This window comes from Microtus pennsylvanicus, chromosome 14, assembly GCF_037038515.1.
Source record: "Microtus pennsylvanicus isolate mMicPen1 chromosome 14, mMicPen1.hap1, whole genome shotgun sequence".
NCBI lineage: Eukaryota > Metazoa > Chordata > Mammalia > Rodentia > Cricetidae > Microtus > Microtus pennsylvanicus.
Window position 1 is genome coordinate 29115039 of NC_134592.1, and position 70557 is coordinate 29185595.

The 70557-nt window shown below is 48.7% G+C and overlaps 2 protein-coding genes across 2 annotated transcripts; one reads left to right on the forward strand and one right to left on the reverse strand.

The window, feature by feature from the left end:
• Positions 1-7076: 7076 nt before the first annotated feature.
• Positions 7077-31345, forward strand: Angel1 (angel homolog 1). The gene is made up of 10 exons (XM_075947782.1): positions 7077-7216; positions 10272-10847; positions 11674-11900; positions 12314-12383; positions 12931-13364; positions 15670-15796; positions 16473-16583; positions 26049-26118; positions 28246-28409; positions 29391-31345. Exons 1-10 carry the CDS (start codon positions 7153-7155, stop codon positions 29549-29551), a joined length of 2004 nt encoding a protein of 667 aa, XP_075803897.1. The 5' UTR covers positions 7077-7152; the 3' UTR covers positions 29552-31345.
• A 3568-nt stretch (positions 31346-34913) lies between these two features.
• Positions 34914-50256, reverse strand: Vash1 (vasohibin 1). The gene is made up of 7 exons (XM_075947249.1): positions 49261-50256; positions 44241-44329; positions 43041-43097; positions 41546-41620; positions 40566-40947; positions 39410-39522; positions 34914-38676 (listed from the first exon to the last, which is right to left on the reverse strand). The coding sequence occupies exons 1-7, from the start codon at positions 49582-49584 to the stop codon at positions 38604-38606; spliced, it is 1113 nt and encodes a 370-aa protein (XP_075803364.1). The 5' UTR covers positions 49585-50256; the 3' UTR covers positions 34914-38603.
• Between the last annotated feature and the right edge of the window lie 20301 nt (positions 50257-70557).

Here is a 70557-nt window from a genome sequence, read left to right on the forward strand (position 1 = left end):
AGAACTATAATTTTTCTGTTGTTATGAATCATAATGTAAATATTTGACATGCAGGCTATCTGATATGCAACCACTAGAGGGTGTTGGCCCACAGGTTGAGAACCACTGGATTAAATGAAGGAAGTTAGCAGAAGTCGCATTAGGAGGAAATATAACCTAAGAAAGGAATAGAAGTTGTTGTCTTAGTTATAATAGTGTCTGATTTTATGCCAAAAATTTATTTTGATACAGGGTCTTGCTATGTAACCCAGGTTGGCTTTGAACTCATGGTGTTTGCTCTGCTTCAGCCTCCTAAGTACTGGGATTATAATTGTAGGCAATCATGTCTGCATGGGATTTATTGCTGCTGTTGATGCTGCGTGTGTGTGTGACCAGAAGTCAATGCTCCATTGCTTTCCATCTTTTTTTTAAAAAAAATTGTGTATGTGTTTATGTGTGTGTGTCAGTGTGTGGGTTTGTACATGTGCGTGCAGTGCCTTTGAAGGGCACCAGAGGGCACCAGATCTTCTGGAGCTGGATTTACAGATAGCCATGAGGCTCCTGATGTGGGTGCTGGGAACCAAGTCCTCTGTAAGAGCAGTGTATGCTCTTAACCACCGACCCAGCTCTCCAGCCCCATTTCCACCATTTATTTATTTTGGATACAGGGTCTCCCACTGAACTTGGAGCTCTCTGGGTTTGAACCCCAGCAATGCATAAAACTGGATGTGGTGGCTTCTTCCAGTAATCTCAGCTCTTAGGAGGTGGAGGAAGGGGATCCTGAAGTTGAAGGTCATCTTAGGTTACACCGTGAGTTCGAGGCCAGCCTTGGATACGTGAGACCCTGTCACAAAGATAAACGAATGAATGAAAGAGTAACTGAATCCTCTGCTCCACAAAACCCTCCACTGGTGTGAGAGCTGTCATATAGGAATGGTGTCTGAAGCTATTAAAGTGGTAGAAATTTCTCGAAGGAGAGACAGTAGGGTAGGAGAAAAGAGGCTGAAAGCGAAGTCTAGGGCACAGTATCCGTGAAAGAAGGGTGCTCAGAGGGACACAGTGAAAGTAGGAGGATAGAATGGCCACAGAGAAGGAAAACGAACGTTACAGAAACCAAGACGGGAAAGCAAGTGCAATTATATCACAGCCAGGAAGCAATGAGACCTGGGATGTATCCTTTCTACAGCTCTCCAATGTCCTCAACAGGGAGCCGGAGGGAACATTAGGGAAGAAGGCTCAGTGGAGTGATGAAAGATATATGTCAGAGAAGTGCGTGCCAAGAAGAGGTAAAGAAGTACAGACCGCAGAGTTGGCTCTGGAGGAGAGATGGGAAAGCAGAGGGAGAGCCAGAAGGAGACCTAAGTGTCACAATATAGGACCGAGTGAACGACTGAACGTGTCTAAGAACTGATGTGGGACTCAGTGTAAAAAAAGGAATGGGGGTGCCATCTCCGGGAGGAGAGGGACACAGGGCCCTGAGCTTGGTGGAAGGGCCAGCCACTGTGTTGGGAGGCAAGGGGGAGAGGTGGCTCAGGGTCTTGTCTCACACTCTGTTGGATAGCATGGAGCAATTTATTTTTGGTGGTTCCACTTCTCGAAAGCTGATGGGGAGCCAGTCTCCCTGATGGGGAGCCAGTCTCCCTGATGGGGAGCCAGTCTCCTAAGAGCCAAGGAACTGGGCAAGGTAGAAAAGCAGAGGGCAGACATGGGAAGCTGATGGACATTGAACTTGAGACATGGCTAATGGAGACCCGGTGTCATGACTCAGTAGCTGAGAGAATGAACGAATGCACTAACGTTAGTCTGGATCAGTTTGGGAACATCTAGTCATTAATTCAGAGATGCTGGAGGAAACACTAGGCTCAGAGAAGCAAGGTGCTTTGTTTCTTTTCTTCTCTTTTTTCTTTTTTTCTCAAGACACGGTTTCTCTGTGCAGTCCTGGCTGTCCTGGAACCTGCTCATAGATCAGGCTGGCCTCAAACTCAGAGAGGCTGAGCTCAGATCTATTCAGATTCAATATGGAAGCCACTAACTCATTGTAGCTCTTCAGCCCTTGGAATGTTGCTACTTCAGATTGAGATGTGATGTCTAGCTAACGCACATATTAGATTCAAAGTACAAAAATAAATATTAACCCCCTTATTTAAAAATATAAACTGTAGGCTAATTTTTTAATCTAAAGGATTGAATTAGACTATTTTTATCTAAAGGGTTGAATTTAAGACTATTAAAACTAATTTCACTTGCTTTATTTACTTACGGTTTTTATTTCCTTTGTGTGATGCTTTGGTTAATACAGGATCTTTTTGTTTGTTTGCTTGTTTGTTTTTGGTTATTTGAGACTGGGTTTCTCTGTGTAGTATTGGCTGTCTTGGAACTCACTCTGTAAACGAGGCTGGCCTCAAACTGACAGAGCTGCCTGCCTCTACGTCTCAAGTGCTGGGATGAAAGGTGTGGGCCACCACCACATGCTAGGCAAACACTTTATTACCAAGTCACACCGTCAAGTCTCTGGTGTACATTTTTCCTTTTATTTTATTTCATGTGTATGGATGCCTCCGCTGAATCTATGTCTGTGTACCATTTGTATGTCTGGTGCCTGCAGAGGCCCGAAGAAGGATGTTACAGATGGTTGTGAGCCATCTTGTAGGTGCTGGGAATCGAACCCTTATCCTCTGGAAGAGCGGCCAATGTCCTTAATTGCTGAGTCGTCTCTCTAGTTCTCTCTAGTATAAGTTTAAAAAATCACTATTATTATTATTATGTTATGGATGTTTTATTTCCATGTATGTGTGTGCATTATATGCGTGCCTTGTGTCCACAGAGGTTGGAAGAAGGCATTGGATCCCCTGGAACTGGAGTTATAGACAGTTGTGAGCTGCCATGTAGCTGGCATATTCTCTGGATAAGCGGGCACTGCTCTTAACTACTGCCCTATCTCTTTGGCTCCCTAAGATAAAAATTTAAACTACACATGTGGTTCACATTTTTTTGTGTGTGTGTGGGTCGGGCAGCACTCTCGGGGCCTTGGTCAGTAACTTCTACATTCTGAAGGTAATTGGCAGAAGTATGACAGAAAGGTTATAGGCAGCCAACTTCCACGTGTACCAACACTGATTATTGCAAACCTTTCTCTTCCACTGAGGGGCAGGTAGATACACCTTGAAGCCGTGCTGACGGAGAAGGCATGCGCTCCTCTCATTGCCATTGTTCCCACAGCTGAGATGAATGACTCCTCCCTCAGATTATTTCTCTCGAGGTGAAGCTGGACACAGTGAACATGATGCTTGGGATTTTCCTTTGGCTGAGGAACCGTGGTTCACAGGGGTCATTGTGTGGGACTATCAGTCACTTCCCTTCTTGGAAGCTTGCATGGCGCCTTCTGGTTCCATGAAAGCTAGTTCTCAGAAAAGAGGAGTTCAGGGCAGATCCAGCTCAGGTCCTCCGGGTCCTGTGTCTGAAGTGCATGTGTCATCAGCAATAGGGACTTACTTTCCACATCTTGGAGGGGGAACCCAAGGACAACAGCAGTAGCCTATAACATTTTGGGAGTCTCTTGAACAACCCTGACCAACAACACAAAAGATATGCTTATGTCTGTCTGGTGTTGGGGTTTTTTTTTGGGGGGGGGGTCTATGGCTCTCTGAGGGAGCATTATCAGCTCAGATGGGAAATTTGTATTTAAATCATATATGGAATCTATAGTTACTGACTCCTTTGGCAATCCAGTGTTGCAGTCTGGAGAGAAGCAACTGTATTTTAGCCAGGGATTATGGGAGAAGACCCAACATTCACAGCTGTAGATGACTTTTTTCCAAGTTTAAAAAACCCGATAGATGCTTAGCATTCACAAAACCCCAGGTTTGATTCCCACCATTGCATACTGGGAGTTGGGGTGCAAATTTGTAATCCCAACGCTCGGGAGAAGGAGGCAGGAGGAGCCGAAGGTCAAAGTCATCCTTCAATACATGGAACAAATTCAAAGTCATTCTGGGATGAGACCCTATTTGAAGAGAAAATGAAGAAGAAAAAGAAAAAAAGAAAGCAAACATCGAGAACCAATTCTGGCTCAGCATGGTGAGGGAACTGAGGCTCCAAGAGGATGGGTAACCCCAGAGGCTTCAGGGGGAAGAAACAGCAGAACAAGGCTTCTGAGCTCCAGGGATCAAAATCTCCGATCACCCTTCACCTTCTAAATAAAGTAACCAACTATAAGTCAGGAAACAAAGAGGGAAGCCTAGCTTCACTGGCTCCGGGAAAAGCTTCTGAAAGAGTGTGGCATCAATTAGTTGGCCATACTGTGTCCACAGTTGTGTCCCGGAGGCCCAGGTGAGGCTAGTTCTTTCAGCAGAAGCTTTGTTCATTTGTTTAATTAATTAGCTTTATTGTGTACATAGTGTTCTGCCTGCATGTATCCCTGCAGGCCAGAAGAGGGCACCAGATTTCATTACAGATGGTTATGAGCACCATGGGGTGGCTGGGCATTGAATCCAGGTTCTCTGGAAGAGCAGCCAGTGCTTTTAACCTCCGAGCCATCTCTCCAGTCCCCAAGGCTTCCTCTCTCAAAGCAATTTGATGAGTGTCTAAGGGCCTCGCCTCGGACCTGCGAGGCAGAACTCTGGAAGGAGGGCCTAAGACTGTCTGTACTTTAAAGCCATTTTCCAAGTAGATGGAAGAACCATTGCTTTGCGAAAAGCATAGCTCTTGATTTTCCGTCTGATTTGAAATTTGGGCTTGCAGATAGATTTCGGGAGAAAGTGGAGAGTTTACTTAAGGAGTGGGCTTGGGGGTTCCTTAGGTAGTACTAATGGTTGCGTGCTGACTGATGAATGGCTGGAGCGCATCTCAGGTAAAGGGGTGAGTGCTGCCACAGCTGCTGTTGCCGTAAGCAAATGCTGAGGGGGGAACCTCAGGAAGGCCACATCACTGACTCTCTCCTTCTTCCTTTCAGCCCTTCAGTGTTATGATGTATCCAGCTGGTCCAGGATCTGGTGATTCCCCAGAGGGCTTCCCCGAACAGCCAAAGCTCCAGCCACAAATTGGAAATGGCACAACTCAGACACTGGGTACTGGAACTGGGTGTACAATGCGGTCCTTCCTTCCTTAGGTCACGGCTGAGGCAGAAGACCGTGTAATAGACAGGGAAAGAGCAGTTCAAAGAGGTCTTTGGTTAGCACAGACTTGATGGAAGAACTGGCCTTCGTTTAAGTGACACACACTTTATCCAGTCATCAGTCCCTTCTACGTGACTGGCTGTCTTATTTATTTTGAGACAAGGTTTTTGTAGCCCTGGCTAACTTGGAACTCAGAGATCTACCTGCCTCTGTCTACAGAGTGGCCTGCCATGCTGCGCACTGCACCCCCGTGTCTGCGCTCTGTGCGCTGGCACCCAGTTCTCGAGCTTAGGGCAAGGGGGCTGGAGGTTAAAACACACAGACACTCACAGAGAGACAGCGACACGGGTCATCCTTGAATTCCCCAAGAATGCCCCCTTTATTGTGTTCAGGGGCAGATGGCATTTGCTGCCATCAGGAACTCCTGAAGGTCTCGTGCTCAGAGCAGCTGTAGGCACTCAGATCAGGGGATTACAAGAAATTCAGGATCTGGGGTCTCATTGCTTCCAACACTGCCATGCCCAGCTTCAGTGTCCTATTGCTGTGACAAAACACCTTGACCAAGACATTTTACAGAAGGAAGGATTTATTTGAAGCGTACAGTTCCAGAAAGATAAGAGTCACAGCAGGCAGCAGGCATGCGGTAGAATGGGAGCTGATGGCTCCCATCTCAAGCTGCAAGCAGCCAAGAGAACACACTGAAAATAGCTTGAGTCTTTAGGGACCTCAGGGCCAGCCTCCAGTGTTGACATATTGCCTCTAGCAAGGCCACACACATCCTAACCCTCCTCAAACAGCCACCAGCTGGGGACCAGCTCTTCCAATGCTGGAGGCTGAAGGCTGATGAGCAAGCACCACCTTATTCAAACTACCACACTGACCTAGCATTGGGCACAATAGAGATGCACGGCAAACACACCGCCAGCCATACTTGGTTCCTGGTATTGAGGAGATCTCTTTCAATCCATTTGGGCCACATCACTTTTACCGCATGATAAACACACTACCCACCAGCCATTCAGTCTTGGTCCCTGATCTTGTGGCGTCTTCCCTCCCTCCATTTCTCTCTCCCAACAGGACACAGCTTCTCCCCACAACCCATTTGGAACAGGTGGGGGAAGTAAAAATCTTATGTGCCCAAAGCAAGGGAGGGACTCCATTTGTGACCTCGAATCTGAGCTGGACAGTAAAGGCAGGAAGAGGTGTGGGAATGAGGAAGAATTGTTCCCTGCCTTCTCGGCTCAGCAGAGCTGGTTACAGAAGTTATGGTCAGACGCCTTAGCAAAAAGTCCTGTTTTTCATACTACAGATGAGGAAAGGGCTAAAAAGGGCATGCGGTGTTCCACACCTAGATAGTGGCAGAAGTCAGAATAAAACAGTGGGCCCTTAAAGATACCTTAGAGCCTCCAACAAGCCAACAAGCCCCTTAACATTATTATTTATATTTATTTATTTAAATGATCTTTTAAAGTTAGCATACAGAGTACCGGGCTTCAGCCCCGGCTGTTCCGTTACCATGGAAGCTCCTCTCCTCGCAAACGCTCCCCTCCTCCTTCCCCTTTACTCCCAATAAAGTTGTTGTTGAAGCGATGACCTGGGGCGGGGCCCGGGCTGAGTGGATGGGAGGAGCCTGGGCGGCTCGAGGCCGAGCCTGGGTAGCGTGGGGGCGGAGCCTGGGGCGGCTCGAGGTAAAGCCCCGGCGGCGTGGGGGCGGAGCCTGGGCGGCTCGAGGCAGAGCCTGGGCAGCGTGGGGGCGGAGCCTGGGGCGGCTCGAGGTAAAGCCTCGGGGGCCTGGGGGCGGAGCCTGGGCGGCTCGAGGCAGAGCCTAGGCAGCGTGGGGGCGGAGCCTGGGCGGCTCGAGGCAGAGCCTGGGCAGCGTGGGGGCGGAGCCTGAGCGGCTCGAGGCAGAGCCTGGGCCGCGTGGGGGCGGAGCCTGGGCGGCTCGAGGCAGAGCCTCGGCCGCGTGGGGGAGGAGCCGGGTGGCGCGGGGCCGAACCGTACAGAGGGAGACGGGTGTGCGGCAGTGTGGAGGGGCAGCGGCGCGGGCAGGCGGCCGGCCATGATCGCGTCATGCCTATGTTACCTGCTGCTGCCGGCCGCGCGCCTCTTCCGCTCCCTCTCAGGTACCGGCTTCGCGTCCTGATGGGCGGGAGCTGGGCTGCGCCCTGTAGGGGTCCGCGGACCCTGGGGTGGAGCGCCGGGCCTCACAACCGTAGTCCTCGGCTGGTGGCAAGGTGTGAGGTGGCCCTTGACCCTGGGCCTCGGGCCGTCCTGGCCCCACGAGGCTCGGGCTGACTCTCGAGGGCAGCCTCTCCTCACGCTGTGGTCTGATGACGTCGGGCCACGGTTAACGTGGACCCAGGGCTGGGGAAGGGGGCGCCCTCCTTGGCTGTGGCGGTGGTCGTGGGGCTGGCTGAGACACTCCTAGGGGTCGGGAGCGGTGGCAACCCCGGACAGGCGAGGACCGGACTTCTCGGCGGGTAGAATCCGGGAGGGGTGTGCCCTTAGGTGGGTGGGCTCATTTCACTTAGGCTTCTCACTGCGGCCTGTCATCTGCTGCCCTCTCCAGTTCAATTCTGGTTGAGAAAACTGCTTATGCTCAGAAGGCAGAGGCTTTTGAACCTCGGCTTTGGAGCAAGTGTTTAGGAAGAGTTGTGATAGGTTGGATGCCTTGGGGAGGGGGTGGTGGTTACTTCTGCACAGTCTGCCTTCTCTCTGCTTTTGAGATCCACAGGCTTTCATGCAACCCCAGTTTTTCTTTGAGGTCCCTCAGAATTCCCAGACTTTTCTCCTGTAGCTTAGGGGGCAGTATCAAGAAGGGTTTTCTTAGAAATAAGAGGCCCAACTGCATTCTGTGTCTTTTCTCTGTGGAACTGCACTCTGTTGGCGATGGATACTATATTTTTTATAACAAATATTAAAATTTTCAAAACACTGTCTCCACTAGACTGCTAGCTTCAACAGAGCAGGGGGCTCACTGTAACTCTTGCTGGAGGTCATGGGTTTCCAGAGAATTCAGGAAGGCTTTGGGTGTCCATGCTTCTCAGGAATGGGAATTCCTACAGAAGTCACTGTTTACAGAGAACTCAGCATATTTCTTTAATTACGTGGCTATCTAATGTCCACAATGGTAGTCTTAATATCAGTCCACACGTTTCCTACTCAGTAGAATTCTAGGGATCTCAGAGGAGCCTTCCATCCACGCATTCTCAAGTGGCAGGTATAATTAATTTTGTGTATTTAATATTTTAAAAAAAGATTTGTTTAAGAAGCCTTCTCCCCTTGAAAAACAATCACACCAATATTGTCTGCTAAATTGGAAAGCGAGGGGCTTTATGCCCATCAACCAAAGCTCCTCTGTAGCATGTGTTTCAAGGGACAGATATTTAGCAAGTTCCTAACTGAATCCCAGCTACTGGCCCGTGGCTTGAAGAGCGTTCTTGACAGTTTAGAGTAGACCATTTATTGTGTTGTAGGATGCTTGGTGTCCCAGTTGCGGCCTCATAGTGGTTCTGGACATTGCTGTTCCCTAAGGGCAAAATCTGCCCCTCTCACTTAGTTGAAAAATACTGATTTAATTTTTTTGTTTTCTGTTTTGGTTTTTTCGAGACAGGATTTCTCTGTGTAACAGCCCTGGCTGTCCTTGGAACTCAAATTGTAGACCAGGCTGGCCTCAAATTCACAGAGATCTGCTTTCCTCTGCCTCCCAAGTGCTGGGATTAAGATGTGTACCTGGCCACTGACTTAATTTTAAAAAGATTTATTTATTATTCGGTGTGTTTGTGTGCGCACAAAATGTATGTGTGTGGTGGTGGCGTTTGTGGAAGTCAGAGGACAGCTTTGTGGATTTGGTCTCTTCACCCTTTCTGGCAAGTGCCTTTACTTGCTGAGCCATCTTGCTGGCCCAGATTAACCTCTTATTCAGAGTGACATAAATTCATATATTTCCCATGGACGTTTGAATGTCACCAATTTGAGGTTTTTCATCCCTCTATAAAACTGCCAGTAAAGTGGGTGTCTAATGGTTGTGGGCCCCCAGTGTGCGTGTCATTTGTTCTGAGATGTGAATAAGTGCTCTGGCGTGTGAGCATGTATTAGGGGGTTGGGGGGGAGTTACTTGCTGTCATCACGGCCTTACTTGAAGCTCCAATTTTAGAGTCCCCTGCCTGCTTTATTGCCTGTTGGCTGTCATTCATGGTTGCTGTGGCAGAGATGACAGCTGTCTTGTAACTGTCGGTTGCTGCTGCCTTCTAATTTACAGTCTCTGATGTGTTAGGGAGTGGGAAAACAGATAATGAGGTTTGTGAAAATGTCACGGGTGGAATGAAGAGCTCTGGGAAGAGGCCCAGAGATTTTGTTAAAAAAGTAAGTTGATTTTTAAAGGTGTCCACTTTATTATTACTGGAATACTTTCTTAGACTGGGGAGTCTGTAGAGCTTGAAAACTCTTGGGAGTGGCCTGGTTTGAACAACTCTGGCTCTCATCTTAAGGTCGAGAGTAAGCCCTTCTGAAGGAGCACTGTTTAGGGTCAGCTTTGTTAACTTTGTTACAAAGCTGTGATTCGGTGATTGTTTCATCCTGTGTTAGTTCTAATGTAATATGGTTTTCAGGCCCCGAGAATTGATCGTAAAAGTAGCGTTTACTTTTATTCATGAAGAATGGCTCAGTGGTTAAGAGCACTGGCTACTTTTCTAGGGAACCCAGGTTTGATTGATTCCCAGCCCCTATGTGGTGGCTTACAACAATCTGTAACTTCAGGCCCAGGGGATCCCACACCCTTATCTGACCCTGTAGGTACCAGGCACTCACATGATACACGGACATCCACTTAGACAGAACATCCATACACATAAAATAAATTAAAAACTAAACAGTGTGTTTACCTCCAGGAAAAGAGATGAGTTCTATGTGCCTATCTGTGTTGTAGGTTTATCCCCTAGGATTGGCTGTTCTTTCATTATTGCATTGAAAGGTACCGGATCTAAACCATGCAAATTGGTTAATACTTGTAAAGCAATTAAAACAGTATCTGGCACACAGAAAGCACTGCTAAGACGATGCTCCAGGTAGTAAGTAGGGAAGGCTGTGCAGTACAATATGGGGCTTCTAGTCTAGCTGGGGAATACTGTGGCATGAGTAATGCTATCTTATAACCTGATATTTTGGCTTCCTTTCTAGATGCTTTCTTTACATGTCGAAAAAATGCCCTTCTGGCGAAGAGCGCGTCCCCCCAGGTAGAGGGTAACTTTGCCATGGCCCCTCGGGGGCCTGACCAAGAGGAGTGTGAGGGCCTGCTGCAGCAGTGGCGAGAAGAAGGGTGGAACCAGGCACTCTCAACTGCCAGTGAGGGTCCTCTTGCAGATAAGGGACTAGCTGAGAGCAGTCTGGCACTCCTGATGGATAATTCTGGAGAACAGGATGCCACCTCGGAGGACAAGTGGTCCAGCAGGCAGCTGAGTGACGTTCGGGCAGCAGAGAGCCTGGACCAGCCTTTCCCTGAGGTGCTAGAGGAGGAGCCACTGGCTGAGGTTGAGGGCCCTCTGTGGGCAGCTGTTCCTGTGCAGACAGGGCCCCAGTATGCAGACTGTGCTGTCCTCCCAATGGGCGCAATGGCTGCAGAGCACTGGGAAGAGGACCCTGCAATGGTGGCCTGGAGCATAGCACCAGAGCCTATGCCCCAGGAAGAGACGTCCATGTGGCCCTTTGAAGGCATGGAGCAGCTTCAGCCTCCCCCAATGGAAATACCATATCATGGTGAGCCTGGCAGCCAGCATAGCGAGCCATGGTGGCAGGTCCTGTAGTGGGGAGTTCTGCTGCTACTCTTAGTTTTTCTGAGACTCTTGCAGGGTCAGACATCGGGGGTGGGGAGTTGGGGGTGTCTTAAAAGGTCATCGCACCTGTCCTCACGGGACTACATATGAAAATGTCACAGAGGCAGTGGAATCTGTTTGATGTTTTGCAGTTAGGCAGTAGAGGACTGAGGCCTGGCCTTAGCTGTGCTAGTCTACTTTGTTGCTTTGCAGGTGTGACAGGGTGTTGTGGAGGCAAGGGGAGAGAGCTCGCAGACCTCCACTCTGCCTCAGTGAGAGTGACTGCCTTCATTTTTGTTACATTTATTGGGAGTCTGTGAAGATGTGAAGAAAATTCTGTGGCCTAAATAGGGTTTAAATCTGTTGAGGTGCCTCATAGTGTAACCAGAACCCAGGTACAGAGACAGAAAGCCCTCAGGAATAAAAAATTACTCCAGAGATTTCTTTAACTCCAGGAGACTATTAATCACAAAAGACATTATTCCCCAGAGGCTCATGGTCATATTATAGGTGGGAGCTTGTTAGATTCCTAAGTATTCCTGAGCATATGCTAGTGCTAGGTAACCAGGGGAGACAGTGATGGACAGGCAAAGATTATCTCTAGCTCTGAGGAACTTACTATCAGCTCTGAAAAATGCCCTTATAGGGATGGGTGGCAGAGGTGATGGAGAAAGGAACCTCAGGCATGACATTGTGACTCTGTGTAGTAGTGGCTTGGCCTCTGGATAACTTGCATGTGTTCTGGAACTCTTCTCTTGACCCCTTTGCAGAAATCCTGTGGCGAGAATGGGAGGATTTCTCCACGCAGCCAGATGCCCAGGGTCTGGAGGCAGGGGATGGCCCTCAGTTTCAGTTCACGCTGATGTCATATAACATCCTGGCCCAAGACCTGATGCAGCAGAGCTCAGAGCTCTATCTGCATTGCCATCCAGATATCCTCAACTGGAATTACCGCTTTGCCAACCTCATGCAGGAGTTCCAGCACTGGGACCCGGATGTGAGTGTAGAGGGAGATGCGCCATCTTGCATAGGGGAAGAAAACCCAGACTGCTTTCTGATGCTCAGGGAGAATGAGTTCCATAGCTATTCAGATGATGGCAGTAGTGCCAGACAAGCCAAGATTATCTTTGGCTCTATGGATGACAGATAGATTTGAATTTGCCTGCCCTGGACTCAAGCAGATGCCAAGGCGATTCCCTAGTGTACACTTTCTAGTCCCCTTATATGGGAATTCACAGGATGGGGAAGCCAGCATACCTGTTGTTGATGGTGGTGACTATCTGTCTGGGAAGTCAGCCCTGTGGAAAGTTTCACTATGACCTCCAATCTGTTCTGGGGCCTGCTCCTAGGGAGTAGGAGTTACATTGCTTCTGGCCCTTGGAAGTGATTGGTTCCTTGTCAATTTCCCAGATCCTGTGTCTTCAGGAAGTCCAGGAAGACCATTACTGGGAACAGCTGGAGCCCTCTCTGCGGATGATGGGTACTGCAGCTCCCCAACGTGTGTGCCAGCCCTTCCTCCTCCAGCCCTGCAGACTCTCTGAAGAGCTCTCCTCCTCTTTGTATCTTAGCAAACCAGCAGCCTTGCCTGTGGGCTAGTTCTTTCCATGTGTGGGTGAGAAAGTAGAGCTCTAGTTTTTTAAATCTTTGAAGTAACCAACTCCATGAACTCCAGTGAGGCTGCATGTTATTAATCCCATTTTACAGATGACAAACAGGTTCCAAAAATTGGTGTTACTTGCTCAGAATTCCCAAACTACAAATCTAATAAGTTGTGGAGCCAGGACTCCTATTTGTTTGACTCTAGATTCAGGGCACCAGGGACTGGGGAAGCCACATGGCTGATAACCCACTGGGCCACAGGACTCCCATTTGCAGGCAGTTTTGCCTCTGATGACAAGCCCCTGTTCTTCCTGCTGTGTGTAGAACCCAGAGGTGGCAAGATGGGGTTCCAGGATCAGTGCCTTAGGCGCAGACTGTGCTGCTGCTGTGGTTAGACTGATCTTCTCTGTGGTGGTGTTTCCTTACAGGCTTCACCTGCTTTTACAAGAGGAGGACTGGGTGTAAAACGGATGGCTGTGCTGTGTGCTACAAGCCCACCAGGTTCCGTCTGCTCTGTGCCAGCCCTGTGGAGTACTTCCGGCCTGGGCTAGAGCTCCTCAATCGGGACAATGTAGGCTTAGTGTTGCTGCTGCAGCCGCTAGTCCCAGAAGGTCTGGGGCAAGTCTCGGTGGCTCCCCTGTGTGTGGCGAATACCCATGTCCTGTACAACCCACGTCGGGGTGATGTCAAGCTGGCCCAGATGGCCATCCTTCTGGCCGAAGTGGACAAGGTGGCCAGGTTGTCAGATGGCAGCCATTGCCCTATCATCTTGTGTGGGGACCTGAATTCTGTCCCTGATTCACCCCTCTACAACTTCATCAGGGATGGAGAGCTCCAGTACAATGGGATGCCAGCCTGGAAGGTGAAGTGGGGCAGCCACTGTGGGGCAGGAACATGGACGAGGGAGAGAGCATCAAGTGCTGCTTCTGTGATAGCGGATTATGCTGCTGATGTTGAGTAGCTGTGTCTACTCCTAGAGGCTAACAGGACATCCTCCCATTTTTATCATTTTTAATTTGCAAGTGATTCTTATAAATTATTTAAGAATTAAGCTGGGCAGTGGTGGTGCACACCTTTAATCCCAGCACTCTGGAGGCAGAGGTAGGTGGATCTCTGTGAGTTCGAGGCCAGTCTGGTCTACAAGAGCTAGTTCCAGGACAGGCTCTAAAGCTACAGAGAGACCCTGTCTTGAAAAACAAAACACAAAACAAAAAAAGAATTAAAACATAAGGGAGAAACTACCCCTTTATGACCCAAATCCCCTCCCGTCCATGTAGAGGGAGTGATGACTCTTCTAAGTGTAGCAGCACTCATCTTTTGTGTATTTATGCTCTCAGAAGCAGTATCACAGTTGACATTTGTTAAGCTCTTAGCTGTGCCTCAAGTACTATTTTGAGCACTTTTTATGTATCAACTCTAATTTTCACTGTTTCTATCACTGTTTCCATTTTAATAAGTGCACAAACTAAGGCATTTTGTTTAGGTCATGCAGTTAGTGGAGGGCTCAAGAATGGTAACCAGGTGGTTTAGCCTTTGGTACTGTTCTGTGGTCACCATCACAGGGGATATGTAAGGCTACCATATTTCTTTTATAAACAGTGCAGTATTGTTTTTGTTATGGGCTTTTTTTCTTTCAATCAGTTTGCATTTGAATCTATTTTTTTTGTTGTTGTTTGCTTTTTAAGACAGGGTTTCTATTTGTAGCTTTGGAGCCTGTCCTGGAACTTACTCTATAGACCAGGCTGATCTAGAACTCACAGAGATCCGCCTCCTCTATCTCCCAAGTGCTGGAATTAAAAGTGTGCACCACCACCGCCTGGCTGAATCTAATTTCTTACAGCTGCCAAATATTGGTAGCATAAATAGCTCACAGTGTTATCAGCTCATGCTGACTTTATTGTATATTACTTAATCTCCTCGTTCCTGTTTGGTCTCTTCTGGTTCAGTTTTTTTGCTTAATTTTCAGCAAAGCCCAATGGAGAAGGGACACAAAATGACCGAACTATTATTGAGTACTTTCAATGAGGTTACTTAAGTGCTGGCAATGTCCTGGTTGCCAAGAGCAGGGCATTAGCCTGCTCTAAAGGAGCTAGCTGTCTTCAAGAAGCTCGGGGGCAGAAGAATTTGTTGAGTGCCTACCAAACAACAGGCACTGTTAGACATGGGCTGTGAGAGCATTTGTTTTGAAACCAGACAGCCCTGAATTCAGATCCCTGCTCTGCTATCTTGGGCAAGTTAGGAACTTTCTTAAACCCTCTTTGCTTCATCTGTACACTGAGAATATAATGGGACCAATAGTAGATGCTTTATGATTATATGAAATGGCACATGTAAAGTTTCCAGTGCTTTATTCACAGGGAACAGTCAGTAATTATTATTAGTGTAAGATTTTTATTGTATTATGCTATTAATGTCCCATTTCCTAGTAAAGGATATTAACTTAAAGAACATTGAGTAACTTGTCTCAAGTCACAGCCATTCAGTTCCAAGTCTCTTTTACTCTGGATTATAGACAATGTTTATGCCCTTTCATGGCAGAGGGCTTATGTCACAAGTCTATCTCAGTTCCTTGCACATAGTTGGCATTTAAATATTTGTTGTTAAATGAAATAAATGGAATTTTGCTGCCCACATTGGGGATATGCAGATGACTGATATTGCTGAATGTTTCCCCTATACGCTCTGTCCATTCCCAGGCTGCTCATGACTTTGACTGAGGATGGTGACATAGATACGGTAAAGTGTTTGGTGCATTTCCCATTTGGTTTTACCCTGTGGTTTCCCAATAATAGACTCAAGGAGTTGACTTTGATCTAAAAGATGTGGAGTTGGGGATGACAGAATAAACCTCATCCTCCCTGGTGGAGGATTGCGTAGATCTTAGATGAGGTGAACCTAAGGACCACATGCTCATACAGTTGTTTTCCTGGACTTACTCTTTGCTCTTTCCATTCTTTCCTATCTCATGGACATGGACGTGTTTTTAGTGAGAATGTAATGTTATAACTAGTTCTATTGTTGCCTTCCCCTGAGATTTACATGGCTTGCTCATTTCACATTTACACTGTCTGATTGTGTGTGTTTGTACTTGTTCACATGCCCCCAAACATGAATCATTTCCTTTTTCTGTTTTAGCGTCCTCATCCCCACCTTGCTCTTTCTTGTAGGTTTCTGGACAGGAAGACTTCTCTCATCAGCTTTACCAGAGGAAGCTGCAGGCCCCACTGTGGCCCAGCTCCCTGGGCATCACTGACTGCTGTCAGTATGTCACCTCCTGTCATCCCAAGAAATCAGGTAAGCACATATGCTTTTGTTTAAGTGTTTTATTGCTGGTATGTTTCTATATCCACCACGTGTGTGCCTGCTGCCTGCAGAGGTAGAGGAAGGCCTCAGACCCCTTGGCACTAGAGTTAACAGATGGTTGTAAACTGTCACGTGGGTGCTGGGAACCAAACTTGGGTCTTCTGCAAGAGTAACATGTGTTTTTAACGATCAAGCCCTCTCTTCAGCCTTCACATATCCATTCTGTTTTTTGGGGCATGGGGGTGGGGGTGAGATGGTTTCTCTGTGTAGTTCTTGATGTCCTGGAACCAACTATGTAGACCAGGCTGGCCTCCAACTCAGGGATCCACCTGCATCTGCCTCCCCATTGCTGGAATTAAAGGTGTGTACCACCATGCCTGGCTTGTATATCACATTCTTGATTTGTTGTGTCTTCATGGTCATGTGGGGTGAAAACTTGCTCTCACTATCAAGAGAAAGTGTAACCTCCTGAAGTCTTTTAGCAAGCTCCCCTGCTTTTCCCACTGTCCTCCATATGCCGCTAAATGAGATGAACAAGTTGGAAACTCTCCCTGTCCTCAGAGTCAGTTTTCCTGCGTTGTCATGCTAGAACGTTCCTGGTACTTAGGAGGCCTTAGCATGTGACTCTTTGCCTTTCTTTTACCATATGGCATTTCCTGGTTTATAGAGAGACGTAAGTACGGCCGAGACTTCCTACTACGATTCCGCTTCTGCAACATCGCTTGTCAGCGGCCAGTAGGACTGGTTCTCATGGAAGGAGTGACAGACACTAAGCCAGGTAACAGCCACTAAGCCTGTTTTCTTGGCTCTCCCGTTTCTTCCCCCCTGACATTTGTCAGCGCCTGTTTTCTAGTCTTCTATCTCCTTTAAAAGCTTTGTTTATTTTGTGTGTATGTACATATGTGTACCATGTGCATGCAGATGCCTGCAGAGGACAGACTAGGGCATCAGATCCCCGGGAGCTGGAATTACAGGTGTTTGTGAGCTTTCTTTTTTTTTTTTTTAATATTTATTTATTATGATACAATATTCTTTCTGTTCGTATGCCTGAAGGCCAGAAGAGGGCACCAGACCTCATTACAGATGGTTCTGAGCCACCACGTGGGTGCTGGGAATTGAACTCAGGACCTTTGGAAGAGCAGGCAATGCTCTTAACCGCTGAGCCATCTCTCCAGCCCCCTGTTTGTGAGCTTTCTAATGTGGGTGCTGGGAACTAAACCTGCGTCCTCTTCAAGAGCAGCAAGTGGCCGGGCGGTGGTGGCGCACACCTTTAATCCCAGCACTTGGGAGGCAGATGCAGGCGGATCTCTGTGAGTTCGAGACCAGCCTGGTCTACAGAGCTAGTTCCAGGACAGGCTCCAAAGCCACAGAGAAACCCTGTCTCGAAAAACCAGAAAAAAAAAAAAAGAGCAACAAGTGCTTTTAACTGCTGAGCCATCTTTCCAGCCCATTCCTCTTCTCTTCTAAATCTAATTCTTGATCCGCTTCTGATGAGTTTGGAAGAAGGAAGGTGAACTGAGTGAATGCATTGATAAGAGCACTGGACCATAAACCTAGAGCCCTGGGTTCTCACCAGCTGACACCGAGTAAGCCAGTTACTTTTTTAGGCTTAGCTGCTGTTATGTAGCATGTGTTCAGCATTTATAAGGAGATATATATGCATATATCATAGGGCCTTGAAAATTGAGAGGTAACAGTGGACCTGATACAAAAAAACTTCCAATTGGATGTCACAGTATTTTTGATAGCCTCACTTTCTTGTCTCTGAAACCACTTCAAAGTAATAAGGAAGATGGAATATAAAAAAAGCCAAGTGCAAACACCATCTTTTATAAAACGAGGCAATCTGAAGCTGTGAACCACAGTGAATTTATAATGGCTACAAGGGAAATGGGTCCAGAGGCAATATGGAGTCTTATGTGTGGGGCTGTATAGGTCTCAGAACTACACTGTATTTCCCTGGGGTGAGGCACACCTTTTGAGGGACAAACCCAAACTCCCTTGCTTTTTCATCAAGAGTAGAATGCATACAGCTTGATAGAAAAGTCTGAAAGGCAGCGTGAGGACGACTATGCCGGGAAGCAGGTCGCCCTTCAGTAAGCGGTCTGCTGAGTGTCTGAGGGGGCAATGGTGGTTCTTCCAGAGCTGTGTAGCCCTCTGGCTCCAGAGAAGTGGAGATGAAAAGATTCCACACACAATCCTGTGTTAAAGGAAAATTCTTATTACTTAGACCATGTGCTCAGTGTTTCCTTTATATAAACTGTATATCAATGGCTGGTATAGAGTAACAGCTAACTCAAAGCTGGTCTATGGAATCTATACTAAAATATATGAAGAAAGGAATAATAGAAAACCAAAGCAGGTAAAAGATAAATAAAATACTTCTTCAAAGATAACCTTATGGAAAGATTTATATAGAAAGATAAAGCATATGGAAATTATGATTATTTCTTTATGAATAAAAAGAAGAAACAATCCCTACCCGAGGAGCTATTGGCAGTTGATGGCTTCTGGGAGAGAGCTTGTTTTCTTTAGGGATGTGACCCCTGTGAGACTGCCCATGATCCAGTAGATGGCCCTATACTCATGCACATAGCGGCGGCACTAAGTGGACTCAGTGGGTTTGAAAACAAAACAAAAAAAGAACACACAAAACTGGGAGGGAATAGTGATGGGGATACAGGGGGCACTGGAAGAGAGGGAAAGCTGGGAGGGCCTGATCACACACACACACACACACACACACACACACACACACACACACACACATTATATGCGTGTATGAAGTTCTCAAACAGAAGAAGTGATTATATCTTTATAAAATAGTACAAAAAACAAAACAGTTGCCCTGAAAAGTCAGTTCTGGCACACAGCAAGACATGGATAAGACGAAAACTAAGCTGTGGCGCTCAGAATGAAAGTAGAAAGCTGAAATGTGCTCAGAAGCAGAGCATTTCCTTGGCATGCGGCCTTGGAGGAGATAATGTAGATACCTCATTTAGGGCCAGCAGCTCAGCTTAGAATTTTAAGATTACAAAATCCCAAAGTATACAATAATAATCTCACATGGATAATATTTTATTAAGAATAGATTATTTTGCACACACCTTTAATCCTAGTACTCAGGAGGCAGAGACAGGTGAATTTCTATGAGTTTGAGGCCAACCTGGTCTACAAAGTGAGTTCCAGGACAGGCAGGGCTGTTACGCAGAGAAACCCTATCTTGAAAAACCATAAAAAATAGATTATTTTAAAAATGTACGTGCACTCGAATGAAACATAAGATAGCACTGAAACATAATAGCAAACAAATCAGACCAAGACATTTAACTCTCACGCTGATAATCACTTTATAAGCAGAAAATAAATTGTTCTGCCAGGCATGGTGGTGTGGAGGAGGCTAGGGAGAGGAGAGCAAGGCTGTTCAGCCTAAGCGACATAACAAGATCTTGTATCAAAAAAATTTTATAATGGGAATGACTGAATAACAGTGCAAAATATTGGTAGTGTTTACACATTTGAGGCTGGATCTGGGTAAGTTCACATGCTTACCACATACTTTGTCACCCCCTCATTGGCTCAGCGCCCCCAATCCAGAGCTGAGCAGGCTGTTGTTGAAAAGCTTGTATCACTGTAAACGAGAAATGAAGACATTTGCTAAGTGCAAACGGCTTTCTAGAGGACCTGTTTAAATATGTGAACAGATACAGTTTCTAGCTTAATACCAGAGTTACATATCAAAGCATGCCAACTTGTCTGTGACACTAACTTTAATGGTGACCTTCTAGTGCAGAGGAAGATGCAGTGCTAGCTAGCGATGGTCTGATTCCCAGGACCGACATAGCATTTACATCACCCACAGTGATATAAAACTCTGATTCTTACCTTCCCAACTTCCCTTAGGAAAGAATGATTCTTTTTATAAGACTTTTTTTTTTTTATGTGTATGAGTGTTTTGCCTGCCTGTATATCTGTACACCAATTGCATTCAGTGCCCCTAGAGGCCAGAAGAGGGTGTTGGGTCCTCTGGAAGGAGAGTTACATACAGATGGTTGTTAGCTGCCATATGGGACCTTTGAACCTGGGTCCTTTGCAAGACCAACAAGTTCTCCTGACTCCTGAGCCATCTCTCCAGACTCCATAATGATTCTTTTATGTTTTTGTTTTTTTGAGACAAGGTTTCTCTGTGCAGCTCTGGCTGTACTGGAAACTTGCTCTGTAGACCAAGCTGGCCTCCAACTCTTGCCTTTGCCTCCCAAGTGCTGGGATTAAAGGTATGTGCCACCACTGTCTGGCCTATAGTGATTACTTTTCCTTTTAAATTAAATTTAAAAAAAATTATTTTATCTCTTTTGTTTGCTATATGTATGAGTGCTCTGTCTGCATGTATGCCTGCCTGCGTGCCAGAAGAGGGCATCAAATCCTATTGTAGATGGTTGTAAGCCACCATGTAGTTGCTAGGAAATGAACTCAGGCCAGTGCTTTTAACTCTGAGTCATCTCTCCAGCCCCCTCATAATGATTCTTAAGTAGGATATTTAAATTAAAGCCTTCTCTTGCTAATGTTTCCAAGTGTAGTGAACCCCCTCCCCATTTTCCACCATGTTAATGGATGGGGGTCTTGGGCAAATGATACCCAAGACATTTATAAGGACACAAATTCTATTAATGACTGTTTATCACAATGATTCTCAACTGTGGGTTGTGACCCCCTTTGGGGTCAAATGAACCTTTTTACAGGAGTTGCCCAAGACCATTGGAAATAACAGATATTTACATTACAATTCATAACAGTAGCAAAATTACAGCTATGAAATAGCAATGAAAAAATTTTAAGTTTGGGCTCACCACAACATGAACTGTATTTACAGGGTCACAGCATTAGGAAGGGTGAGAAGCACTGGTTTGGCAGAATAACAATAACAGGCTCTCCCCTAGGGCCTATCTGGCCACAGGTTCTCAGCCCCAGTAGTGGTTCAGTCTTTGAAGTGGGCCTTAACTGGAATCAGAAAAGCAGTTCACTCCTCCCATAATGTTGGGTCAGTATTGCATTAGTAGATGTGTCCTGTCAGGCCGGTCCCTGCAGCTCACATAGGAGCGCTCAGCTAGGTAAGAACGATGACTCTTTCCAACAGTGTACATAGCACCTTCCAGCACACTGACAGCTAGCCAGTAGGAAGAAGCCTCTAGGTCAGCACCAGTTTGATTTCTCCTCGTCCTGTGACTCAGTATGTGGTAATACTTCAGTGATAGGGTCCCTCCATCACCTTCTGAAGGGTAGCCAAGAGCACCAGCAATAGCCTGTAATTATTGGGTGTCTGTGGGACCCCACTGGCTAACTACTCCAAAAGAGGTAGCCCATTTAGGTTCTGTGTTTTTTGTTAGCCCTTTGTGTCTAGTAGTAGTGTTGTTTAGGGTAACTCCATATCTCTGTTTTTCATCTATGTATAGATGATTTTTCAAAAGGGCTTTAGCATTAGAATGAGGACTCCACATTTGTGGCCTAAAGCTGCCATTCTTCATATCATTGTTTTCTGGAGAATTAGGATTTCAATTTATGACTTTATAAGGTTCACAAATAATCACACTGTTGTAGACACTAAAGAGGTTCCCCGTGTTTCCTTTCTCATGGACACTTGTGTGTTTACATTGGGTACTACTATGTAGCAACTTACACAACTCCTTTCTCAGCCTTCTGAGTGTTAATATTACAGGTATGAGCCACCGCAGCTCACACTTAAAGGTTTTTAAAAGTGTGGGTGACTTTTTTTTGTGGGTGATAGAGCTGCAAACTCATGCCCTCAGGCTTGTGTTGTGTTACTCTTACTCACTGACCCATCTCTCTAGCACTTCAGATTTAAAAATATTTAGAGATTATTTTATGTGTATGAGTGTATGAATGTTTTGCTTGCATGAATGTCTGTGCACCATAGGCATGCCTGGTGCCCAGAGGCCAGAAGAGTTGTCAGATCCCCTGTATCTGGAGTTACATATGGTTATGAAACATCATGTGGGTTCTGGGAATCAAAACAGTGCAAGAGCACCAAATGCTCTAACCTGCTGAGCCATCTCTTCAGCCCCCACTTAACAGTTTTTAATAGGAACAAGCCATGTATCAAATTTAGTACATTATAGAAGTTCTGAATCTTGATTGCCCCACCAGCTTGCTATAACTGAGGATCCTTCCTCCAAGTACTTGTGTGGTTGGCTTCCATCAAGGAACAGGACCTGGGGAGATGTTGCAGCTGTGTAGAGATAACTACTCCTCATGTGAGGCCGTGAGTTCTGTGTAACTACCAGAGCAGTGCTGTTTGTACGCAGTACTGCATGCATGGGAAGAACCAATTAGTTCGGGAAACATTCCTTACAGTTTTGCTGAGAAGAAGCCAGGTGTGGTGGCACATGCCTTTAATCCCAGGGAGGATTAAACTTGGAGGCAGATGCAGGGGATCTTTGTTAGTTTGAGGCCAGCCTGGTCTACATACCAAATTCTAGGACAGTCAGGGCTAATATAGAGAAACCGTGTCTCAACAAAGCAAAGCAAACAAACCAATATTGCTGAGAAGAAAGGATTGAGGCTCAGTAGCAGAGTGCTTTTCTCCCATGTACAAGACTCCGGGATCAGTCCCCAGCTCCACCAAAAAAATAAAGATAAACAAATACACGAAGAAAGAGCTGCTGGTTACTGTGTTTGTCTGGTGTATTGCAGTGATGGAGTGTGCAACTCAAAGTGAGGATCTAGCATGAGAATGTTGAAGGTCCAAGTGATATCTCGGTGGTGACCATGATGTCACTCAGTAGGTGGAGTGGTCAGGAAACCAATAAAAGTAGAAAGTTTTAATTCACAGTTCACAGCCTGCAACCAAGATGCTTTGTTCAAATAGAAGAAAAGTGTTCAACTTCCAGCACCATAAAGAACAAAAACCAAAACCAAAGATACTGCAGCTCCCCAGATAGCATCTTGCTTAGAGAAAGAAGCTTCAGTGCATTCCTGTTAGAGTGAGGGACAAGGCAGGAACACCTACTAGCAGAAAAGAAGTAGAAAATAGAATCAAAAGAAAATGGAAGTGTTTAGATTGGTCAAGAGAAACAACTAAGGCCAGTAGCATTAAAAGTAAGTTAATCCTGGAAAGTAACTAGTTATAAATTAATATGTAGAAATCAGTAATGGTCACATTTAATGTTCTTTGTTAAAAGATATAATGAAAGCAAGATTCTATTTGTAGGAGGAACAACAACAAAATAAATGATAGAAAATGTATCAGATACATAAAGTGGGATTTCCTTCCATCTGAACTACCAATTTTTTGGGGGACAAAGTTGTCCATAATAGTCATTTATCCTTTTAATTAAAACAATTCTATTTAGGTAAAATTTATGGATTACAGAGCCCACTTATCTAAAGTTCACTGGCTCTTAGTATATTTCAGAGTTGGAACAGCCATGACCACAATATAATTTTAGAACACTTTGTTCTTGTCCCATGACACTCATATTGGGGACTAAACCCAGGGCTCTGCATTTGCTAAGCAAACACTCTGTCCCTGAGCTAAATTCTTTTTATTATTTAATTTTAAATAAATTTTTACATACAAGCTAAGTTCTTGAGTTTTAGTTGCGGAGTATTTTCATCCCCACCCAGAGAATTCCATACATACTGGTGGTCAGTTTCCATTCATCTTCCCCCTGTCAAAAATTGAAGGGTCATAGATTTGTGAGTTTCTGGACTTTTATATTTTCCTTTCATACAATATAGTATAATTATATTCTTTCCCCTCCCCCAACTCCAACTCCTTGTGGATCCAACTCTTTATCTCCTGACCCAAGAAAAATAAGCAAAAATCAGAACAAAGAAAGAAAGAAAGGAAGGAAGATCAGTAAGACAAAGACTATCAAAATGAAACAAAAAGTGCACAAAACAAACAAACAAACATGGAGTTTGTGTTGGCCAGCTACTCCTGGGCATGGGCCTGCCCTGGAGCGTGGTTGATACACCCAGTGACACCATTGAAGAAATTGATTTTCCCCTTTCCAGCATGTTTCAAATGCAGATGGTTTCCGGGTTAGGCGTGGCGCTCTGTGTCCATTCCCTTTCTCAGTGCTGGGAATTGTGTGGTCCGAACCTGTGCAGGGCTTGTGATTGCCGGCACAGCCTCTGTTGAGTTCACACACATCAGTTCTGTTGGGTCTGGAAATGCTGTTTCTTTGAAGCCATCCATCACCTCTGGCTCTTAAGATCTTTCTGCGTCCTCCTCCCTATAGATCTCATAGCCTTGAGAGGAGGGGTTTGATAGAGACATCCCATTTAGGACTGAGTGCTCCAAAGTCTTGTTCTGTGATGGGTCTCTGCAAGAAGAAGCTTTTCTGATGAGGGCTGTGCGATGCTCTGGTATCACTTAAGACCACTGTTTCTAGGGCCATCCATTTACTTGAAAATTTCATAACAGCTGAATAATATTCTACTGTGTAAATATTATCCATTCATGAGTTGATGGACATCTGGGCTGTTTCTAATTTCTGACTTTTATAAATAGAGCAGCAATGAACATGGATAAGTAAGTATCTCTGTAGTAAGATGTAGAGTCCTTTGAATAGACGCTGGTTTCCATGGGGCTGCACCAGTTTGCACTTCCACCAGCAGGTAGTAAGTGTCCCCTTTTCCCACATCCTCCCCAGCATGAGTTGTCATTTGTTTTATTGATCTTGGCCATTCTGACTGGGATAAGATGAAATCTCAAAGACAGGTTTAATTTGGATTTTCCTGATGGCTAAAAGATGGTGAACATTTTAAAAGTGTTTCTTAGGCATTTGCATTTCTTCTTTTAGAACTCTATTTAGTTCTATACCCCATTTAAAAATTGAGTTATTTTTCTCTTGATGTTCATTTTTTTAGTTCTTTATTTCTAGATACTAACTCTCTCTCCTTTCCTCCCTCTCTTCCCCCTCACACATTACACACATAAAATTGGTAAATTTTTTCCCATTCTGTAGGCTGTCACTTTTCTTGAATAATGGTGTCCTTTGTTGTTCAGAAGCTTTTTAGCTTCCTGAGGGTCCCCTTAATTAATTGTTGGTCTTAGTGACCACTTAGTGGTCAGTGTCCTGTTCAGAAAGCCTTTTCCTATGCCAGTCAGTTCAAGCCTATTCCCTAGTCTGTCTCCTGTCAGATTCAGGGTATCTGGTTTTTGTGTGTGTTTTTTGTTTTGTTTTTGAGGTTTTTAACCCATTTGGAGTTGAGTTAGTATAGGATGATAGGTGCAGATCTATTTGCATTCAAATACATACAGCTATCCAATTTGACCAGCACCATTTGTTGAAATTGCTCTTTTCTCCAGTGTGTATTTTGGTTTCTTTATTAAAAAAATCATATGTCTATAGGTGTACATAATTATGTCTGAGTGTTTATGTTATTACATTGATCAACATGTCTGTTTTTATTCTAATACCATGCTGTTTTTCTTACCATAGCTCTGTGATACAACTTGAAATCTGAGGTGGTGAGACCTCCAGCAGTTCTTTTATACTCGGGATTGTTTTAGCTGTCCTGGTTTTGTGTGTGTGTGTGTGTGTGTGTCTGTCTGTCTGTCTGTCACCATGTGAAACTGAAGATTATTTTTTCAAATTCTGTGAATTGTGTTGGAATTTTGATGGGATTGCATTGAATTGGTAAATTGTTTTTGATAGGATGGCCATTTTCACAATATTAATCCTACCAATCTGTGAGAATGGGAGATTTTTCCATCTCTTGGTGTCTTCTTCAATTTCTTTCCTCAGTGTCTTTTACTTGCTTGGTTAGAGTTATCCAAAGGTATTTTATTTTTACTTATTTTTTGAGGCTATTGTAAAAGGTACCGTTCATCTGGTTTCTTTATCATTATGCTTGTCATTTATATATAAGGAAGTCTACTTCTTTTTGTGTGCTAATTTTGTCAAAGAAATTTGATAGCATTGGTTGTGCCTGTACAAGAAAAATGAACGGTAAGGGTTGAGTAGGAGGAGCTCTTGACTGATTGTTTTCTTCTTCACTTTGTACTACGTGGCCGAATGACGTATTTTTAAAAATGCAGGTTTTTATCCTTGGTTCATTTTCCTCCTTTCATCGCTGTTTTTTTTCTTTTCTTTTTTCCTTTTCCCTCTCTGACATTCTGGAGCAGTACAGTCTGAGAGGGATCTGCAAGTGAAAGGTTCTGACCCCGCTGCACTGTCCATGGATAACAAACCTTTTCTTCTCTGGCTCTCTACAGATCGACCTGCTGGTTGGGCCGAGAGTATCTTTGAGGAAGAGATATCAGAACTTGAACCTGTCCTCTCCAGGTAAACTTTCCAGTTCTTCTCAGTTTCAGTCCAGGCAGGAGAGAGATTCTCACTGGCTATGCTGAAGCAACTGGGGACGACTTTTTGTCAAGCCCCCATCTTTTCCCTAGTAAGCTTATAGAGGGCATGCATATATGCAAAAGCCAGGTGAAGAGCCTGTGGAGTCTTTCCTTGAGGGAGAAAGCCTCCCGGCAGACGTGCTGGCTCACATGAGTACACTGGTATTCTTTACCAGGTGAATGGAGAATGGGGATAAGGAGTATAAGGGGGTCTCAGCTTTCATTTCTGTTTCGAGGTCAATTTTTGCTGAGATCTCTAGCCACTTATTAGTATGGGCAGGAATTTGCTGAGACTGAGTAATGTATTAGCTTTCCTTGCTGTGGTAACAGACCCTGACAAACACAGCATAAGGGAGGAAAAGCTTATTATCCAGGCTCAAAGCCACGGCTCATCATGTGCAGCTGCAGTCAGGAACAGGAACTGAACACCAGGCTTTGCCGGCTTCTCTGTTGAGTCCACGATCTCTGCCTGTGGACTGGTGTCGCCCACAGTTAAGGTGGGCTTCCTGTCTCAACCTAACCTAGGTAACTCCTCACAGGCATGCCCAGAGGGGATTCTAAGATCTGGTCAAGTTGACAACTTTCACCCTCACAGCTCTTCCTCCTGTCACCTGGACAGCTAACCACATCACTTTTAAGCCATGTCTTTCCTCCCACGTCTCATAGGTTCCTGGCAGTCTCATAATATAAAATGCATTCAGCCTAACTTCAAAAGTCACCATAGTCTTAGCAGATCCAACGCTATTTAAAAGTGTAAGTGATGAGCCTCTCCTGAAGTCACTGTAAGCCCCTAAGTAGGCAGGAAGCTGCGTGTGGAGACACACATCTTTAACCCCAGCCCTTGATCTCTGTGAATCTGAAGCCTGTCCAGCTGGGCTACATAGTGAGTTCTAGGCTAGCCAAGGCTACACAGCGAAATCATGTCTCAAAAAAAATTAAAAGCAAAGCAAAACAAAACAAAACCCAAACAACAAAAAGAAGTCCCACACTTCAAAATACGATGGCACAGAGTAAACATTCCCTTTCCAAAAGATCAAGATCCAGCAGGGAAAAACACTAAACCTTGGAGCTCCATGTCAGCAGTCTGGGGCTCATGACAGAATCATCCAGATTCCTAAAGACTTGGGTAGTCCCGCCTCTCCAGCTGTGCTGCCAGTAGCATACATGGTTTCTCTCTCAGACTAGCTCTGCTCCATACCTCCAGCTTTCCTTGGTGGATACACCATGGCTATGGCGTCTCCAGTATTCTAGTGTCTTAGTTACTGTTTTATTGCTGTGATGAAACACCATGACCAAGGCAGATAATAAAAGAAAGAAAGCATTTAACTGGGGGGTTGCTTACAGTTTCAGAGCATTAGTTCATGACCGTCATGGCAGGGAGCATAGAGGCAGGCAGGAGGGCATGGTGCTAGAGGAGTAGCTGAGAGCTTACATTCTGGTCCACAGGAAGTAGACAGAGTGAGAGGATGGGGCAAGAGGAGAGAGAGAGGACTGGGCCTGATGCCAGCTTTTGAAACCTTAGAGCTCACCCCAGCGACACATTTTCTCCACCAAAGCTATACCTCCTAGTCCTTCTCAACAGTTCCAGTAACAGGGGACCAAGTATTCAAACATGAGCCTATTCTCATTCAAACCACCACACCTGCTGGCTCCACTGAAACTTAAACTTTATCTTCACAATGTTACACAGCCTCTCAAAACTCCTTACAGGGACTCTAACACTGCCACACGTAGCCTGGCATCAGCAACATTTGAAATCAACATTAGGCATTATTCTTTACAAAATATTCATAGCCAGGAGGTGGTGGCACACACCTTTAATCCCAGCACTTGAGACACAGAGGCAGGTGGATCTCTGTGAGTTTAAGGCCAGCCTGGTCTACAAGAGCTAGTTCCAGAACAGGCTCCAAAGCAACACAGAGAAACCCTATCTCAAAATACTACTACTACTACTAATAATAATAATAAATATAAATAAAAAATTAAAAAGATAAAAGCCACAGAGGAAGTGACCTGAGGGAAAACGTAATGCTTTTGTTAGCTGACATCTTACCTTCTGTCCCTGTAGGACTATAGGCACCATCCAGCACTGCCTCCACCTGACCTCAGTGTACACCCATTTCCTGCCCCAGCATGGCCGCCCAGAGGTCACAACGATGCCCTTAGGTCTTGGGATGACAGTGGACTACATTTTCTTCTCAGCCGAATCCTGTGAAAATGAGAATAGAGCTGGTAAGTCTGGTGAATCAGAGGTTTCTAGAAGCCACCGTAGGGTGTCTGGCTGTAGCTGATGGTAGGTGTCTCTGGGGCCTGGCTTGGGTTACAGGACCTGAGCATCACAGGAGCAGTCATTCCATCAGTTTTGTGTGCATTCTTTCTGCAGACTACCTACTTACAGTGTCAGGGGCAGGGAACAGTATTCCTATTCCCATCACAGAGATAATTACTAGAAGGAATTAGACTTGTCTAGGGGCAGAAATTGGGGAGGGACTTGGTAGGGCCAGACTCTGTTTCTTGTAACTGGAGGTTTCTTTCCTGCTCGCCAGTTCCCAAATTAACCACTCTGAGGCTTAACATTAATTACGAACTGTTAGGCCTATTAGCTCAGCTTATTATTAACTAGTTCTTATAACTTAAATCAATCCATTTCTATTAGTCTATATTTTACCACAAGGTTCTTGGCTTGTTACTCACATCTTGCTTCTGGTGTGTCTCTCAGACTCCTCCTCCTTTCTCACTGTATCTTTGTTTGGATTTCCCACTTGGCTCTACTCTGCCTGGCTATTAGTCAAATCAGCTTCTTTATTAGCTAGTTATAATAAGATATATTCACAGCATACAGAAGGGAATTCCATATCAATTTCTTCTTGCCATTAGTTATGGAGAGCAGTGTGCCAGCCCTATGCTTAAGTGTGCTTGTTACTTTTGTAATGTTTGAATTAATTGCCTATATTTAGAATCATATTTTATATAAGATCTATATTTCTGTGTCTTGAAAAATCAAAAACTTTGTAATATTGGATCCAGAGCCTGTGCTCCATTTGTCCCTGTACCTGTCTTCATTCACTGATGTTATCACAGGGAAGCCTTCTAGTCAGAATGTCAGGGGTGTGTGTGTGTGTGTGTGATTTAAAGTGCAAGCTCTGAGGTCCATGTCTAGTATGCAGCATGGCTGGTGACTGTTGTACCTGTTGCCTTCTGCTTTGTGCCCAGATCACAGGTTGGATAGAGATGGAACTCTCAAGCTCCTGGGCCGTCTCTCCCTCCTCTCTGAAGAGATTCTCTGGGCTGCCAATGGCTTACCCAACCCCTTCTACTCTTCAGACCATCTCTGCCTGCTCGCCAGCTTCGGCATGGAAGTCACTGCCCCATGAGGGCCCCCAGGGAAAGAGCTCACCGGATCGAGGGAAAGAGCTCACCGGATCGACGACTGCAGATGCCCCGTGCTGTGGAAACTTGTGTCCCTCCCCTCATTCCCTCTTGCCCGTGGTTAGACTTTCTCCAGGCCTGTCCACGTTCTCTGCCTGTGGTCCCTGCCCTGTCCCAACCTCTTCCTAATCCTGTGCCACATGCTAGGTGGCCCTGGGAGAGGTGGAAAGCGTTCCCTTTCCTTCCGTGTACCCAGAGCCCCCTCCTCCATTGATTTTTAATGACCAGGGTTGCGGGAGTTACTGATCTCATTGGTTATTTGCTTTCAGGCCATTTCTTGGTTGCACCCTCTGACCTAACTTCTCCCTACCTTTATAACCTCTGGGCTCTGGCATGCACATGCAATGTGTGTGTAAAGTGTGAGTTCTCCAGGGGGGACTGCCCAGCACAGCAGGCCTGCCTCTGTTTAGTCCATGTGCCACCACGAGGTGCTGGAGTAGAGGCTGGTTGAGAGCATGACAGAGTAGCTGTGTGCTGCCGGGAGGCAGCAGGTGTGGGACCCTTTATCCTCTGAGTTTCATTAGTCAGTCACCTAGGCAGCCTGGGTACACGTTATTTCTGGAGACAGATTGGTCCACAGCCTGGAGCAGCAACTCAGGGATGCACCATACACCAGAACTCCTTGGACCCAGATGATTTGGTAGGACTTCTCTGAGGAAGGCAATTTGACGTCTTGTGTCGGGGTTTAGTGGGCTGGCACAATGGTGTGACGTTTATAACATTTTAAGGATGGGAAAATGGACTGTTGTCTCACTGGACTCTGCAGAACTGGACAAGAATTGAAGTCCCAGTAGAAAGAGCAAGAGGCTCTCCAGCTGCCTTCATCAGGACTGGAGCCCCAGGGGGCTTGTTCTCTGACCCCTGTACACTAAGAGAGTTTCTTTTCTTCTCACTCTACCCCAACCCCCTCCTGCCTTCATTGTTCCTTTCTGTTTTCTCTCTAGAGAAGCCTGCTGTTTAGCTCCGTCCAAACCATCTGAACAGAAGCCTGGCCTTGTGCAAACTAGGCTCAAGAACTCAGGGTGGCAGTGCTTGCATATTTGCTCTGCCTTTCCTCCCCAAACACGGGACCCCTACCCTCTCAAGACCCCTGTAGCCTGTACCATGTCACTTGCATGCCTTACACATTGCTGGGGTATAGTCTAAGGTGTCCTTGGGCCAGATCCTTCACATGGCTTTAACTCAGTATTTGCTGGTCGTCTGCTCCATTTCCCCTGGAGACTGGAGGGAATGGCTGAGAGGCTGTGGTAGGGATGGGGGCCAGACTTATGTTCTTTCCTTTCTCTGAAAGCCAAAAACCTGGCTGGAATGCTGCGCATTGCTGACTCTCAGCTTCCCAAGCTCAGGCTCTGGAGAACTTCTTTTCCTGTGTGTGTCTACTTTTAAGCTTTGTTTTCTGGGTACTGGATGTATGCCTGTCTGAGCCCCAGGCCCGTCTGTCCACAGCCCACTTTTCACCATCTCTCTCTGGGCACCTCCTGAGATGGTTTCGTGACCATGCCCTGTTGGTTCTCGGGACAAGGGCCAATGAGTATTCCCTCTGCCAGGAAACGCAGGTTCAGCTGCTAAGGAAGGTGGAGGGCGGAGGGCCAGAGTTTGATGGTTTATCTTTTCCTTGTTTCTTATTTGTTTCTGTTTTAGAAATGAAGTGTGGGGGTTTAAATGACATTTAAACTGCACTCTGTAGCCAGCAGGACCAGGCAACGTTTATCCAAATAAAGGCTTATCATTACCCCTTCCATGGTTGGTCTTTTCATTAGGACTCTGAGAGACATGGGGTTTGAGAGAAGGTTGGAGGATGTGGAGGGCAGAGAGAGGGTCTGAGGATCCTGTGGGTGGGGCCTTAAGTGAGGATGGGGCCTTAGTTAGGATCTAAATGGAGAACAGAAAATCTTGCCATCTGCCCGTTTTCTTCCCTGTGCCCTGGGGCTTGGGAGGAACAAGGTTTGAGTGAAGTCCCCCACCCTGCCCTCTTTAGAGTGCATCTGCCTTCTCTGTCCCCCACGAGAAGAGCAGGGCTCTAATTTAGCTGCTTTTCACTTACTCCATCTGCTGCTCTGCATCTTGTAGACTGTAGACTTTTGCAGATGGATCAGTGTGGAAAGCAGGATGTTCCTGGTCAAAGCAGTGGCAGCTGCGTGAGGCATGATGTGTGTGGCGGATGCCCCTTGTCGGGTGTCTATTTCTGATCATCTCTTGTAGTTGGAGCCAGGGTTGAGCCGTGGCCATCTGTCATTGGAAACACTTCTCTTCCTTGCCGGGCCTAACTGCCAGTACTTATGTCCTCCCCTCGTCTTCGTATGCAGTACACCACGCCAAGGCCTCGTGAGAGGAGCCGTGGTTTTCTGTCCTACCTCCACAGCTTGTCAGTCCCGTACTCAATCACGAGGCAGTGTCTCTCCAGGGACCTGGCATTATTTAGAGCTGCTGGCGCACTCTGGGTCAGAATCCACTGGTTCAGGAGAAAGCAACTCTATCCAGGGATTTGGATTAGGGTGCCTTACCTTGGCCAGATTGGTTGATGAGTAGGTAAGTCACTGGCTCCCTCCGCCTTTCAGTTTGCATCCTTTGGTGAAAGGAAGTTGAGAGAATACTTCCGAGGTTTGTGTTGCTAGTGCCGTGGCAAGGAAGGGATGCTAAGAATGCCAAAAAATTCTGGTAGACTGGGGAGGATGGTTGTTCCCAGGAAGGTTATATGATTGGTCCCATGGGCTGGGAAGTCTTTGAAGTTCCAGGCTTTTAGTTACAGTTCTAGTGCACTTTTTCCCTGCATGGAGGGTCCCCCAGTGCCTCAATCCCTAAACACACACACTAGAATTTTGGTTAGCAGTTTATACTGAGCTTCCACTTAGTGTGTGTGTGTGTGTGTGTGTGTGTGTGTGTGTGTGTGTGTGTGTGTGTATGTGCGTGGGCGCATGTTCAGGTGGGTGCACGTGTGCATGGATGTTTGCGAATGTGTGCGCGTGCATGTGGCGATCAGAGACCAACTGTGGGTGCCATCTTTCAGGATCTGTCCACCCTGTTTTTTGAGACAGGACCCACTCAATGGCTTAGGACTTAATAGAGTAGTCTAGACTGGCTGGGCAGTAAGCTCCAGGGATCCCTTCTGCTTCCTCAGGGCTGGGATTACAAGAATGTGCTACCATGCCCAGTTTTATGTTGGCTTTAAGGATCCAACTCAGGTCCTCAGGCTTGCACAACAAACACTTTATGGAGCGATTTCCACTTCCCACTAGGAGGCAGTAGGGGTGTGGCCTTGACAACTCTTTCACAAAGTGACAAGCTCTGAGTCTTGAAGCTTGACTTAATTTCTTGCCGATTTATGCTCCTCCGACATAGCCTTTCCAGAGGAACAGAGGAGCCAGGCTTTCTTGCAGGTTGCCCTGTAGGGCAGGGGCCTGGAAGAGCTCGGAAATACCTTTCAGCTGGAGGGAAGGGAAGGAATCCAGTCAACCAGCTTCTTCTGCTTTTTCTTTCCAGTTCCTGTGCTGGTATGCAGTGAGCCACTGGAGAACTGGGTTTTGGTGTGTTGAGTAATCTACGCTGCAGTTTCTCTTTTCCCAGGGCATGAAAGCCCTTCTCCACAGTTTCCACCAGGAAAACGCTGTCTGGACTGCGGCACCTTTGCCTGCCCTTTGATTGCTGAAGACAAGGGGCATCTAGAAAGCCTGGTGAGGTTCACATCACACTGGGGCAGAAGAGTGTGAACTCCATGTGTTTTGCAGGAAAGCTGGCCGCTCTGTACTACTCCCAGTCCCTATGACCCACCGAGTGAGACTTGAGCTAGCTCTGGAGAGAATGACGTCCTATATTCTATTACACTTACAGTCTGGAAATCTGGTTTTCCATTAGCAAGTTCTCTCTGGCTAGGGATTGCAAGGAGTTGTCATGTGTGGGCTGGCTCAACGAGTTAGCCGGTCTGTCTCCTCCACCTGTCAGGCCTTCACAGCTGGTTCTCCACCCCCTTGGCAAACACTTAAGTGTTGCCAGGCAACCTTAGTGCATCTGGGTCAGTCTTGGTCCTTGGTATGACAATTGCTTCCCGTAGGCACTGCCCTCCACAGTAGCAGTCGAAATGCTGGGTCCTGGCAGATGGGAAGGACACGTCAGTCCTTCAGTCTCTTCAGGGCTTTGGGGAAGTGTCAATTTAGTCACGTGCCTGAATGAGGAAGGGCAAGGCTGTGTGCCTGGGAGAGCCCAGGCAGCAGAAAATAAGGCAAAAGCTTCCCCCAGGAAAAGGGTTCTGAGCGACCCAGAGGTCAGCAGCAATACATCTGCATTCTATGAAAGTGGCTTAGCAGTGACCACGATGAACCTGGTTCCCTGATGCCCTAGGCTCACCTCAACTCATCCCTATCCCTGAATTCAGAAATAATTCCAGGCCCATTGGGGCTTCCCACCAAGTCCTGTGCTGTGTTTCACTGTAGCTAGACTTACCTGTGTAGACAGCACACCCTAATGGAATTCTGTGAATTCACCATATCCACAAACTCCAGTTATCTTTGTGTAAATGTTTGTTTTAAGTTGGGGGCCGGTATTTTAGCTGGCAACAAAACTGCCTCAATTTAAGTGGTCACCTTAAACTAAGGGGTCAAGCTACCCCTAGATATTAGCAGATGGCCTCTCCTCCCCAGTGCAGTGCTGACCCCAGGCACTGTGATCTGGTCAGCACAGCCCTGCAAATGACAGAGGCTTGCTGGGTTAAAACCGTCCTCGCCAGGACAAGGTGGGGTTTGCTGTCCCGTAACACGGCCTCTTCTCTACAGTCTGCCTTTTACCCTTGTGAGGCATGGGGGTGAGTCTAGCTGCATTCTTGTGCGCCTTGGCTTGGTTTCCGGTGTTTGCACTTAGTGTGAGTGGGCAAGAGGCTCGGAGCCAGAGGACAATGGAGAGGACAGTGGTGGATCCAGAGGTTTCCCCAAAGCTATAGATGGGCAACTGTCGAGAAGGAACTTCGGATTTCTGCGGTGGCTTCCTAAAAGGAACCGTCTTTCTTCTTTCCCCTGACTGACGGTGGAGGGCTAGGGCATGGCTCTATCCTCGGAGCTGTGTGAGGAAGAGGCACCTGCCAGCAGGATGGGAAACATGATCCCAGACTAGGGCTAGCAAGAGCTGAATAGCTCTGACAGAATGAGAGTCAGAATCTAGAAATCCCATCACAGCTTGCCAGGGCTAAGAGGCTTCCTGTTCCCCACTCTTTGGTTCTCCTCCCATCTGCTTAGGATCTTGGCTTCTTCCTGCAGTCAGGGAGGCTGATGAGTGTGGGAATGGGTTTGGGCTCCAGCTCCCAAAGTGAAGCAGACAAGGTTTCATGTGATTTCTGCCAGCCCATACAAGAGGAGCTGGGGAGACTTTATTCATTTCGGGGAAGAAAGTGAGAAGGAATGAGACAGAGTGTGCGGTGAAAGGCAGAGATAATACTGATACAAAGACGGATAACAACATCGAGGACAACACAGCATTCGGACAAAGCACACGGGGTGGATGTCCATCATCATGGGCCCAGGGCTCAACTATATCCAGACTTCTCTTTAGACTTAACAAGGAGGCTTGGGACCCCAAAGCACTGAGCTGGACGGAGTGAGAGGGTCCTAGCAGGGGACTTGCAGCTAACCCTGTGCAGCCCCACCTGCCCCGAGATGCTGGGGGGAAGCTGTGGTACCTGGCAGGGTTAACCCTTAGCTCCCACCTACTCCTCCTAGAATAGCCTGGCCTTTTACACCTCTGGCTTCTTGGTTCTCACCTGCACATCCTTGCACTCTTAACACCACTGGCAGCATGTCAGGGTGGGGCAGGCATGCGGTAAGCCAGAATTCATTCCAGGCAGGACAGCCAGGTGTACACGCACACAGTCCTCAGGGCACTCACTGCACAGCTATCATCAGACCTATTCCCTTGAGCCGGAAGTCATCCCAGCTGGAAGGGGATGGGGCGTGATACGACAGAAAGGACTAGACATCAGCCATGGTTGTTTTCTGAGTCTGCTCCTCAGTACCCGGTCTCTAGGCTTCATCATCGAGTCTGGGGCCAGGGGGCTGCCGCTCTGCCCACTTGGCCATGCCCACTAAGGATGGGTGGCTGGCATGAGGGAACAGGGGAACATGGGAATGTGAGGTTTTGGAGGGAAAGGACTGGCAGGTAGCTGGGTAGAGAGGAAGGTTCTCTGAAGACGGCTTCCCAGGGTTCTGACCAACACCTCTGCCCTCACCTTGACCCTCCTCAGCCAGCAGTCCCCAAGGGCGGGTCCGAGAAGCTAAGGCAGGTGTGAGCCAGGAGCCTGGGGTCACACCTGCCAGATCCCTGTCCCTCACAGGAAGTGAGATGAAGTGATGCCATGGGTGGTGACTAAGGCCCCAAAGTCCCTGCCCCTGCCTCTGCCAGAAGCCATCCAGCCAGGCCAGCTCCCAGAAAGCACAGCCTGTGTAAACGGCCCCCGAAGGGAGGATGACTTGCTACATATGACTAAAGAGTAAAAAATAAAAAGCACCATGGTGGCCCATGACAGTCTCCACAGGCCGGAGGTCCTTAGCTCAGGAGAGGGGAACAGCATGTGGGGGGGGGTCACACTGGCCATCAGCTGTTCCCCCACACCCGGAACAAGTCAGTGCCCCACCCACCTGCTCCCTTCTTTCCCGGGCCACATACCTGACTCCAGATCCCCTTACAGCTCTTTCTCCCATATTCTGTCACATCTTGACGTTCCCAGAGACATACAGGGCTACGGATAAGCAGCCACGTTCAGATCCAAAAAAGATCTTGTCCAGCCTTGTACTGCTTAAAGTGGGCATGGGAACATGGGGACCACTGCCCTATTTCCTGAACTCTGAAGCAGATCCAATAGTCTTATGCCCCTTTGGGGCTCCAGCCATGGGCCTGGCCAGGGGTATAGCCTAGGGGAAGGCTATGCACTTCCCAGGGACCCTCTGACCCCAGGAGGAACCAGGTGAGGCAAGGGACAAAGCAGCCAGCACCCCCCCCCCATGGCTCCTTGTGCTGGGTTCCACGGGCTTGTCTCTGGGTCTAGGAGCTGTTGGTGTGATGGGCAGCCAGCCTCTGTGTGATACAGGTCAGCAGTAAAGGCATCCCTCCTCCCCTTCCCTCTCTCCCTCTTCCTCCTCTCCTCCCTCTCCCTCCTCTCTACTTCCAGCCACCATCCATTTCCTGGCAGGCACAAGCTTCACCGTTCTATCCCATTGTACCCCCTTTGTGAGCCAGCAACCACATGCATGGTCTCTGTAGGGTAGGGTAAGGGGGATGACATAGGAAGCAGGCCCTTTCTGCCTCTGGGCAACTTAAAACTGCCACTTTTCCAGGCACAGCACCCAGGAGTCTCCCCACAACCAGTCCAAGCTCTCTACCCGAGAGGCCGGTTATTCTCACCTATAGCGATCATTTCTTGAACGGATTGTTAATTTTTAAAAATTACCATTCATGTTCTAATTCAGAGCCCTGGCCTTAAAAAAAACAAACAAACCAAAGCACCCCCCCCCCAAAAAAAAACTACCACATAGGGTCTGCCCTGTGGGAACAGCAGAACACAGCAGCCCACTTTAGCAGGGTGTGCTCTTTCCTGGACACAATCCCACCCAGAACTCTTCCTCATCTGCTGGTCCTGCAGGCATTTGAGTTCGGTTGCTCTTAACCAAGCCCTCTACCCTCTGCAGCCACGTGGCAGCCGCTCTGGCTGACTCTGCTTCTCAGGAAAGCCCATTCACGGTCACCTCATCCTGCTACCCCGTCACTTAAGGCCTCCAGCAACCTGACAAGTACTGTCTGTGCTGCAGGGACCACAGTCCCCACAGGGCCCCATCCTGCACTGCCTCCCACTGTCTCACTTACACTCCCAACTCCTGGGCTGTCTCTCCTCCCCCAGCCCTGACAGCCCCTCTCCACCCCTCACTTTCCTGTCCGGGATCTCTTGCCTGAGGGCCGCTAACTCCTGCTGCTGCCTGCCTGGCCTCCTCCCTTCCAGTGCCCCACGGATCCATCCGCTCAAGTTGGCTGCCACCCCAAGCCTAAATGGGCAGCTAAGGGAAGGTGGGCCTTGGGTATAGGCATCCTGGTCTAGTCTTGTTTCCCCAGCAAGGGCTGAGACGACTAGAATGGGAGAAAAGAGTCCACTCAACTAGAGGCCCCCACTCACCTACCCCAGCCCCAGCCAGTTTCTCAAGGTCATGGTATCCTCAGTGCAGTTCTGGGCGCTTTACAAAGTCCAGCCCTTCTGCAAGGAGTCCCCAGGCTGCAGCAAGAGTCAAGACTAGACTGAACCAGTCTAGTGTGCTGGGGGCCAGGAACTCTTCCCTGAACAGTCCTCTCCTTGTCTGCCTATAGCTTAATCACACACTGGCTATGGTGACAGTGTGTGTGTGCCTGTGTATGTGTGTGTGTGTGTGTGTGTGTGTGTGTGTGTGCCTGTGTATGTGTTGGGAGGGGCACAGTGCTGTCTAAAGAGTCATGCTGACCCGAGGGCTCTCCTGGATCATAGGCTTCCACCTTAAACAGATGTGTCCTCCGCCACGTTCCTGATTTGAGGACTACATGGACCTTTCTCAGGGGGACCCCTACCCTGCTTCCCTTTCCCTGGGTCATGATTCTCCATCCCAACCCCACCCCACCCTCACCCCACAGACTGGCGAGGCTAGCCAACCTCATTACTGCTGATTGGAGCACCGCAGAGCCAGCAAGCCCTCCTCCCCAAGCCACAGAGTGCGCAGAAAGAGCAAGCCTTGCCAGCTACCAGCATATCCACGATCCTTTCCCTCCAAATACCTTAAACTTCAGTTGTAGGGTTAAAACTCCAAATGAAATACTAACTGCCTCTTGGCCCAAGGTTAGGGGCTTGGCTCTGTGAGAGGGGCTGATCTGCAAGGCATCCTTCCTGCCTCCCACCCCTAGCCCACCCGATCACCAGCCCCTGCCTGAAGGGAGTAGATTCCTTCCTGCAGGTAGGTCAGGGCCTCCAGAAGCAGAGGAGGCCTGGGGGTGCTGGCAGCAGCCTCACACCCGGATCTGGTACCCATTGAGGTCTGGCATGGCTTTGGGCTCTGCAGGCTTCTTCTCCCCTGACGGCCTGCAGAAGAGAAACGGGGGATTCAGAAGAAGAGCGAGTGGTTCCTAGGGAGATGGAGAAGAGGGAGGGAGGGTGGAAGAGAGGGGGGAGGGCTGTCCAGCTGGCTTCCCTCCTCTAAGGGGTCTTTACAGCGGCAGCAGAGGGTATAGGGACTGTTTCTGGAGCCATAGTCAGCCAGCCTAGGGTGTCCTAGGTAATTCCCTGCAGCTGTCACACAGCCTTCTGCTCAGGGTGATGGTGTTTTAGCGCCAGAGGTCTGCTTAGCACCCCTCCCTTCGCAGCGGACAGGTGACTCCAGAGGAACAGTTAAAGCAAGAGTCAGGATGATTTGTGGGAGAGGGCACCAGAGCGAGAGGCCTGCTCTTTAAATAGCAAGTCTTGCCATTTGAGCCCAGACAAAAACCCAGACCACAGGGGCAAAAGTTGTGTTCGAAGCCTTCTCTCCAGGCTGTGCAGTTGGGTCATAGACAGAGTCCCTTCAGCAAACCGCAGGAGCGCTCAGGGCCTTGTGGGAACCCCACAGAATCCATCCTCCCTATTCAGTCCATTCTGCTGTCTACCTCAGACAACTGAGGGTGTTTCCTTTAGGGGAAATGGCACCACACCGCTGGAGGCAATGCCAACACACCAACGCCTGGACCCGGCATCCCACGTGACTTCCCAAAGAGAAATGGATGGGAAGAAAAGAGGAGTGAGGAGGGGCCAGGAAGAGGAGAGAAGCCCCCTTTCTCACCGTCTCTCACTGCGGCTGTTCCTGCGGTGTGGGCTGGACTGGGCTCTCTGCGGGGAAGAAACATCCTTCTTCCGGTCCTTGGTGGGAGAGGGAGGGCCTGTCCCCTTGCCAATCTGGATGAGGAGGAAAAAACAAAAGCATGTTTTGGGCCGCCCCATGGCCCACTCTGCTCTGTCAGGAGTGTCCCTGGAAGCTGCCCTGGGCCCTGTGCACTCCAAGCCTCAGGTGGCCTTTGCCTTGTCTCTGGGTCACCCTGGCACTTAAACCACCAGGGCAGTAGATTCTTGGTAGGGCTGTCTTCTGTGAGGGTTCTGAACACAGTGTGGGAGCTGTCGCTGGGCTGCCACAGGACTGGAAGACATCTTTAAAGGTAGTTGTGCCTGCCAGATGGGGCTATGGGAAATGCTCTGGGACAAGTCCTACCAGCCCAACGGTGACACTGACTATCTTAGGTCAATCAGATGCCAGAGTTAATTGTAACTCTGATTCAGAAAAACAAAATGAAAAAACAAAACAAACAAAAAAAACCTGAGTCATCCTTTATGTAGTATGGTCAGCCTGTTTTGAGTTTTCTTCTCTCCCAGACAAATGGGGAGTCTAGTGCTGAGCAGGCTGGGTCAAAAGCACTGAAGAAGGAATCTTTAGGCTGCCTGGAAAACACTGAACCCGGGGGGTGCAGGGCCAGGGAGAAGGGAGTGGCTTCACCATGGAGAACTTCTCTGTAATGCAGGCCTAGGGCAGCATCTACCTTAGGGGAAGACAATGTTAACCACAGGGGTTTGAAGGAGGTCAGAGTGCAGTCGGGCTGTGGAGGCTCACTACCCTACTCTGCCACCCACTCAGATAGGCCAGGCACCGTTTCTTCCATTCAACGCATTCTGGCCCGATGTACCATATCCCTGGTCTTCACATGTCTAAGCCTATGACTGTGCAAAACCCGCTCACTCCCTTCCCCCTCCTAGAGTAGGGTTCTTGGTCTGCCCACCCAAGGTTCAACTTCAACAGCAGGACTTTATTGAGTAATGCCTGATCCCGAGTCCAAATAGATACTTCGTTCTCAGGAGCCCCTACTGGTCGGGGCAAGCCAACGAAAGCATGGCGATCCTATAAAGATGCAGGGTTGACAGTGGCCCCGGGGACCACTGCTGATCCTAACCTTGAGACGCATGTCTCGGGCATGCCGCTCAAGCTCCTTGCGGAAGTCTTCCCGACCCAGCCGCTCCACGTCCAGCACCGAGTGCTTCCATTCAATCTGTTCCACGCTGTGGGGATCGTGGGATACGCACTGGCCCAGCTTTACCTTCTTCAGCACATGCCAGCAGCGGCCATAGGCCGCCTCATAGTCCAGCACGAGCTCACTGAGTGTGCGGAAGGCTGGAGGTTTATACATCAGGTCCTCCCTTCGGCTCATGCCCAGGGCTCCATAGCGGCCCCCAAAGTTCACCCCCAGCACAATGTGGCGGAAGTAGTTCCCTGAGAAATAGGTCTTGAAGCTGATGGGGAAACGTTCCAGGGTGGGCATGCTGTTGGTGAGGTAACTGGTGAAGCGGTGAGTTATGGAAAGCGCCAGCGCAAGATGGCATACGAGTGCCAAAGAGTGCCTAAACGGGACCTGTCTCCCTCCCCAGCCCTGACTGGGGTCCCCGCAGAGGGCTGCTTCTCCGGGGAGACTTGCCAGCCTACCCAGGTGCTCCCCTGCCCTGGGAGGGGTTTGGGCGAGAAACCCTGTGCATCTTTGCAGGTAGTTCTGTTTCCAAGACGCCATCTGCCTTCTCTACAGATCAGCACTATCTGGACGCTCCAACAGCGGGCCTCCCCGCTGCTGCTCCTGGACTTAGAAAGGCGCCAGAGCCAGGGTGCAACACTGTACCCATATGTGGAGTGCCAAAACCAGGGTCACCTTGTCTATGTTGCTATCCAGCAGGCCTGACATGGTAGCAAGGGGAACACTGAGACAACAACCTCCCCAAGGATCCTCTCTCTCGCAGGGATTCCTCCACTCCGGGAGGCCGCTCCTTGCTGCGGGCCAAGAGAGGCTAGGAATGGTGGGAGCCCCGAGCCCTGAAGACCCTCCCCTTCTACAGCAGGCAGCCAAGGCACTCTGAACCACTCTCTCCCAGGCCCCAGGAAGGATACATTCCCAGGATCACAGCTTCCAGGCATTTGATTGGCAGAGCCTCTTTGGTCATTTCCTTGGCCAGGTCCATCAGCCTATGAGAAAGGGAGGCGGAGCCGTGTGGTGAGCGTCTTCAGCCTCCTCAGGCTCTATTTGGTGAGGAGCCAGAAAGACTAGGCTGAGACTGCTCTCCAAGCTTGGTGTTATCCTCCCGGGCCTGGTGTTTCCTTCCCCCTCCCAAGTCTAGAGTCTAAGGGGGTGACTTGGGGGCAGGCCCTGGAGCTCAGGAAGTAGACCTACTCTCTCTGCACTTCCCTCCTTTCGCTTCTTCCTCTCTTGCCGGGCTCCTGCTTAGACTTCCGGGAGAGGGGAGAGGGAAGCATGAATGGCGAGGCCCCACGCAGTGCAGTAGGGCTGAGGGGAGGAGAGAAGCTTAGCATTAATGGTTTCCCTTCCTGAGCACAGCCAGCAAACATGCCTCATCCAACCCCAGCGGCAGAAGAACTCGCTAACTGATGGAAAGTACCCTCTGCAGCCTGGATGTAGGATCTCGGGAAGACTGCTGTCCCTGCCTGCCCCCTTTTGTTTTTCTAGACAGGGTTTGTCTGTGTAACCCCGGCTGTCCTATCCTGGAGTTCATTCTGTTGACCAGGCTGGTCTCGAACTTAGAGATCCGCCTGCCTCTGCCTCCCAAGTGCTGGGACTAAAGGTGTGGGCCATCACCACCTGGCAAAAATTAGGCCATTTCAAAACAGCCTATCCTCCAGGTCTGGGGCCTCAGCTTGGCCACTGGCGTTGCCTGGGACTCCTGTAACCAATGGGAAGATGGGATGGGACACCAGCACACAGCAGCAACTGACGGACAAGAGGAAAGCCCAGGATCAGAGAAGGTGGGTTCGACCCAAGAATTTCTAGACCGGGCAATTAATTAAATAAGCAATTCAGGGCATCCCCCACCCCCTGCCACAACTAAGCACCTTAAAACAGACTATCTAGAATAAGAGATTCGGTCTACATGCTGAGTCTGCATGCTGAGTCACGACAGGCTAGGAAGTGAGACATGCAGTCTCTTTCCTGTGGGATCTGATGCTTAGACTCTGGACTTTCTACTTCAAGACCAGGAGAATCCAGGACAAACTGGGTAGGTATATAGGTACCATGTGATGCAGGGTGCATGGGAGGCTTCAAGGAAAGAAGAGGGAGAGGTTCTTCCCTGTTCCCACCCCACCCCTGCCCTGCCCACAGCACCTACCAGACAACCTGGGGAGGGGGGTTACCCTACTTACTAGTTCAGCTGAGCTTTGCTTTCCTAAGCCTTGGGTGGCTATCTCATTGGGATTTCCCTTCCCAGGGTAGTGCCCTTCCCCCATCCTATGGCTGGCTTTTCTCAGGGAAGTCCCTGCCTTCCTTCTTAAGCAGTCACTCAAAGGCAAACCACCGAGGTTCCCTAGTGGGATCAAACCCAAGGGGAGGGTGGGGAAACCCTGGGAGCCCGGCCAGAGGCCTGGTACTTACCCTGTCAGAGGTCTGCTCTTCTTAATTTCAAAGAACTGTGTCCCCGTGTGATTGTACCTGGGGACAGTGGTTAAGGGCGTCCTGGCTTGGTCGGGAAGGCTGTGTCTTTCCCTTGGCTGCCGCCCCAGAGGCTGGATGGCTACAGAAGGACCCCTTTGCAACATCTGCCACAGAGCACCATACGGGCCGCTTAGGACTTGTTCTCTGGGAAGAGGGGCTAGGGTGCAGCATGGGGGTTCTCCTTGCTCTCGCGGTGCTTATCCCTACTCTTTGCGGTCTCCCTCGTCCTCTCCTGCCCTCTTGTCCCAGCACAGGACGCTGAGTGGGCAGCCAGCCCAGCCGGCTGAGAAAGTAGCCTTAGCTGGGGGCAGCTCCTTGGAGTGCTGGCTTTTCCAAACAGCTAAGAAGGCTGGAAGGCCACCACCTCCCCTGTGCCAGCTAGTTTTGTGTCAGCTCAGCACAAGCTAGAGTCATTTGGGAAAGGGGACTGTCAATTGAGAAGACGCCCCTACTAGACTGGCCTGTGATGAGTTCTCTTAGTTAGTGATTGATGTGGGGAGGGGGCCCAGCTCATTGTGTGTGGTGCAACCCCTGGGCTGGTGGTCCTGGATGCTCTGAGAAAGCAGGATGTATGAGCCACAAGGAACAAGCAAGTAAGGAACACAGAACCCAGGACGCATGGCTCTCAGGCAGAAGCTCCAGGGGCCCAGAGCAGAGACATAACGGAACTGGCCTGCTGCCAGGGAAAAAAAGCGCCAAGAATTGGGAGAAAACTTCAAGCTATGGATAATATATCTTGGAGCAAAAGGTCCTTTTCCCTCCCCCATCCTCCCAAACCCAGCACTGCAATAGCCCCAAAGAGCTTCTTCCGTCCCTTTGCTGGGGCAGGATGAATGACAGCTGACACCCCCTTTTCTCATCAAGGTACTTAGAAGGCCCCTTCTCTCGCTACAGGCGCACGCACACACACGCGCACACACACAAACACACACGCACGCACATACGCATGCACACACATGCACACACACACAGAGAGAGCATGGGGAAACTGGTGCTGGAGAAGCTGGAGCGTGTCCAGCACTCAGACAGCCTTGGCAGCTCTAGGGAACAGAAATGGCCCTGAGGATCCCTATCCAGGCCCCACTTGGTCTTTGGGGCTGTCACTAAGTGGTGGCCACTACTCCGGACCCAAGAGGATACTGCAGCTCCCTGATGTAGCGCTGCACGGCTTCCAGGCGCTCGGGGATGGGCGTCGTCGGCTGGAAAGTAGGCACACTTGGTATGGGAATCTAGGGACAGATGGAGGAAAGAAGCTCTGTCACATGGATAGGCACATCCTGGAGCTTCCAGCGCCCCCAGAGCAACAGCCAGGGGAGGCTCCTACTCTGAGCCACTTTCCCTGGGAGCCCTTCTTTCCCAAGTCTCCTCCCAGGCCTCCAGCTTAGCCATCCCTGATACCTGACTGTACTTCTATGTGGAACTTAGGTTGACCTTGCAATTTTACGCTGTTAAATAATTTTAGAAAAAACCAGCAGGATCCACTGACTGCCTATATTAAATTTAAAATATGCATTAATTGATGCTTAACAAGAATGTCCGTATTGGGGCTAATTTGTTTGGGTTTGGGGGTTCACTCTAGTCTATGGCTTGGATGTGGCAAAGGTGTTAGGCACTTTGTCCCTGGGTAGGTTCTAGATAAAAGTATTGGGGTACTGCAAGCACCCCCTGGGAAAGGCAGAAGGCAGTTCTCAGGATTGTCATCAAAGGGGCGGAACCAGCTCCTCCTTCCTATGGCCTCTTGTGATCATCCAGTGTGATCTGCCTCCCCATGTTCCTGTCATGATGTCATCCACTGCCATCAGACCTTCCACAGTCTCAACCAACACAGGCTCCTCCAGCCCCAAAGCTACAAGCTAAATAAACCTCCTTTCTTCCTAAGTGTCCTGCCTCAGGCATTTCATTATCGCTACGAGAAAACAGTTTAATACACTGTGGCTCGAGCACTAGATCAAAACTGGTTTTCACAGTGTTCCATTCTACCGCGTGGTACCGTAAGCTAGGGGATCTATCCTAGACCGGTGGATATGACATCAGCCAGGGATGTCCATGGCAGGACAGGTGTGCCAGGACTTCCAAAGCGCCAACCTGAACTGTCAAGGAGTATGGCAGTAGGGGGGGGGGGAGACGACAGTGTGGGGTCTTGCTTCAAAACACCCCTTCCCCACCCACTCCACATCTAACTAGTAAGTTCCCATTGGACCACACAGAGTTTGCCCGTGACCACCTAGTTGCAAATGTACCAGGAGTCCCAAGTAAGTACACTCAGGGTGGGGCTATAGGGCGAGGAAGGACTCATTGTTGGTATGAGAGGCTGGGCCCAAGGAGGATTTTACAATATTCTAGTCGCTGTGGCTGGGCTCTGTCAGGAAGGGAAGTGACACACTGGTTATCGCCAGACACTTGTCTCTGGGGTGCTTCTTGTGGTGGGAGACCAGGACCGTGTCTCTGGCAGATACTGTTCCATTCCATAGGGTGCAGATGCAGGAAGGAAGGGCCCTGGCTCAGAGACAGTCTAGCATGTCTTCCTTCCCTCTTCCCTCCCCAGGGTCCTTTGCTTCCTGTCTGGGCAGTCTCCAGCAGCAGATACCACAGCCTGGGGAGGTGACTTCCCCTTCCACATCGGTACCATCTTCAAACTGGCACCGTCACTTATAGCCACCTGCGGGAGACAAGCTCAGGGTGGCCCCTGCCTTCACCTGTCTGGATCACTCTGCACCAGATGTGCACTTGAACTATCTGAGGGGCTGGCTGGCCATCCTGATCAAGGGTATGGGGGTGGGGAGGTAGGCCAGAAATAGCTTAGCAAACCTCTGTAAGTAGTACTGCATCTCCAACCACGTAAGCTGACCTTTTACCTTTTACTCAGTGTAGCAAAATCACCCCTCCTTGGGGAGTAGGTTCCAAGAACTGGAGTTGTAGCCGTAAAACTGTACCCAGATGCTCATCAACCACTCTGGACAGGGAGGAAGCCATGGAAGAACAACTTGCCAGAGCTCAGGGAGAGAGATTTAGGAACAGGCTCAAGCCAGGACCAGATGGTACCCACAAAAGCATCATGGACACCTGCCTCCATCAAGGACCCGTCAAGAAGATTGCTGTGCAAGAAGAGTCAGACATGACCTAGGATCCTAAGCATGTCTTAGAGACCACTACTCCAAGGGCAAAGCTTGATCCCAGAACCAGACAGTCCAGGGTTGTAGGGCAATCTTACTGAAAGAGTCCCTCAGGCCAACACAATGAGGAGGCTTAGGGGAGGTGGGAGAGCCTGTGGCTGGACTTGGGGGCGAGTCAGGAAGACTTAGTGATGACCAGAGCAGAACTGGCTCTGCTATGGAATCTAGCTCTGTGATTTCAGCGATGTCCTGAACAGCAGTGCCTCAGAGGGCTCATTGGTGAATGTTCCTCACTTGTGAAAGTGCAGCCACGGAACCCGCCTGGGGTATCACTGAGCTACTGCAAGCAGACACCTCAGGACACTGCCCAACACCTGGCTACAGATGTGTGCCAAGGACTGTCCAGCACACGCTGCCCTGGGCTATCTGGCCCTCTAGAGATGCCTGGATGCCCATCTGCAGATGCTTAGTGGTCAAAGCTGCAGCTAGATCTTCAGCATCAGGGTTGGGTCAGTGGTCGCTGGACTTTCAAAGGGATGACAGCTGGAAACAGCTAGAGAGATTCTCATGAAGGAGCATAGCCTGCTGCTGGCTTCTGGATGCTTCCAGAGACTGTTATGTTTGGGCTCACTCTCGCAGATACTGCAAGTGCTTATGGCTTGCTGCATGCCCTTGCTGTGGAGGGGACCCTATTAGACGCTCACCTAATGAGGTGTTTGTTACATGTTTTCCATGACCAGTTCATCTCAACATCCCCACGAAGCGGGCACTGCCGCTGATCAGTGCACTAGGAGATGCTGAAGGGGCAAGGATGCTGCACACCTTCCTCTTGTAAGTAGTTATGAGATAGCAAGGGTGAGAAGACATGGTGGCTTCCCCTCAGAGAACTGCCTTTCACTGCCCTGCCCTGCTGCTGTGCATCCAGCTTCCTGCAGAGGCTTAGCCTGTAAAACTTGGGGAAAGCAGGTGGGGGCATGGGAAGCTGTAGCAAAATGAGGGAGGGGAAAACACAGCCCAGCCCCTCCTGCCAGCTGCCGTAGTCTTGCTGTTCCCATATCTCTTACTTTCCTGTAAAGATGCCAAAAAGTATGGATCATTATGAGAGAAATCACCCAATGTTATTGTTTGGCTCAAGCGGTCTGTTAAGATAATGTGTATCTTAAGAAACCGTTCCCGGGCCCATCAAGAACACTGTGACCTCTGCAGCAGGCCACCAGGGAGGGGACAGGCCAGGCTCAGGCCTTTCTGTGGTTGACAGTATGACACCCAATATTTGCTACTCTTCTCCACAGCCTCTAGGGCTCCTCCACATCCCCTGGACCAAGTTTCCAGTTGAGCTTCATGGTTCTTCACTTCCTCCATCTGAGATGCTTTCCCAAAAAGCTTAAAGTTTCAGAATTCTCTCTGACTTTCTCACCTGACTCCACACTTTCATCTCTAACAAACAGCTGATCCCTTCGAACCTGTCCTTTCTTCCCGAGCATGAGGCCTGAAGACCACATTACTGACCAATCACTGTTGAAGACACTAATGGATTGAGTCCTCCAAAGCAGTGACCATTCTGCCACTGTCCTATGGTCCAATCCAGACAGAACCAGGAGGGCTGGATGCTGTGGGGGATGTGTGTAGCTCTGGTCTCATCAGCTAGATACTTTGGGTGGCCTCTCATCTCCCTCCTCACAATAGTCCCGGTTTCTCATTTCACCCTCTCCACCACGAGCCCATTTTTTCAGATAAGAAAACTGTGGCTCAAGCAGGCTGGAGGGGATTGCCTTGAGCTCACGTGGGCAGGCAGGAGATCCGAAACAATACCTAAATCCCGCGATGTCATACTTTCTTGTTCGGGAATTTGTCCCAAGGTCAAAAACTCAAAGCAGGATCCCAAAATTTGTGTTTTAGAATGTTCGACACAGTGTTCGTTTTAAGGATAAGACAGTGGAAACAATGTCCAGTTCAGACTAGCTGAATAAATGAGAGGACAATGATGTAACTATTCAGTCAGTTTAGCTTATTCCCCTGGGAAGCATTAGGCACTAGGAGCTCAACCTTCAACCTCAGATTATCTTTCCCCCAAACAATTTTCTGATGGCTATGCCAATAACCCAGCGAAAGCAACACAGGCCTGGTCCCCAGGCATCAGGAACTCCATTCTCCCCTCTCTTCCTTCAGGACTAAGCTATAGGTCTGATTTCTGACCAATGGTCTCAGTACGTGGAACAGTGCTTCCTTAGACAAAACATAAACATTAACACGCGCGCACGCACGCACACACACACACACACATACACACACACACTATAGCACTGCATAGCACAGCACTACCCAAATGCCCTTTCATTTAGCAAATACACATAAGCGCCCGCCCTGTGCCAGGCACACAGGAGACCTCAAGAAGACAAAGATGAATGAGACAGAGCCTCCCCTTCCTAAGCAGCACCATGGAGGCACTGTTGTGGCAGAGGAGCTCTAGTCAATGCAGAACACTTTGCTCCTCTCTTCCCACAGGGTTACTGCTATGCCCCTGAATCTGGTACCCAACAGAGCTGAGCATCTGGAGCCCTAAGACCTGGTGCTGATCCCAGCTCTGCCACTTCCCACATACCTTTCGAGTTTCTCATCTTAAAAGGGAGTCCAAACTATTTCCTTTGGGCTGTTGCTGGTCAAATTCAGTAGATATTATATGAAAATATTTTCTCATCATACAAAGTCATTCATCATTAGTCTCATTGTTTTTTGGCTTGTCAAATGTCCTGAGCCAGAAAGATGCCAAGCCACATTGGTTCCATTGGTTTCCCAGTTCATCTGTGGTCCTACCCAGAAAGCCATGGGAGAGGGCCTCCTGGAGATAGGGCACTGAGCCTCCCTCATCAAATGACCCCGAAAGCACTGGAAAGAAAGTTCTGGACAGGTGTCACCTACCTATATTAAAAAAAAAATCTTACCAATGGTCCCCTACTGTTTCCATCAGAAGCAAGATGTGGGTTATTTTCTTAGCTTCAAGGTCAATAAAACCCATCCTCATTGTGCCTGCCCGCTCCCTGTCTTACCTTGGGAAGGTCTGTGGCCCCACGGATCCGCAGGGCCACCTTCTCTCCATCCGGGTGGATCTTGGCCACATGCTTCCACATCCTTTCCCAGGTGGCTTCGTCCACTGGCAGTCCACCTCGGTTGACGAAGAAAGGGACACCTCCATCTCGTAGGTCCTCTTCCCCTTCCTCCTCTGGTTCCTCGTCTCTCTGTGCTGAGGCCCCTTCGCTGGTCTCCAAACGTTTAATGCCAGAGTGGGAGGCAGCAGCAGCAGCGCTGGCGGCGGCTGCATTCGGGGAGGCACTGCCGCTGCCACTTGGGACCACCTTCTTTCCCCCTGGCATCCCTAAATCCTCGATGGGGGTGGGAGGATGTATCAGGAAGCGGGAAAACTAAGTGCCTCACAGGAGGCTTCCCACATATCCGCTATAAAGATAACACATGGCCAAACAGTGCCGGGCGCCTTTAAGAAACCAGGGCGTGGCTCCTATACAATAAAATACTATTTGGTAAGAAAGAATCAGCGCATCAGCTTGGAGTGATGGCCAGGTGGGTTGCCTAGGGTCCGCCTTAGAAGCCCTGTTTTGTTTGAAAAACTGGATGAAGAGAACACACCCCAACTTGGCAGCCTATACAAAGCACCCCCATTTGGCAGCAAGAACAATGACCCGCAGCGATCTAGGATGGCTGAGAGGAGAAAAGTGGGGTTCCGGGGGTGGGGAGACTGAGGCCAGACAGCTCTTGCAGCAATGCTGAAAAGGAGGCCCAAGGTACCGGTGCCCACTCCCCGTTTTGGAGAGAAGAAATTCCTCTACGGAATCCTTGCACACTCACACTGGCGCGAGCGGAGGGGGCCCACGTGAGCTCCCAGTCTGGACCCCAGGGATCGGGGATGCAGGGGGGGACGCGGCGCCGGGGGCGACTTCTCTGTCGCGACCCTTCCGGGAGCCAAGACTCGCAGCTGGCTGGGCGGGAAGGGGACGCGCGCCGCCGTGCACATTCCACGCCCGCCTCCCGCACAAAGTGGGGCTTTGTCTAGATCCCCTAGCCCCTAGCCCCGGGGAACAGCAGTAAAGAGGGCGGAGGGGAAGGGCGCGGCGGGGAGGCGAGGGCTCGGGGAGCTCGGGCCCTGCGATCCCCAGCCTGGAGCGGATCAGCGGGGATACCGGGGGCACCTGGCGCGGCTCGGTCCCAGCTGAGCCAAAGAGGGACGCGGGGCCCCAGGCTCAGCCATCGTGGGGAGCGGCTCAGGCGACTCGCGGGGGACCAGGCTGAGGTCGCTGAGCGGTAGACTCGCCGCTCGCCACCAGCTGCAGCATGAGCGGTCGGAGGATGCTGCACTGGGGTTCCCACGGCCAGGCTGAGCCGGGCTGGGCGCGCGGGGTGAGAGGGCAGGTCCGTAGGCTCCGCCCGCGGCGGAGAGTGACAAAGCCCTGGAGGATGTCGGTGCACCGATCCTCAGGGAGCAGCAGCCTATGAAGGTGCAGCCCACCGGCCGATGGCGGCGTCCCGGCTCGACGAAGCAGAAGCCACCGCTGCCGCCGGCCGGGTCCCCAGCGCCTCCCGCCGCCCACCAGGCTCGACTCCGGCCCGCGCCGCGCATGCGCCCCGTCCCCCCCTTAAAGGGCCAGCGCGTTCCCGCCGGGTCCTCCTCCTGCTGCCGCCACCCCACTACCCCCCATAGCTACAAGTTATCGCAGGACTGCCCTGAACGTTCCCTCCTTCTCACCTCTCTCTTAGGGCGTTGAGAAGTGGGTGCAGAGCTGCGGAGGAAGTTTACACCCCGCCACATAGAGCGCAATCTCCTGGGGGATTCCTGGCGCGGAAGGAATTGTGGCGGGCGGTCGGGAATTTCCTGAAGGACAGACACATCGAGGAGGGGCGGCCCTCATCTATAGAATCAAAAACGCTGACCTGGAAACCGCGAGTTCTAGACGGTGTTCATGCCCATTTTCCTCTGGGACGTTTTGTAAATCTCTTCTCTTTGCAGACTTCAGTTTCCCCATCCGTCATGCTGGATGAACTCTGCTCTTCTGACAATGCTCCTCAAGGGAGGATTTGTAAGGGTTGAGAGTTTGCTGTGCTTATTTCGGTTACTTGCATGGGATCCCGGGAGTGTGCCCCTAGTTCTGGCTTTGGATATCCCAGTCCCTGGCACCTGGCTGGAGACAAGAGCTTTCCCAATCATGGGACCAAGACAGCAACACAAGGGTGGGAGGCAGTGTTTGGGGAGAGTTGACCTGCCCAGATAAGCACGGTTGTGGGTTGTGTGTGGCATGTGGATGCTGTAGACCCAACACTCCCTCTCCTTTCCCTGTAGCACAGATCTGCGTGTAACTCCCAAACTAAGAATTTTACCAGACATCTACAGCTGAGCACTGTAAGACTTTTTTTCCCCTGCCAGTAGTTGGTATGAAGAGCCGTCATCTGGGAGAAATGTTCCTCACAGATATAGTTTGGATATTGAAGGTCTCCGAGAGACCAATGTGTCCCCAGATGGTGTTATTTGGAGGTAGCAGAACCTGTAGGGGGTGGGGCTGTGTGTATGTGTGTGTAGGTGGCTGAAGGTATCCTCTCCATCCTAATGTCATCGCTGTTACTATGATAAGCAACTTAGGGTGGAAGGGATTTGTTTTGGTCTATACTTCCAGGTCACAGTCCATCACTGAGGGGTGGAATTCAAGGCAAAATCATGAGGAGTGCTGCTTATTTAGTCAATCATGCTAAGCTATTTATTTATTTATAGGTGAGATCTCATTATGTAGCACCGTCTGATCTGGAACTTGATAAGCAGACCGGTTTGGCCCCAGACTCACAGAAATCTGCCTGTCTTTGCCTCTGAAGTGCTGGGGTTAAAGGCGTGTACCCACGTCAAGAGTAGAGAGACCTGAGATTCCCCAGGCCCTTAATGCTTCTCCATGGGGTCCTTAAAGTTCCTCCTGGTGTCAGATCTTTCTGAGCTTCAGTCACAACCTTTTGTTACCTCCAGTGTCAAGAATCAGGCATGGTCAGTGCTAGGGATGTTTCCAGAAGGCCAGGTTCTTCCTAAACTCGCTCTCAAGGGGTGTCCGGCATGCAAATGGCACCAGAGATCAACAGCTGCTTCCTTCTTTGTTGTGTACATGGGGAAGCCTGACTCTCAGAGTGCAAGTTCCCCAAGCCCACACAGGAACAAGCCGCCGCAGAACCAGACTGAGAGCAGAAGGCCTCCTTGTGACACTGCCTCTCGGCTTAATAATGTCTGTCTCGTGTTTACCCAGTGCTCATGGTGAACTTACAGGATGTTCACAAGTTCTCTGCCCTCTCTGTGAATGTTGGAATCTGGTTCCCCTTCCTCTGAATGTGCTAAGCTCCAGGACTCTAAAGACTAGAATGAGAGGAGGTGGATGCACAGAGACCCTTCACGGGTCACAGAAATGAGATGCTATCTTCCGAAGACACCAGCTGCCATGTTGTGAGGAAGCACAAGTAATCCAGATGTTACATGAGGGCTTTCTGGCTGACAGCTCCCAGTAGATCGTGGCCAACGGAGACAATCAATACAGGTGGTAAACTGAGTCCTCAGAAGATCAGCCCCTGGCCTTTGGGTCTTAGACCCAAGGTCTCAGACATGGTACAGAGGCAAGCTAACCGCACACACCCTGTCCAAATTTTTCTCCTATGGAAATAGAAATTCAAGTGATTTTTTTTAAAAGCAGGGAAGTTTGAGCTGTAATTTGTGACATAGCATCAGATAATTAGCACAGCTGGTTTCCTAAAACAAAATAAATGTGTGGTTTTCATAATACATACTAAATAGATGTAGGTTACTCACTGAAACCTTCAAATGGTGTAAGGATCAGGGAGCATCTACACTGGTCACTGTTGCTATGGATACAGTGTGAATACGATGTGATGTGGTCTTTGTCCCAACAGACCTTCTGGTCTGCTAACTGAGGAGAAGGCTGGACGCAATTGCCGTGAAGTCCTCTGCCAGAGAGCAGTGCAGTCACTCATGAGAGTGCATATTCTAGGTAACTTCCCAGGAATGTGGAAGGCAAGAAAGGAAGAAAGGGTTACAAACCTGCAGGATCTACTCTGGGGATTGGCTGACTTGTGCCGGTAGAAGTAGGAGGAGATATGCATCCAGCAAGGGAGAAGCAAAAACACCAGGCAATGGAGAACCTGGAAAGGGCTGTGTCTCAGTCTCTGGCAAAAGCCCAGAGAAGACAAGTGTCTTGCCTGTTGTTACACAGCTTGTGGATTGGGTCCAGATCCTGACTTCTTGTCTAACCCTCCCAGGACTCCTCCAGACTTGTGCCCTGAGAACAACATCTATAAGAGACACAGGTAACTCCTTACTTTTGTTCAAAGTGCTTATGACCACAATCTCCTTTGCTATCCAAACAAAATCTCCAGAAGAAGGGGTGGGGGTGTCACTCTTTGAAGAGTGCTTGTCTAGCATGTCTGGAACTCTGAGTTCAATCCCCAGCACTGCATAAACCACTGCATAAACCAGTAGTGCGCACATATAATACCAGCTCTAGGGAAGTGGAGGCAGGAGGATCTGACGTTCAAGGCTCTCCTCAGATTTATAGTGAACTCAAGGTCAGTCTGGGTTGCACAAGACTCTGTCTCAAAATAGGACTGGGAGAAGATAGGATGGGCATGATTTCCATGGTGCAGATGAAGAAAGGCTGCATGGATTATGTCTCTAGTAGAGACGCTGGCACATCAGAGCTACTGGATACCGGTGATTTTGATGATGAAGATAAAGTTCATATTATACACATCACAGTTGCTATCACATTCTAGACTATAGTTCTAAAGGTGAATACGAAGGGTCTTAGGACATCAGCATTCATAGAAATCTCCTTTGATTAATGTTTTTGTTTACTTGTTTGAGACAGTCTCACTATGTAGCCCTGGATGGCCTGGAACTTGATGTGTAGACCAGGCTGGCCTCGATTCAGAGACCTGTCTGCCTTTGCCTCCCAGGTGCTGTGATTAGAGGCGTGCATCACCACCTCCGCCTCCTGGTGCTGTGGTTAGAGGCATGCACCACCATCCTGGCCCTTATTTTCTGTTTCTGACACTAAACCTCCAGTCAGAGTCCCAAAGAGGAACGTCTGCCTTAGCTTGGTCTTGGGCCCATCGCCTGTCTGAAGGAGAGCAGTACAGTCTAGCAGTTGTCTAGCTAGGGCCATAGACAGTGGGGTCAGAAGGCCTCCCTTAAAGCAATGGGGTGCTGCTAGTAAAAGAGAGGCATAGAAGTCCACAGGCATGGATAGTGTTTATAACTGACTGGCCCTCAATATGTTCTCTATCCATGGCATGGATACTACAAATCACATGTGTGCTTTAAACTTAACCCCGAGTAAACTCGAAAAGCTAGAGCCCCGGTTACACTAGACGCATTGCACACACTTAGTAACCACATCCAGCTCAGAGCAACCGTGATGAGCAGCTGAGGCTGCAGAACCTTCCACCACCACGGAGACTCTGCTAGTCAGTGCTCTTCCAGTTCCACTCAGAAGTCAATTTTTCTGTCCTTTATTTCCTCCCTCCCTCCCTACCTTTGACAATCACATGCATCGGACTGTCGTCAAACTCACAATACAGCCGTGGCTGACCTTGAACTCCTGATCTTCCTGCCTCTACCTGGTGGTGGAGGGTCACAGGATGGTACCACCCCATCCAGTAACTTTTTCTTTCACCTCATTAGTTATGAATATGGAAACAACTAAAGAGGTGAGTCATGATCTTTACTCATGTATACACCGAGTCTATGCCAATGTCGGCTTCCAGGAAGGAGCCTGGAAGTAAATCGCAGGGCCACAGGCTCCAGGGACACCTGGGAAAAACCTCAGAGCTCTTTTGGCAAAGTGGATCTCAGGTTAGACTCACCCAGGGAGCTCTCAGAATTACTGATAACCTGAGCTCCAGCCAGCAGTCTTGCAAGGCAGATGTGACAGACACCAGCTTCCAGACAGGCAGACCGAGAGCCACAGTTGCTGAGAGTTGTAGCTTGTCTATGATTACATGGCTGGGATTCCAGCTCCAAGGTATCCTGTTTCTCCCTCACCACCCCACAACCGAGAGTGCAGAGCGAGGAGCCAGGCTTGCAACTTCACTTTGCCCTGGGAAGAAGGCTCTGTGTAGGTGAGGTGCAGCCCCCGCTGTGCGTGTCTTCGGAAGCCCCAACGCTAAGGCAATCTGGACAGTTGTCACCTGTCCTCAGCAAGAGTCACAGGATTCTGAAAGGAAGGGAGATTTCAAGATATGTGGGGTAAGAGGTTAGGGGTGGATTCCTTGTCTTGGGAATTTGGCACAGGCAGCTGAGAACACTCCTGTGCCTGGAATGGGTTTTGCTCTAGGCACCCTGTAGTTATGGCGCACGCTTGATAGGTACAATATCTACCCTTGGCTTGGAGGCCTGTGAGATGGGTGGACTGTCTCTGTCACCGCATATCTTTGCAATCTGAGCTCCTGTGCAGGTACTTCCCTGGGCAACACAGCCTGCTCTCCAGGGCTGAGAGGAAGCAGGACACTGGTGTTCCACTACAAAGACTCTACCCCCTGCTGTCCTCAGAGAACCACGCCCTACAATAATAGGAGATCTATGCCTTGAGATGACACCAAGGGACAGACTTAAAAATGGATCAGGTCTTGTCTGCCTGTCATTCATCAGGTCTACATAGGTGCAAAGCCATGACTAATGATAGAATGAGTGATGTCCTTGCTGGAAGTACCTTAAAAGCTCCCTATCCAGCTCTCGATTCACAGATGGGAGCTGAGGCTCAGCAAGGTAGCGAGATGTCTTTCAGACTGCGTAGACAGGTAGGGTAAGGAGCCAGGCATGGTGTTGCACACCTGTTTCAGCACTTGGAGGCAGGAGGATTTGAAGTTCAAGGTCATTCTCAGCTGCACAGCAAATTCAGAGCCAATCCCGCATGGTATAAGATCACATCTCAGAAACAAACGAAGACCAGCAAGATGGTTCTGCAGGTGAGGCGCCTGCTGCCAAGCCTGACTCCTTAAGTTCGACCCCTGGGGTTCACATGGCCCGCAAGGCACGAGATCACGTCTCAGAAACAAACGAAGACCAGCAAGATGGTTCTGCAGGTGAGGCACCTGCTGCCAAGCCTGACTCCTTAAGTTCGACCCCTGGGGTTCACATGGCAGAGGGAGGGAATGAACTTCACAGTTGTTCTCTGACCTCTGTGTGTACATCCCCGCCATGAAGAAATAAAACGTAACAAAAGCAAGCAAACAAAAACTAACCAAAACCATTATCCTAAACAAACCTATGGATGTTAGTGGTAGGGCTCATACTGGGTAGGGACTCTGGGCCCTGCTCTGTTCCTGGCTCAGTCTGCCCTTCTTTCCCAAGGTGATCTTTAGCAGCAGAGAGGCTGGCTCCAGGAGAGCACTTGAGAGCTTGGCAGGAGCGATGGACAAAGGAGGTTTGTGTCAGCTGTGACCGAGCTGTGTGAAGCAGAGGGTAGGTGAGAAAAGTCCTCTCCGGCCCAGGGGATAGGGTGGCCTGTAGCTGCCCCCGGGCCAGGGCTGCTCAGGGATTACAAGATCTGCTTTCCTTTCCTTTCTTTCGCTGTGATGAAAATAGCTGACAAAGGCAACCTGGGAAAGAAAGGGTTTGTTTGGTCTATTTGCTATTATTTAAATTTAGTAGTCACTTATTTTTATTTTATGTGCATGTGCTTTGTTTATCTTATGTGTTTTGCCGGCGTGTATGTCTGTGCACCCTGTGCATGCCTAGTGCCTGTGGAGGCCAAAAGTGGGTGGTCAGATCCCCTGGATCGAGAGCCACAGGTAGTGGCGAGCTGTCCCGTTAGTGCCAAGAACTGAGCCCAGATCCTCTGCAAGAGCAGCAAGTGTTCTTAACTTCTTTTTTTTTTTTTTTGGTTTTTCGAGACAGGGTTTCTCTGTGGCTTTGGAGCCTGTCCTGGAACTAGCTCTGTAGACCAGGCTGGTCTCGAACTCACAGAGATCCGCCTGCCTCTGCCTCCCGAGTGCTGGGATGTTCTTAACTTCTGAGCCATCTCTCCAGCTCCAAAAGGGTTTGTGTTAGCGACAGTTCCAGGTTATAGTCCACCACTGTGGGGAAGTCACGATGGCAGGAGCTTGAGGGAATCGGTTACATCGCATCCATAATCAAGACCAGAAAGCAATGAGTGCATGCATGCAGGCTAGAGCTCAGTTCACTTTCTCCACGTACAGAGTTCAGTATCCTCCGCTGAGTGAATGGTGCTACCCATAGTGGGTGGTACCTTCCACTTCCATTCAGGCAATTAAGGTAATCCACCACAGACATGCCCATAGGCCAGCTCGATCTAAGCAATTGAGACTCTCTTTCCAGGTGATTCTATACTGTGGCAAGCTGACAACCAAAGCTAACCACCACAGCTCCACCCCTTTCAAGTTGACACCCAGACACGTCACTGTTAATCCATAACTTTCTGTCCTTTATTCCCAAAGTCTTACGTTTATCTCATCATGTAAAATAGAGTCCAACTTTAAAAGCCCCTAGTCTTTAAAAATTCCAATCCATTGCAAGTTCAAAAGCCTCTTAACTGTGAGTTCCCATAACCCAACGAAACAAATTACACACTCCCAATGTACAGTAACATGTTCTTATTTCAAAATGAAAGACCCAGGGCATAGCAGGAATAATCACACCAAAGAGAAATGAGTCAACAGGGAAAACACCAAATTCAGTCTCTCCATGTCCATCGTCCGGGGCTCGTCATGTAATTGGCTGGGCTCCAAAGGCTTGCGCAACCCTACCCTTCTAGCCCTGCTACCTACAGCACACACAGCTTCTCTCTTAGAAGATTGGGCCTGGCTCCAATCCACACCTACAGCTCTCCTTAGAGGACAGCCTTTCGTCTCTGGTGGCTCCAGGGCTGGGGTCTCCATGGCAGCTTAGGCTTCTCCTTCAGAGCTTCACATGTTTGCCCAGGCTCTCTGCACAGAGACTTCAGTCATGCCACACATCGTCTGGCCTTGGCTGCGTGTCGTGAGCCACTCAATCTTGCATCTTTTATGCCTACGAAACCAGCACCACATTGACAATGCCTACGACATTGCCAAACTCTGCTGCCAGCTTGAGATGTAGCCCGGATCCTTGGATCAGCTTCTGTGTTCTGACTCCAGGGAACTTTCCTCTAAAAGCAGTTGCTTTTGAGAATCAGTGAACCCTTTTAGCTTAGGTTTTTTTTTTCTTTTAAGTGAATCTGGATATTTAAAAGATGGAGTGTCCTCTGAGGTATAGGATTTCACCCAGAGGATGGATAGTTTGCCCATCCTTCCAGGGTAGCACAGGATGGTTCTGCACAGTCATGCTGGTTTCTATCAGCTGCCTCTTCAGCACCAGCCTTAGGACAGCCAGAATGTGAATGCCCCCCACAGCCTCACATGTTTGAATACTTGGTCCTGAGTTGGCGGAACTGTTTGGAAAGGATTAGTGGGTGTGGCCTTGTTGGAGGAGATGTGTCACTGGGAGCATGCCTTCAAGTTTCAAAAGACTTACTCCATTATCTGGTGTCTCTCTCTCCTCTTTCTTCCTCCCCTCCCTCCTTCCTGCTTTCTGATTAAAGTGTAATCTCTCAGTTGTTTTTGCCACCAGGCCTTCACCATGAACTCTTACCCTCTGAAATCATAAGCCTCAAATTAAACATTTTCTTTTCTAAGTTCCCTTGGTCACAGTATTTTGTCACAGCAGTGGAAAGTGACTAAGACTTTATCCCATCTTGAAATCTCCTCTGCCAGACAAATCAGTTCATCACCATCCAGTTCACATTCTCAGAACACAGGTAGAGTGCAGCAAGACTCTCGGCCACAATCTCACATGCATGATCCCATCCCAGTCCCTTGCAGAATCCTTGTTCTCAGAATCCCTAAGTTCTGCTCAAGGCATGCATTAGCTTTTCTTGGCACAAAATTCCAATTTTTTCTACATTCCTTCCACATGGTCAGTTTTAATCACAACAACAACCACCCCACTTGGGGTACCGAATTCTGTTTTAGCTTAGTTTCTGTTGCATGGTAAAATATCTGGATGAAAGTTACTTAGGAGGGAAATGGTTTCTTTTAGCTCACAGTTCCAGGCCGTCGCTGGGTGGATGTCACAGGGGCAGGAGCTTGAGGAACTGGCTGTACTGCATCCATAACGAGGAGCAGAAGGCGCTGACTGTGTGCATGCTCACTTATTTCCTTGCTTGTGTTCATTCTTTATGCATATAGTTCAGAATGTCCCCCCTAGGGAATGATGCCACCCACAGTGGACAGGTCTTTCAGGCAATTAGGATAATTCCCCCAGGCTTGTCCTTGCACCCATGTGGTCTAGACAGTTCTTCAGTGAGATTCTCATCCCAGATGGCTCTAGACTAGTGGTCCTCACCCTTCCTAATGTTGTGACCATTTAATGTAGCTCTTCATGTTGTGGTGACCCCCAGCCACAAATTATTTTCATTGCTATGTCATAACTATAGGTTTGCTACTGTTATGAATCATAATGTAAATACCTGTGTTTTGATGGTTTTAGGCAACCCCTGTGAAGGGGTCGTTCAACTCCAAAGGGGTCATGACCCACAGGTTGAGAACCACTGCCCTATGCTGTGTGAAGTTGACAATTGAAGCTATCATGCCTCTCTGTACTCCCTCAATCCCTGGCCCTGTGGGATCAGCCTGTGCTCCAAGTCCTTCCCCTTTCTAGGCCCTTTTAGTGAATACACTTTATCATGAATAATGGCCACCAGCTACTGATGCTCACCCAGCCCTGTTGGGAGTGCTTTTATGATGACTGCTTTGTTACGGTGAGGTCTGGAGTTCTCACTGCACTCAGAAGGAGGTCCTCTCCACATCGCTTTCTACACTGGAGAGCATGGGGATTAGAAGACGCGTGCCACAAGCCCAAGTTCCCAGCCTTGCTGGGTGTGGCAGAGAAACAGGATTTGAATATAGACCAGCTAAGCACCTTTTAAAGCTCATTGTGCTGTGCTGGCTTCCCAGAATGCCCTTCCCCAGTGTGCTGCCCTCTGGCATTTATTGTCTCTCATGATGAAGGCACAGGAGGCCTATGGGAAGCAGCTGGTTCCAGCAGGCTTAGCAGGAGGGGGTGGTTGGTGGTGGGTCATCGGGTGGGAGGTAGTTGTGCCGAGGAAGGGGACAGAGTTTCTAGTGGCTCCTTTCCCACTCTCCGGAAATTATACAGCTTGTTCTGCAGTCAGGGAGGGCTTCCTGGGTACAGGGCAGAGTGCCCAGGCAGGCAAATGGGTGGCATATGTGCTCCAGTCCAACACACAATGGGCTTGTGATTATACATCTGCACACAATGAAATAACAGTCTATTATTGCAGGATGCAGAGAATAATCACAGTATGTGGGAATGGGCCCCGAGACCATCTGTGTCCCTTCTCCCTGGGCACATGGCCCTGTGGGGAAATTCATAACAAAGCTTAGGGGAGGTGATTGGCTTCTCAGGGTCAGAGTAGCAGGTGCCAACAGGTGGATGACAGGTACGTAAATAGTAGGTGACCCCTTCAAAGAAACGTTGACACTCTGGTTTGTCAGGTTCATATATGAACTTTATTTACTTAACTGTGGGGAGAGACATAGGCGTGAGCTAAGGATAATCTGTCAGTCCCTGGAGATGAGAAAGAAGGATGACCGGCTTCTCCCTGTCCATCATTGGCAGGCTACGTTGGTGACCACATGACCATTAGGTTCCAAGGTTTTATTTAACTGAATCAAGACTAAAGTATCATCTTGATGGTGTTTGGTGTGTGAAGTCACATATCTTCATGTTGAGTGCATTCCAGAAAAAGCTATAGGCTTCTCACAACACGGATGGCTGGGCTTTGCCCTGCAATCGCTCATCCATGTCCAGGTGAGACCCTCCATTTGAGACAAGCTCTTGCTGGCCTTTGCCTGGCCCAAGAAAGCCCTTTGAGAATTATGCTAAAGTATAATTTTCAAAAAGGCGGATCTGGGCAAGGGAGATGACTCAGCAGGAAAAGGTGCTTGAGGCCCAAGGTGAGTTGACCTGAGTTTGATCCCTGGGACCTACACAGTGAGAGGAGAGAAATGACCCCCACAAGTCGCCCTCTGACCTCATGAGCACATGCTCGGGCACACAGACACAAGATAAAACAAATAGAAAGCCTAAAAAGGAGGCAAGAGGCTGGGACACGGCTCCATAGCTAAGAGCACTTGCCAACCTCCCAGAGGACCCACGTGACAGTTCACAGCTGTCTGGAACTCCAGTTCCAGGAGATCCGATGTCCTCTTCTGGCCTCTGTGGGGTCCAAGTACACATATGATGTACGGACACACATGCTGATAAAATACCTATGCATATCAAATAAAAATGATCAAACTTTAAGAAAGGGGGGAACTTCAAAACTGTAGAAGTTTAAAACAAATTTCTGTTAAAAATTTTGTTTTATTTAATTAATGAGTGAACTAGAGAGTTGTTAAAACCTGGCAAATTTAAAGATATATATAGCCAAGGAGACGGCTTAGTCATTAAAATGCTTGCCTGCCAAACATGAGGACCTGAGTTCGGTTCCTCAGAATCTACGTAAACATCCGGATGCAGTGGTGCATGCTTGTTATCCTGGAGCTGATGCAGTGGACACAGGCAGATCCCTAGACTTGCTAGCCAGATGGCCTAACAGCATCAATGGGTTCAAGGCCAGCACAAGTCCTTGTATCCAAAAACAAGAGGGATGATGTCTAAAGATGACAGTTGAGGTTGTCTTCTGACTTCTCCAAGAAACTGTGTACGTGTGAACGAGAGAGAGAGAGAGAGAGAGGAATTTGCCAATGAACATAAAACGGCTTAGTTTCCTATGACCTGAAGTGGGATTTATCTTTTTTAAAGGTACGCGTGTCTCCTGAGCACAATTCACTTGCATAGAGCTATAGCTTGGGTCTTGAGTGGCCCTCAAGGACTCCTGTCTTAATGACTGACCATCAAAGTGGTGCTGGTGGAACTTTAAGAGGTAGGGTCTGCTGAAAGGTCCTTAAGGCAACTGGGGTATGTCCTCAAAGGAGTCTGTGGACCTCTTGCCCCCTTCTTCCTTCCTATCCATAAACTGAGCAATTCTGCTCTGCCATGCCCCACAACATGCAGCCTGATACAGGTCCCAAAGCAATAGGGCCAGCCAATCCACAGCTACCACAACCAGCCAAAGTGTGAGTCAAAAACCCTGCTCATAAGTGGGTTACCTCATGTATTTCATAATATTACCTGAAGGCTGACGAGCAGACATATCTATGGGATAACACAATTTGCATCATTATCAGCTTTTTATAATCTAACTTCTATCCTTACAGGATAAATAGAATAGTTCACTGTAAGTATGTGCCTCTGTAGGGTCAGATCGGATTAGAGAGCCCCAAAGGCAACTACAGAGCCTGTTAGACACAAATTACTAGGCCTTAATCCCAGACTCATTGCTACTTTGATCAACTAGAGACCCAAGAAACTAGAATCTGATTCTTATCATGTTAATGTCCCCAAGACTCATTCTTTGCCATTTTCTTCTCTATGTCATTGGAGCAAAAGAAAAAAAGATGAGAGCCAGGTCGTGTGTGACTGATAGAGGTGGGCGGGTGGAGGGAGGGCCCTGGAAGGCTTGGCAGGGGTGGGAGTCACCAGTTCAGATCCAGAGACATCAAATGTTAGAGAAGTCCCTCACCAAGGACAGTTTCTGGGAAGCAACAATGTCTTCATCCTTCAGCAACTGAGGATTCCTGTGAATACCCGAGCACCTCAAGGGCTTGGACCCTCCTCTTAGGGACGGTGGAAGCACCCGATTCTTAGTTGCAGTTTAGGAAGCACTTCTCGCTGTACAAGTGAGACCTTGTAGAGATACAAGGGTAATGACGTGTCTTCTCCCAAGGCCATCTAGTGGCTGTTGGATAAAAAGCATCCAGATAGAAAATTCTTAGCATTTATTCCAGACCAGTAAATGAATTCTCCTCCTGATCGCCAATGTGACTTACTGGTTGTGTGGCCTCCGCATCTTGACTAATCAGTACTCACTGAGTGTTTTTCGCTTTTCAAAGTGATGTGCTTAGTGATGCTGGTGAGAAAAGCCTCAAATTCATAGAATGTTTTCCACTTTGCAAAGTAGTTTTCTCCAGACATTATCTCATTCAATTTCTGTTAATGTTTGTCTATTACAACACACACCACATATAACACACACCACATACAACATATACCACATACAATAACACACATCACACACAACAAAGTATTTTGTCATCATTTTGATCTGGGTGTCCTTCCAGAGTCTTATGTGTTGAAGGCTTGGTCACCAGTCTGTGTGCTACTGGGAGGTGACAGGACCTTTAGGAGGGGTGAGTTCTAGTGGGTATACTGGTACCCCAGCCTTCCCTTCTGGTTCCTAGTCTCCAGAAGGTGATCAGGCTGCCTTTGCCATGTGTTCCACCAGGATGACCTGTGCTGCCAGATGATCATGGGGTGAAACCTCTGGGACCAGAAGCCAAATAAAGCTTCTTTCTTTAAGTTGTTGACCTCAGGGGCTTTGCCATAGGGATAAAAAGTTAACACAGTTCTGGCATTTCAAACTGCAATTGCTCCCAAATGAAAAAAGACAATCACTGTCTGTCTATTGCTTACCGTTACTGTTGCTGCGATGAAACACCAGGAGCAGAAGCAGTTTGGTGAGGAAAGGGTTGATTTCACTCACTCTTCCATAGAACAGTTCATCAGCAAAAGCAGTGAGGGCGGGAACCTGGAGGCAGGAGCCCATGCAGAGGCCATGAAGGGGTGCTGCTTACTGGCTTGCTCCCCATGGTTGCCCAGCCTGCTTTCTTATAGAACCCAGGACCACCAGTTCAGGGATAGCACCAACTCTGTGGGCCGGGCCCTCTCACATCAATCACTAATTTAGAAAATGCCCTACAGGCTTGCCTAGAGCCTGTTCTTAAGGAGGTGTTTTCTCAGCTGAGACTTCCTCCTCTCTGATAACTCTAGTTTGTGTCAAATTCACATAAAACTACCAAGCACACAGCCCCAGCTCCTGAGGAAGGCTGGAAGAGAGCCTTGCACTCTCTGGCTCTGCCTGCCTGCCCTTCTAGCCTTGCCCTCAACCACACTCTCCAAACCTTTCGGACACTTTGAGTGACTTGAGTCTCAGTGGATTTCCATGATTCCGTTTCATGGCTGAGGCTCAGGACAGCCAGGCCTCTTAGATGGTGAGACTCCCTGCTGCACACTCTTTGGGCGTCCACTGCTCCTGACTTTCAGGCCCTCGATTCAGTGTCTTTCCTTCCAGCATCATGGAGCTGGGAACTGCCTACGTGGTGTGTTTCTAGGACTGTGCCTGGTACCAGGTAAATGCTCAAGTCAACGTCTGACCATATTACCATATAGACGACTGTATAAATTAATAATACCTGTTTGGGAGTCTGATTCTGTATCAGACCCATCAAGTCTTACTTGCCTCTGCCTTTGGCAAAGATGGCCAGTTTATGATGTATTTGGTTTCATGTCTGAAACTCTGGGAAGGGCTGCCGTCCCCCAAACCTGTCTGTCCTCCTTGTCCAAATGCATGTCAGACCGGATGAGAGAATGTGACAGGAACAAGACCAGCCCTTCCCCACCCCTGGAAATCAGACCAGAGTGGATTGACAGCGTCATTATTGTATGTGAAGAATCAGACAGACCCATTCTCATGGCTACCTGGTCCTGAAAATCAGAGGTTTATTCTTGCTGGTTGGTCCTAGCAGGAAGTCCTCTGGTGGGCAAAACCACAAATGCCAAACTTAAGATTGCTGGAGGATCCTGTCCCTAGAGCCGTGGCTCTCAACCTTCCTAATGCTGTGGCCTTTGAATATATTGTGGTGGTCACCAACCATGAAATTGCTTTCATTGTTACTTCATAACTAACTTTGCTACTGTTGTGAATCGTAATGTAAATATCTGTTTTCCGAAGGTCATAGGCAACCCCGGTGAAAGGGTCATTTGACCCCGAAGGGGTTGCCGCCCACAGGTTGAGAACCACTGCCCGAAAGGCTGCATTTGCTCCCACTTTTCTGTGCTGACGTTGCATAAATGGGCCGTTTACATGTAGCATTTTTCTTTTTTGGTTCAAAGGTATTTTGTTATAATAAAAGAATTTCTGGTATTGAGAGATTAGAAAATGAAGGTAGAGGTGGGAAAGGAAATGAAATAGAAACTAGGTGTTCCCAGCACACCGATTTCACACACGTCCAGCAAGCAGGAAAGCACAGAGTTCTAGGCCCACAGAATGATTTTGTTTTCTTAACCGTGGAGAAAAGGAATGATGACATCGATGTATAATAATGACTCTAACAAGGTGCACCACACCGCACACGCTCAGAGTGCTGGGAAGGACTGCGGCCCTTAGGCATGGCCATCCTCAGCGGTGTGCCAATGCCATCACGGAATAGAATTCTCTGCTGCTGTGTATGGAGGGAGGAGCTCACAGAGGCAACAGCGCCTAACGCTCCTAAAAGTCATAATGGGCTCTGTGCAAGCAACCAGTTCTCACGACTGGTGTTCTGATGATCGGTTTCCCAGTATGTAAAAGCACTCGTTAGTGCCCATGTTCATATTTATATCATTTTTACAAAGATGGCATTGTATTTGCAGTTTTTAAATGATTTTTAACTGAACAATATGTTTCCGTGCCTATCTATATTAATGCATTTAGATTTTAAAATTACACTTATTTATTTATTGTGTGTGTGTGTGTGTGTGTGTGTGTGTGTGTGAGAGAGAGAGAGAGAGAGAGAGAGAGAGAGAGAGAGAGAGAGAGAGAGAGAGAGAGAGACCATGGCACACATAAGGAGATCAGAGGACAACCTGTGACTGCCTGTTCCTTCCTTCCGCCATATGAGTCCTCAGGGTCAAATTCAGGTGCCAGGCTTGGCTTGGTGGCAGACAGTTTCATCTCAGGAGAAATGCTTTTCTTTGATGTTTTATTTCTCATCATAAAGGCAACATATACAGCCTCATCCTGAATGCCCTCATGCTGCTCCAGTGAGTATTATAACACACGTAACTAACTTATCTGTGGTATTCCTGGACTTTTTCTGTGATAAATGACAGTCACCTGGACACTGTGTCAGTAAAATCAGTGTTTTGTCCAGCACCGCCTCCTTAGGGCAAATTTCTAGATGTGTAATTTTGAAATTTGATGCTGAAAGAGTCAAGTACATGCCGCTGCCTGAAGACGCTACACTGGCATGCTGGCTGTTTTGAGGTAATGGTACTTGGAACACAGCAGGCTGGAGATGGGTCTCTAGCTGTGGTAGTGTTTCCTCACTCAAAGGCAGGGCCGGGGACGGGGGAACCTGTGTGGGAAAGGCCCTCCCTTCGCCAGAAGGAGAGGAACATTCCACCATCAAGGGCAGGAGGCAGGAGAAATTGTTTTCTTTTTCTTTATTCAGCTGTGATCTTCCATTGGCCTAGGACTGACTAGTCAGGTGAGCTGGCTGGCCAGTGAGTCCCAGAGATCCCCCTGTCTCTGTCTCTCCAGCCCTATCAGCCACCATCTTTGCCTTTTTTCTGTGGGTTCTGAGAATCAAACTCAGATTTTCATGCTTCTTCAGAAGGCTCTTCACGTCACTGATGACCATCTCTCCTGCCCTGAGTTTCTCCATTAAATAGACATAAAACATACACACAGAGCTGGGCGGTGCTGGCACACGCCTTTAACCCCACAACTCCAGAGGTAGAGTCAGGTGGATCTCTGTGAGTTCGAGGCCAGCCTGGTCTACAGAGCGAGTTCCAGGACAGGCTCCAAAGTTACAGAGAAACCCTGTCTTGAAAAAACAAAACACCCCTCCCCCCATACCATATGCACAGAGAAAGGCATGCAGACTTATTTCATACAACTTTTACATGACCTGGGAGCCTTCATGAGGGAAGAAAAGACCCTAAAATGCAGTTTGAGTTGAACATGTATGCATGGAACTGGACAGAGAGTAGCCAAGTCCCGAGGAAACAAGTTACATGGGGAGGCTCAGGGGAGGTGAGTGTTAGCATAACCCAGTCTGCACAGAGCTGCCTTGATGCTGGCTAGCTCCCCATCGTTACCCCCCTCCCTGCCCTTTCTTTTTCAGCAGGGTGTCCTGTAGCACAGGCTGGCTTCCAGCTTGCTGTGTAGCTGAGGAAAACCTAGAACTCCTGATCCTCCTGCCTCTGCTTCCTGAGTGGCAGAACTGTGAACTTCCTGCCACTGTGAACTTCCACTGTTGATGAAAATACCACAGAAGGATATAGTGAGGGCCCCGGTCATGTGGGAATGTCACCTCATGCTTCAAGAAACAGAAGGAAGTTTTGGGGCACCTCCTTGTTTGGCTTCACAGGTGTCTCTGACTGAGAATGGTGGCTGCAGCCAGGTGGTCGATTTGATACGGCATGCTCTTAACTCCTGTGGGAAGGAAACGGCGGGAAACAATGTCTGATTTTTGAGGGGAAACCCTTGTGTTTCCTCAAGCCTTTGTTTGGGGTTTGTTTTGACTGCACCTGTGTTTCTTACAGTTTTTCACAAAGAAACTTTCCTTTTGAGAGTCACAATATTTCAACTCCTGTTCTTCCCCCCAGCGGGGAAATGCTGGCAAACTCAGCCCTTGTTAGCCCACCGACATTGTTCCGCTGACATTGATTGAAATAGTCATTTCCTTTGGGAAGCCTTTACCATGGAAACAAACTGGGGGCTCGGATTCGAATGTCTGAGTGGGAAGGAGTCCTCCCGTGCTACAGCTTCTAATGGCTGCCAGTCTTTTGTCGTAGAGCTATGGGAGTTAGGATCTGCAGGACGGGGCAGAGGACCGTGTTCCCGCTGGCCTGGCGGATGCTAAGAGGCGAGGAAGAACAGTGTTGGGACAAAGAGCCTTCACAGCTGGGCGGCCTGGGTTTCCAAGCCTCCCTCTGCTACTGCAAGCTGACCCTCTGAGACTACGACAGAATGGGAGTGACAGCGCTGTTTACTTCCTGAGATTGTTCTAATTACTAACTAGCACGCTAAGTGGCACTTACAGTTGGCTCGCTGCCGATAAGGGCTATAGTTTAGTGGATAGCGATACCCAGGTAAATTCTTTACCCATGACCTACACACGGACTATAGTTGCAGCTTTGTGAACATTTAGTGTCTATACAGGGTCATTGAAGCTGTTATATGGCTAAATACCCAAGGCTGGATAATGTATGAAGAACAGAAATTTAATTTTTGTACTGCGGTTGTAGAGCGAGTATCATCCCTGAGGGAAGGCAGGAAAGGGGTGCATGGGAACTCGCGGTATTTCTGGAATTACTTCAGAGTACAAAGCACCTAGAAGACTTCAATTTGATCATGTGATCCTTTGGACAAAGGCATTTCCAGGAGCCTATGAGACTCTTCTTGGCACCTATCCCATTGTCTGATCTATCCTAGGCCTACAACACATTTTTTTTGCGCAATAAATAAAGAAAGAAATTGGGAGGAGACAGAGGCAGGCAGATCTCTGTGAGTTCGAGACCACCCTGGTCTACAGAGTGATTTCCAGGATAGCCAATGCTACACAGAGAAATCCTGTCTCAACAACAACAACAAAGTAAATAAATAAATAAATAAATGGAAGGAAGGAGGAAGAACGAAAGAAAGAAAGAAAGAAAGAAAGAAAGAAGTTGGAATTCTGAACGTGGCCACTAAGAGCCAAAGCAGTAAAAGAGATGAATTGATCCTGTGTTTGGGGATGGGAAGAAAGGGGCAAGAAAAAGTTGATATACCAACTTTTTTTGTTTTTCAACACAGGGTTTCTCTGTGCAACAGTCCTGGCTGTCCTGGAACTCACTCCAGACCAGGCTGGCCATGGACTCACAGAGATCCGTCTGCCTCTGCCTCCCCAGTGCTGGGATTATAGGCATGTGCCACCACCGCCAGGCAATGTACCAACTTTTTTTTTTAATATTTATTTATTATGTATACAATATTCTGTCTGTGTGTATGCCTGCAGGCCAGAAGAGGGCACCAGACCCCATTACAGATGGTTGTGAGCCACCATGTGGTTGCTGGGAATTGAACTCAGGACCTTTGGAAGAGCAGGCAATGCTCTTAACCTCTGAGCCATCTCTCCAGCCCTGTACCAACTTTTGTTAGAACCCTCAATAAACACACACAGATGCACTAGCCTCGTGCATCTTGGGGAAGAGGTGGAGTCCAGTAGCATGGTTGTTGCATAAGGGGCATTGGTGGTACAGGCAGGAAGGAAAGATGATCCTTGGGGTAAGGATCCAGCAGTTGCAGCTCCGCAGCACAGAACCAGAGGAAAGCACACAACCACGGACTGATCCCGGCCACTTGGAGCTGGGATCCAGCTGGCTGTTGATATGAGGATCAGCAACCTCGTCCCATTCTCCAGTGCTAAAATGTGGCAATGGCTTTAACACAGGTTGTAGCCCAAGGAATGTTGGAATGTCACTGCTGGGAAAGAATAGTTTTGGTGTCCCACAAAAGCACGCACTGACACAGTGAAGGAACCTTGCCAGGTGATTTATTTTTGCAAACAAGGGTGTGCCAGAATGCAAGCTGGGCTAGCGAGCGGCACGCTTGGCCAAAATGGGCTCTGTCTTTCATCCCTGATGTTGGTGATGACTGCGTCTCATCCCAGTGGTTCGAACTTGACTTCACAATCTGATGCAATTAGCTAATTGGCACAAAGGGAAAAGGGGTTCAGAAAAATACAGCCCTTGTTGGGCTATCTGTCTTTGCTAGAAACCATTTTCACGCTCCCTGTTTTGCTGGCACCTAGTGGCCAAGCTCGGGAGTAAAGTCAGACGACGTGAAGTGACAGGTGTGTGGGGCTCTGCGCTGACAACTCCTCTGTTTACCCTGTGAAAGGTGCTAGAAACCAAGAGCTGCTTGCTGTGTTTGTAACCCGAGAAAGACAAAAGGTTCCGGTTTGCATTGGGTTTGTATGTTACACGAAGCTAGTTCATCAGAAAGGAGACAGTTCCTAGAGTGCCTCCGACCTCTGAAAGGCGGTCTGAGGACAGCTTTTAGGACTTGCTCCTCTCCTGCTACCACCTCTGGCTTATACCCAGCACCTTACCCTGCACACAAGCAACCCCTGGGCTGCACACAAGTGCCCTGGGCTGTACATAAGCACCCCTACCAGACTCCACCTCACCCTTAGCCACCTTGCAGGCTTATTTTTGTTTTGGACATGTATTTCTTTCAATAACATACTATCAATTTTATTTACTATTTTATTATTTTGAGTATCAGAACCTGTCCCAGCTTTCCAGCTCACTCCCATTCTTGGGAGGC

Coding starts and splice junctions, on each gene's coding strand:
- Angel1 (XM_075947782.1), top strand. CDS start 7,153: ATGATCGCGTCATGCCTATGTTACCTGCTGCTGCCGGCCGCGCGCCTC. Junction 11,901..12,313: donor TCCAGCACTGGGACCCGGAT/GTGAGTGTAGAG, acceptor TCAATTTCCCAG/ATCCTGTGTCTTCAGGAAGT. Junction 13,365..15,669: donor ATGGGATGCCAGCCTGGAAG/GTGAAGTGGGGC, acceptor TCTTTCTTGTAG/GTTTCTGGACAGGAAGACTT.
- Vash1 (XM_075947249.1), bottom strand. CDS start 49,584: ATGCCAGGGGGAAAGAAGGTGGTCCCAAGTGGCAGCGGCAGTGCCTCC. Junction 43,098..44,240: donor CGCTACATCAGGGAGCTGCA/GTATCCTCTTGG, acceptor CACTGTCCCCAG/GTACAATCACACGGGGACAC. Junction 41,621..43,040: donor AAGAGCAGACCTCTGACAGG/GTAAGTACCAGG, acceptor CCTTTCTCATAG/GCTGATGGACCTGGCCAAGG.